The following is a 72,089-nucleotide window of genomic DNA, read 5'->3' on the forward strand; positions in this document are numbered from 1 at the left end:
CCCCTCTGTATATCACCTTGACAATAAAATTAAATTTAAAAAAAGATAAGTCAATTAAGCAAGTTTTCCCATATGAAAAGCTCATTAGCTTATATTTTAAATCTATGGTAAACTGTAAAAAGAAAAAAAAAGTGTCCTAACCAAGATTAACCCTCAGAATGGGAGGAATTAGAAATCCTGAATAAAATTATCAAGTAGTCTTAGAAAGTATAAAACTATCTAAATTTCAAGAAATAACTTCAGAAATGTTTGTCATGGCTTGTTGTAAAGTGCTACATTTGTATATCTTCATTCCCAAATGAATGTGTCCCTAAATGCAGCCTTATGGCTTCCACAATTGAACACCTGAGTAACAGACCACTTTCAGCACACAGTAGTTCACCTAATGGAAGTTTTTAAAAATGCAGCTCCTTAACAATGTATTTTCAAAGCTTCAATATAGGTAGTGAAAATGACAAATATCCCAGGTACAGGATATAGAAACATCATAATTTAACCCACCATATACACTTGGAATCAAAGAACTGATCAATTACCTATATAATTGATACACTGTTATGTTATTTCCATAAATACAATATCCAAATGTTTTTAAACACTAAAATAGAATAACTTTATTAGTTTGATTCTAAAATAATTTACTTCTAGATGAATCTTTTTGGAAAATTTTACCACATAGAATCATCTTCAGTGCTTTTCTGAACCATGGATAGAAAAATGCATAAACCATTGGGTTGAAAGTAGAGTTGAGATACCCAAGCCAAATCAGAGCATCATTCAAAGTGGGTGGAATAACATGGTCCAGAAAAGGATCTAAGACTGTGCAGACAAAGAAAGGGCACCAGCATATCAGGAAAACGCCCATCACAATCCCCAAAGTCTTCACAGCCTTCCTTTCTTTGCTTTGTGACATTCCATTTTTCTCTTCTAATCGAATTTGAAATTTCTGATTTGTGTCATGAATTGATCTTGCCTGTCCTTTAGCTATGACATATATTCTACAGTAGAAGCACAACATAATAGACCCAGGTATATAGAAAGAAGTCACAAAAGCCAGTCCCGCAGATACTTTGCTGAAGAAGACAGAGCAGGCTCCTAGGCAGTGAATGTGCTTGTAATACACCTCTTCAACTCCTATGATGTTCAACTCCAGAAAGATCATCCCAAACGCAAACACAGCAGGAACACTCCAACTAATGAATATCATCACAGAAATAACCAAGATACTGATTCTAGCTTTGTATCTCAGTGGGTCACACACAGCATAGTAGCGGTCAATGGAAATGAAGGACAAGTGGAAAATGGATGCTGAGCTCAGCATAATATCAGTGCTGGTATGGATTTTACAGAAGATTTCTCCAAAATACCAACAATGCTCAATAGATCTCACCATGCTATAAGGCATGACCAGGCAGCCAAGCAGGAAATCCACAGTGGCCATGGAATGAATGAGCCAATTTGTGGGTGTATGAAGCTGCTTGAAATGTGTTATGGAAATAATAACTATCAGATTGCCCATCAATGTGATCAGGATTATTAGCACCATTAAACTGTAAAAGGATGCATGGATAGCTCTTGGCCAATTGCTTTTCACACAGGAAATACTGGTATTATAGCAAGAAGGCATCATTCCTGAGAACTGTACACCAGTTCACCTTTCCCTTGGTGTGTTGAATAATCTGTCTTCCAAATCCATTGTGAAATTAGAGTTCTTTCTCCTTTGACTTGTTTTTATTTGCATACACCTACTCCAGAAACCTGAGAACAAAGAAAAGAAAAATGAGTGAGTGAACAGAAACTGACTCCTCACAGTTCAAACAATATTTTTTGACAGTACTAGATGTTTAACTCGGAGTGTAATGCTTACTAGACAGATATTCTACCACTTGAGCCAAGGACGTAGGGCCTTTGCTTTCTTAATTTTTCAGATAAGGTCTTATGCTTTTTACTAGGCTGGCTTTGGCTGTCATTCTCCTACCTCTGCCTCTCAAGAACTTGGGATTATAAATTGACCTATTTTTGTTGAAGAATAGTTATTTTGGGGAAAAACATTTTTATTTACAAGTTCAGTTTAATAACTCAAATCCAAAAAATGTTCATCTAGTTGGAGCTAGACACTTTTCTCAATTATAAAGGCAAAGCATTCGCTAAAATATATAACACTGATTTATGATTCAGAGAAAATCAAATGATGGTTATTATATGCTTTAATCTATGGAAACAGTGTCTATAAGAAACTAGAATCTAGTGGAGAGATTAACATTCTAAAGGGCAGATATAAATTGCCAGAGTGTTTAAAACTACAATATATTAATGAAAAGTGAAAAGGTAAAAGGTAATGAATGACCCAGGTACAATGTATATATGAAATTTTCATAATGAGTCATTTTCTAAAGCTACTTTATTGTAAAAAAAAATTCTAGCATGCAGAAGTCTAATGCAAGGGGTTGGCAAGACTTAGGCTAGCCTCAGCTACATGGAGATATCCTGTCTGAAAAAGAAAGGTATATTTTAAATATACCTACTTTTGTACTTGGTCATAGATATCTATTATCTTACAGTTGATTGTAATGAACAAATGCTCACATATCTGTATTTCCAGTTTGCAAAGCCTTTCTATATGTATTCCATTCATGATTTCATTTAGTGCTTAACTGCATGTGTATAAAAACATCATTCCTTGTAAGGAAGACAAAGTATATTTTGACAGCCTCCTTTTCCAAACAACACTTTGAGGCTGTGTTGTCAAAATGCTACAACATAGCAATATTTCTTAGGATTTCACTAATCTACCTTCCTCTTTCCCCTGGGCTGATGCCTTAAATCAACATCACAGAGAAATGCAAATTTACCCAAGCTAGAATATAACATGGATTAATATAACATTTAGGTGCTAAAATGTATATTTAACAAATTTGAAACATATCTCTGTCCTCTTATCGTCTTTCCGTACTAGGAAACATATTCATGCCAAATAACTTTACATTATTTATTTGAACAACCAGGCTCATTCTGTAACAGAGAAAGTAGCACATTAAAACTGTTAAGTTATTTGAACTAAGCAATATTTAAATTGTAATTAAATTTCACCAAAAAAGAATTGTTTTACTAGGAATATGGTTTAGCGGTAGAGTGTTTGCCTACCATGCATGAAGCCCTGGGTTTGATTCTTCAGCACCACATAAACAGAAAAGCCAGAAGTGGCGCTGTGGCTCAAGGGGTACAGTGCTAACCTTGAGCAAAAAGAAGCCAGGGACAGTGCCCAGGCTCTGAGTTCAAGCCCAGGACTGGCAAACAAATAAAGAATAATGGTCTTTACTATGAAATTTAGTATGAATTTAACTGAAGTGTCATGTAGACTTTTTCCCAACTATTTTCCCCATTTTCTTCATTCTCTTGGTTTTGATATACCCAAGAAACCAAGAAAAAAAACCCAAATTCCTTTTTAGAAATGTTTGCAAGTGCTGCTTGTCAAAAACACACTTATTCAATGTCATCTTAAGGACTGTCATTAGGAAGTTGAATAGAAAAGGAAGAGAAGGAAAGGTAGAAAGCAACCTGACAACTCTCTGTCTGAAATTAAGAATTAATCTAAATTATTTAGAAAAACCAAAATGACTCAGACAGAGGCTTCTTTACATCTCTTTTTGCATATCTGGGTTTTGGGTGGGGGGGGCCTTAAGCATGGTAGCTTAGAAATTGTTGATAATATTACTGGCACTTTGGAAGAATATGTCTGGTAGACTTAAAAATATAAAATCATGGTATGTGTGAAGTTTTTCAAAAACTTGTGGTGATTTGCTTTTAGGAAGATTTATCATTTAAATAGGTGGTATATTGTGACATTATGAATCAATGTGTATTGAAGGACTTGCCAAAACAGTCATTTTGTTTCACCCTTTAAATGTTTGACTAAGTAGAAACTATGTTAATCTGATAACACAAATTATCCAGGCTGAACATACAATGGTAATATGGAAAGTGAATACATTTCTGTTTGGTTACCTACTAAGGACACAGTTCCATGAAGATGATCTAATCATGATGGATCTGTGGTCTCCTCCTATGGAACTTGTCCTTTGCAGAGTTGCTTCCTTCTTGCTGCCTGGCATGCTAGAATTATAAGGAAAAGTGGCACCTAGAAGACTAACATGGTAACAGCTAAACCATCTTTCTTAGATTTACAGAATCCAGGACCTCTGTTGATCTTCAGAAAACATGACAAGATATAGCACCTCTCTTCATTCTTCAGTACCATGCTTAACTAACACAAACCATGTAAATTACTACAATGTTTAACTTGATAAGAAAAATCATATGTTTGTCTAATACCCAGACTGAGGGGGTCAAAGTCAATTGCAATGTTTCAACCAGGAAAAATAATAAATGACACTCCCACGATGGCTATAACCCTGCCCATCATGTCATCTACCTATCTAGTGCCAGCTCCTCCCTGTCTCCAGAGACACCCTTTCATATGCATGAACCACTTAAGATTTTCAGAGGTTAGGCAATAGGTTGCTCCCATCTTTTCAGGGTGCTATCATGATTTCCCACCATCTCTCATTTCCCAGGTATTGGCTTTTGAAAGGAAAGAAAAGGGACTTGAGTCCAGTTATGTGTCTCCTGAGGCTAGAAACATCAATGCAGCATATGTGGACTTGTTCTGAATTCCAAAGGTAAAAGAGAAAACCTTATAAGCACCCATATAGAAACACTTATTTAGAGGAAAGAAAGGGCTAGAGTATAACTGAGTGTTAGTATGTTCACCTACCATGCATGAGGCCCTGGGTTTAATTCCTAGCATTCAAAAAGAAAGGAAGGAAAAAAGACATGAAAGGAGACAAGGAAGGAAGGAAGAAGGGGAAAAGAGCAAACATGAATACAAGACTGCTTCCTTAGAAATTTGAGGAGATGAGCAAACAATACAAAAATTAAATTAATCCAAACTTTCTAAACAGCAAGCAATAAAAAACCAAAGCAATAACAGTAAATAAGATATAAAATTAAAATTGACTTTAAATTAAAAAATTATGATATAGACACAATACAAAGCTCATTAAATACAGAATTGGAATGCAAAGTACAAATTTTAAGGAAAGCTTACTATTAGCCTAGAACTCTATTTTCTACCTTGAACCATCCAACTGTTGAAAGGGCTGGGAAACAACTGGCTAATTATGCATCTTCATGGAATCTCAGGAGGCTGTAACTAAGTTTTGTCATGTTGATCTATCTACATTTGCTCAACTGTAAATGTTCACTTTATTTGATGCATAAAATCTTGATTACAGTTGTTTATATGACAGCAACAAAAGTAAAGCAAATGGTCCAAACTATCATCAGATTACACATATTCATAGATAAATGATCCATATTGGATTAGATGCTTCTTTTTATGGAGAAACAGAAAGATGTCTATTATATCTTGCAAAGTAAGTAAAAATATTAGAGTATTTTTCAATAGCATTTGTAGGAACACTTATGTAATATTTTATATAGAAGATGTGTGTGTGTGTGTATGTGCATGTGTGTGTTACTAGGGTTTGAATTTAGGGTCTCACGCTTGCTAAGCAATCACTTGACCTCTGTCTCCAACCCTTTTTTGCTTTAGTTTCTTTTTAGAAGTGCTCTCACTTGTGCCCAAGACCACAATACTTTTATCTCTACCACCTATGTAGCCAATAGGTGTGAATCACCGCATCCAAAGTATATATTAAAATCACATTTTTTGCTACATTTCTAAACTGAGCTCATTTCTTGTTTTGTTCTAGGCCAATTTGGAAACAAAATTAGCAATAAACTTAACAATTATTTTACTAAAATATTTCTGCAACTCATTCTGTATCCTTTATCAAAATACTAAAAATTATTTTGGAAAAAATATAAATGTTTTTAAAAATGGGAAAGACAGGACAGGAAAAACAGCCTTTCAAAATAGTTAAGTTGTGGTTCTTAAGACAACACATGACAAAAAGCAAGCTGATTCTGTCGTAAAGAAACAGGAAATGTAACAAAATTCAATCCATTTGATTAAACCCCAACACAGACCAACAGCTAAAAGGAAAACTATCTCTAGCAATATTGTGGTAGATGACACATGAAAGTGTTTGCTATTTTAACATACATAAGCTAACATGGATCAGACTTCACACTGATTCATCCTAAATTTATCTTATGAGGATCAAAGCTCAAAGAGTCTTATTACCTTTCACATTCTCCCAAATTGCTCCACGAGGCTTCTTGTTTGGTCTCAGATCTGCTGTGACTGATGTGTGAATGGAGACCCAGCTTCTCCAGTAATGTTGGACAGCGCCAGTGGATGAGCCAGTGTGTATGACTGCCTTTGTAACCAGGTAGCCTGCACCTGTCTCTACTCTTGAAGAGCCTGCTGCTGCTCTATGCCATGCCATGATTAACACAGAGAGAAGGATGTAAATATCAAAACATGAAGAACATTCACTGATAACACATTTTTGTGACGTAGGCTAACAGTATGTTACCAGTATAACAAGTGCTTGTATTCTAAACAATCTAATCAGGAAGCTAGCCATGAGTAAGCTAAATACACAAGGTAATTATTATCATTACCTTAAAAATAATTCCAGCCAGGCTCAAGTGGCTCACACCTATAATCCTAGATACTCAGGAAGCTGAGACTGGAGGATCAAGGTTCAAAGCCAGCCCAGGCAAGAAAGTCTGGACTGAGATGCTTGGCTCCAATTAACCACCAAAAAGCCAGAAATGGAGCTATGACTCAAATGGTAGAGTGCTAGCCTTGAGCAACAAAGCTCAGGGCATGCGTGCATGTGCATGCATGCATGCACACAAACACACTCACACACAATCATAAAATTAAAGCAAGGCACCATTAGCTCATGCCTGAAATCCTAGCTACTTAGGAGGCTGAGATCTGAGGATCGTGATTTCAAGCCAGCCAAGTGGGAAAGTCTATGGAACTCTTATCTCAAATAAACTAACCAGAAAAAAAAACAGTAGTGGTTCTGTGGCTCAAATGGTAGAGCACTAGTTTTGAGCCAAAGAATCTCAGGGATAGAGCCCAGGCACAGAATTCAAGCCCCGGGGCTGGTAAAAATAAAGAAATAAATAAAATGCAATAAAAAATTAACTTATAAAGCTTACTATAGGAATACTTATAGTTCTACATGTGTTAATTACAAAACTACAGTTGAAGTCTATCTCTTTCATTGCACACCCTGTTTTTTCTTTTAACTGAAAAATGTATTTAATTAGATGATAGTGATTCTTTCTTCCAAGCAGAGAACACAACAACTTGCAGTAACACAAGAGGACTGCGGATTGAAATAAAAAGGTTCTGGGAGAGCCTAGAAGAGGCTGAATGTGTAGCCAGGTCAAGTATTCTATATTAGGTTGCATAAAGATAAATCTGTGAAGATCTCAGACTTTGCCTTATGGTGGCAATAAACCATGTCTCAAAACATTCTATGTAATGAGCTTATTTTATAGTGGATAAAAGAAATCTTTCAGTTAATTGGATCATGCTTATATTTTTGTTTCTTCAAGTATTTTCCCATCAATGGAGTAATATAAATAAAATAAAGCTCCTTTCTCTGTGTCACTCAGATTTTTCATCCCTATGACCTGTGATCCTTGGGTTATTGGTAACACCATGGTAAGGCAGAACATACAAGTGCTAAGACTTTGTGACAGAGGCTACTTGCGGGATGGTAGACAGGAAGTAGACAGCAAGACCAAATGAGAGCACCCCCCCCAAGCCAACATACACATACACATATACATCCGCAGTGAGATATTTCCTCCAGCTACGACTCCTAATCTTTCCAGAGCTTCCCCAAATTCTTCCAAAAGTTGGATACCTAGCCTTTGCTATATGAGCCTTTTGGAAGAACCCCTCATATCAAACCCCTGACATTCTCCTTTCAATTAAACACACAGACTTGCCCCTCATAAATATCAAAAAGGAATCCTTACTCTCTGAGCTCGATGAAGCAGTTGATTCCAAGAGAATGATTTGGTGTGTCCCAGTTGTCTTGTTTGGGAAGAATAAAATTGCCTTGGTTTCTGCTGAGAGTAATGTAATATATTTATAAATGACATGCTTCTGTGTGCATGTTACTGTCATTTTCAAAGTATTTTTTAAATGTTTTTTTGTAAAAATAGGATTGAGTCCTTATTGTAAATTGAGTCATGCAAAATGACTTATGTATTTCAGAAAGTAGATTTGAACAGTCCTCTAGAAACTACATTTTGAAGTTTAATATGGTGACCCCTACTTGTAATCACCACACTTGGGAGACTAAGGAAGGAAGATTGCAAGTTCAAGGCCAGAATGACCTACATACTGAGGACATGTCTCATCAAAACAAAACAAAACCAAAAACTACACCTGCAATGTAAATTTCTTTTTTTCCTAACATTTTTATGGAATATTCTTATTATCTTTACATAGTTGTACAAAAGAATTGCCATTCAACAAAGCAGTTTATGAATACAGTGTGTCTTCATCAGTGTCATCCCTTTCAACATTCTTTCATATCCCTCCTAACCCACCCCTTCCCTCGCTTTTCTTAATTTTGTAGGATACATATGGAATTCTTTTTTCTGAACTGATTCAAGTATCCTAGTCCCACAGCCCTGCAGAGGGCAGCCTTGTACAAATCTCCATAGAATGTGGTTTGTATACTGGGTTCTTCAGACATCCCAGCATGGAGTGAATCATTATGAAGCAGCTATCCTGCTCACCTTCTGCCCTTAATCTAGGATGGAAAAGGTTAGAGAAAACTAGGGCAGCAACTGATGGTAGTGGAGTTTCCTGAACCCAGAGTGGCATTCAGGCTCTCTTGAGTCTCAAAAGTCCTCAGGGATGATCCTGAGAAGACTTCCTCTGTGGCTACAGCCAGAGCATAGGTTCTCAGTAATAGTGCAGAGGAATGAGAAGCCAAAGAAGGAGAAGAGGAGGAAGAAGACCAAAGGGTAGAGGAGAGAAAAGGGAACAGAGGTGGAGAAAGATGAGACAAATGAAACTACAGGGAGGAAAGACTAAAGAACTTTTATTGACCTTGTTCTGATTGCTGGAGTAAGGGCCTTAGGTGAAACCCAAAATTCATTCCCGTGATGACTTTAATTATAGAATAATAGATACTTTTTTGCCAGTCCTGGGGCTTGAATTCTGTGCCTGGGCACTGCCCCTGAGCTTCTTCTGCTCAAGGCTAGTGTTCTACCATTTGAGCCACCTTTGGCCTTCTCTGAGAAGTTAATTGGAGATGCATCTCACTGACTTACCTGCCTTAGCTGGCCTCCAACCTCAATCCTCAGATCTCAACCTCCTGAGTAGCTAGGATTAGAGGCATGAGCCATCTGCACTTGGCTACTTTTTTTTTAATCAATGCTTTGCAAAGGAAGGAACCAAGAAGTAGGTAAGTTACTCCTAAGAGACAGTAAAAGGAATTTGATTCCAGAGGTGAAACTCCAAGGGTGGAGTCCAAAAAGAAAGGAAGGAAGGAAAGAAGGAAGGAAGGGAAGGAGGGAGGGAGGGAGGGAGAGAGGGAGGAAAGGGTTCTTCCTAATTTCTCCACAGATACTCCAAATATCTAAATAGGGAAAATTTAGGTTCGATCTCAATGCCCATCATTCACAGGTGCACAGGGGAATCTGATTATACTACATATTAGAAAGGTAAGAGACTATGATGATTATAATTTTCAAGTATTTTTCAATAATATTTATAATTCAACCAATGCTAAAATATTATTTTTGCAGCAGTCTCTGAAGATAATTTTTGCATCATTCTTTTTGTTCAAATTAAGTCATCTGTGTTACTTAGGAAGCTATTTTCAGACTATAACTTTTTTTCTCGTGACAATGTTTTTGTAATCAATCTTCATAACAACTCGTTTCCTAGCACTAAGCACACTTGACAGAAGGCTTTTCAATTAATTTTTACTCACTTTCAATAGCAAACAAACCTTTGACTAATGGTTTTTTTGTTAGAGCAAGATAATTTTTACCAGTTGCAGGGAGAAAACAGTCAGCTGGGTTGCAACTAATTTTACTAAACCAACATCATAATCTATGAAAATAGCATTTTATATCATTATTTTTATGACTCAATTCAAAGTTTATCCAACTAACCTGTCTATAATACACATTGCCCAAATATTAACTATGTATCAGGTGATTTACCACTACACTAACAGATGGGCTGTATTTGCCTTGGCTTGATGTCAGTACTTTCAGAATGATTGACTAATAATAGCTGGTTATGCTGATAAGAGCTTTGTCTATGTTTCTATGGCTTGATCACCATAGAGAATAATTTCAAGGTGGAAAATTAGAATATCTTACTCTTCTGTTAATTGGTCCTCCTAAAGTTGTCTCTCAAGTCTGAAACATTCTCATCCTTTATGTTGACAATTTTTCCCCAAGGTCTCAAAGAATTTTTTTAATTTTTTATTATCTTTAAGTAGTTGTACAAAGGAGTTGCCATAGAACAAAGCAGTTAATGAATATAATGTGTCTTGATTAATGTCATCCCTTTCAACCTTCTCACACATTCCCCTCAACCTACCCTTTCCTTCACGTTTCTTAATTCTGTACGCTATTTGTAGAATTTGTTGCCATTTAATAAAGCAATTAATGTGTACATTGCATCTTGATCTCTGTCACCCCTTCAACATTTTCACCCCGTCCCAGCTTCTTCTTTATTTTTCTTAATTTTGTATGTACTCAATGAATTCTTAACTTCATCACCCCCTTCCTTTCCCTCCTTTATTTGTCTACCCCTCTCCGCTTGACCACACTCCTCCTCTTGCAAGTACAAATTTCCTCATACTTATTTTGTTGGGCTTTGACTTAGTCTTGCTCTCTGTAGAGTCTATTATACTGCAGATAATTCATTTGTAACCACCTGCATACCACCCAGTGTGTTTACTTACAGACTTATAGGCACATTCTATCTAACAAAAAATTAGGAAAACCATGCAACCTATGCTTTTCTGGGTTTGATTTACTATGTTAGTATAATTTTTTCCCAACTCTTTCCATTTCCTTATCAATGGTGCATTACCATTCTTTCTAATGGGTGGCTAAAATTCCATTGTGTATACATACCACATTAATAAATTGTCTAATGACTTGAAGAGAGACTTCTTAGAAGAAGTAAAAATGGTCAATAGGCACACGAAGAAATGTTCAACATATCTGGCCACAAATGAAATGCAAATCAAAACAGCACTGAGATTCCACCTCCTCTCAGTTAGAATGGCCTTTATCAAGAGAACTAACAACAATAAATCCTGGCAAGGTACCCAAAAGGAAATCCTATTATCACACTCTTGGTGGGAATGTATGCTTTTTCACCCACTCTGGAAAGCACTTTGAAGGTTCCTCAAAAAACTTAACACAGAACTATCCTATGACCCAAATCCCTGGGAATATATTCAACAGAGCACAGACAAGGCTACAGTAGAGCTACTGGCATAAGCACTGTAGCACTGCTTAACCACACCCAAGATATGCAATCAGCCCACATGCTCCTCAATGGAAGAATGGCTCATTTTTTTTTATTTCCCGTGTCTTAACAACAGATTAATCAATTAATTTTGACTTTCATTCTAGGACTTGTGGACGTTCTTTCATTGTGTGCTAAGTAACATGTACTTTCACTGAACTGTCAGCCAGCATTCTCTAAAAGTCTACAGCTATTACTGCTACAAAATTGACTTTGAGGAATGTGACGCATCTCTCTTTTTTTTTTTCTCAAATTTTTATTATCAAACTGATGTACAGAGAGGTTACAGTATCATATGTTGGGCATTGGAGACATTTCTTGTACTGTTTTTTGCCTTGTCCCTCATGCCCCCCTCCCTCCCCCCCTTTCCCTCCCCCCCCCAGGTCTTCAGTTCACTTACACCAAACAGTTTTGCCAGTATTGCTTTTGTAGTTATTTCTCTTTTTTTTACCCTGTGTCTCTCAAATTTGGTATTCCCTTTGAATTTCCTACTTCCAATACCAGCAAACACGGTTTCCAATATACTCAGATAAGATTACAGAGATAGTGTAGGTACAACCATAGGAAGGTGATACAAGAACATCATCAATAATAGAAACTACACATACACATAGGACGTTGAAAGTAGTTACAACTGTGATATATCACTTGTTTCCATAACATGGAGTTCATTTCACTTAGCATCATCTTATGTGTTCATAAGGGTATAGCTATTGGGCCTTGTGATGCTCTGCTATGGCTTGCCTAAACCTGTACTAATTATTCCCAATAAGGGAAGCCATAGAGTCCATGTTTCTTTGGGTCTGGCTCACTTCACTTAGTATAACTTTTTCCAAGTCCTTCCATTTCCTTACAAATGAAACAATGTCATTCTTTCTAATAGAGGCATAAAATTCCATTGTGTATATGTACCACATTTTCCTGATCCATTCATCTATGGAGGGGCATCTGGGTTGGTTCCAGCTTCTAGCTATGACAAATTGTGCTGCGATGAACATTGTTGTGCTGGTGGCATTACTGTGATTTTGTTTGTGGGCTTTTGGATAGATACCCAAACTCCAGAGCTTCTGCACGGCAAAGGACATAGCTCTCAAGATAAACAGAAAGCCCACAGACTGGGAGAAGATCTTTACCGGACATTCAACAGACAAAGGCCTCATCTCTAAAATATATGCAAAACTAAAAAAATTACCTTCTTCCAAAACAAAACCGCAAAGAACCAAAAGCCCCCTCATCAAGTGGGCTAAAGATTTACAAAGAAACTTCTCTGATGAGGAAATGAGAATGGCCAATAGACATATGAAAAAATGCTCTACATCACTGGCCATAAAGGAAATGCAAATCAAAACAAAATTGAGATTCCATCTCACCCCAGCAAGAATGTCATATATCAAGAAAACTAATAATAACAATTGTTGGAGGGGATGTGGCCAAAAGGGAACCCTACTTCATTGTTGGTGGGAATGTAAACTGGTTCAGCCACTCTGGCAAGCAGTATGGAGATTCCTCAGAAGGCTCAATATAGAACTCCCCTATGACCCAGCAGCCCCACTGTTGGGTATCTATCCAAAAGCCCACAAACAAAATCACAGTAATGCCACCAGCACAACAATGTTCATCGCAGCACAATTTGTCATAGCGAGAAGCTGGAACCAACCCAGATGCCCCTCCATAGATGAATGGATCAGGAAAATGTGGTACATATACACAATGGAATTTTATGCCTCTATCAGAAAGAATGACATTGTTCCATTTGTAAGGAAATGGAAGGACTTGGAAAAAGTTATACTAAGTGAAGTGAGCCAGACCCAAAGAAACATGGACTCTATGGCCTCCCTTATTGGGAATAATTAGTACAGGTTTAGGCAAGCCATAGCAGAGCATCACAAGGCCCAATAGCTATACCCTTAGAAACACATAAGATGATGCTAAGTGAAATGAACTCCATGTTATGGAAACAAGTGATATATCACAGTTTTAACTACTTTCAACGTCCTATGTGTATGTGTAGTTTCTATTATTGATGATGTTTTGTATCACCTTCCTATGTTTGTACCTACACTATCTCTGTAATCTTATCTGAGTATATTGGAAACCGTGTTTACTGGTATTGGAAGTAGGAAATTCAAAGGGAATACCAAATTCGAGAGACACAGGGTAAAAAAAGAGAAATAACTACAAAAGCAATACTTGCAAAACTGTTTGGTGTAAGTGAACTGAACACCTGGGGGGGGGGGAGGGAAAGGGAGGGAGGGAGGGGGGCATGAGGGACAAGGCAACAAACAGTACAAGAAATGTATCCAATGCCCAACGTATGATACTGTAACCTCTCTGTACGTCAGTTTGATAATAAAAATTTGAGAAAAAAAAATTGAAAATGATACCTTCAGACATTAAAAGGAAGAAGAGACCCCAGAACAACATGTTGGGAGGTTTGAGATTTTATTAAGGAAAAACTTGAGTGAAGTGAAATGAAATGAAAATAGGTCTCAACCTCAAGGGTGACTTATGGGTAGAGCACCTGCCTGACAAGTATGAGGGCCAGAGTTCAAATCCCCATGGAGGAGGAGGAGTAGAGCTCTATAACAGTAAGAATATATTAACAGTGTCATCATAATCATGGACTTTGAACACACATTGTGGTAGAGATCAAGGAAAGTTATTAGTAAAACATAAGAAATACAGCATACACAACCCAAATATGGGTTCAGGCACATCTGCTAATAGGTGCAAGCAAATGTTCCAACATCATATACATTTATAATGAAAAACTAGGTTGGTATTTGGTTCCAATTCGCCTTAGGATAAGTGCTCTCCTTTGATCACATCCATAGTACGTTATGTCATTCTTGCTGTTGCACTGTTTATCAACGGGGCTCAGAAATTTCAAGGTTGGCCTGGTTACTAAATTTGGGCAATTAATATCTGGACATACCATCAAGCAAAGGATATGTTTTACCACACCTTCCCTTTAAGACAGAGATACAGCTTGAGATGAGTGCTTCTAAACACATTTAAGGCCAAGAGGAGTCATTTCTCCAAGTTTTGTTGGTTTGTGTTGGCTTCTGTTTTGTTTTGCGGGATACATTTTTTTCAGATATCCCTGCTCAGGTCCAGAGCTCACTAATTATTCTGTGCAAGCAGGAAAGGTCAGCAGAAGAGAACTTATCTCTTCTTTCCCCCCTATTTTTAAAAAAAAAATTTATACTAAACATTGCAGTTGATGAGGGAGTTTAAGGCTTAAAGCAAAGCAAATATACCGCTGTGATTTAAATCAAGTGACGATAGCCTTGTCTCTGAACTCTGCTGCTGTTTGCCCTCATCTTTGCTTCTCCACCTCTATGGAGATGCTGGCATCCAGCATCCCTCATCTCAGTACCACCATAGCATCAGCAGGGTTAGCAAACGACCACATGTGCACATGTGTGCACCTGTGTTCTTTTGTGTGGCTGTTTAGGGAAATTTGATCTTTTACTGTAAACAAAGTGCCATATTTTGGTTTGGAGGCTTTTTTATTACTATGGAACACTCTCTGACTCTTATTTTCTCTTCTTCTGGTGCCTTCCTCCTTTTCAGGATTGTTTCATGTTAGACCTTATTTTCTTTTCTAGCTTGGATTCCTCAAGAAGTCTGGCAGAATAGCAGATACCAGTTTTCAAGCAAATAAGCTTCTATTTCTAAATCCAGTTTTATCTACACATTACTATGATAAGAAAAGTTTACACAATAGCTGCATTACATTGCAGCACTAATAATTTATAGGTTGTTTTTCTCGTATTCTAAGCTTTGATGCCTTTATGTACAAAGTGCCACTCAGATTTTAGAGGTCTATACATACTACTTTATCTACTATGCTTTAATTTAAATATACCAAGTCTGGATATGTGTGTGTGTATGCATGTATGTATGTATGTATATATATATATATATATGGATGGATGGATATATATATGTTTATATATATATATATATATATATATATATATATATATATATCCAGACTATGATGACCCCCCCTACCCCCCTCCCCAACAAAAGGCTCCGTTGGGAATAGAGAAATTCCAGAAATAAAGACTTAAAATAAATTAGAGAATTAAGCACCAGGTTACTAGAATTCAGTAAATAGGAGTGAGACTTGGAAGAGTAGGAAAACCTGCAATGTGTCTGGTCAATATTACCTTGTTTACTGGAATTGTAATCATCTGTAATCATTAACCACCAATTTGCTTCTGTGTCTCTGCTTGCTTGCTTTGCCTAACTTTGCCTGGGTGTGGTTTTTGCCTTTAAAACCCAGCCCTACTGAAGCTGGGGGCTGCACTTTGCTCCCCAATAGTGGAGTGCAGACACGGACACCCGGTGGTTAATGAACTCTTAGCCGGATTAACTGAGTGTCTTGCAGTTTCCTTTGAATTCCAAATAAAACACCGCCAGTCTGGCGGTGGGTTAGAGTCCCACCATGGGTTAGAGTTCCACCTTGGTGACTGGGACACAACGTACTTTTTGGAGGCCCCAAGGATGGCCTCCCAGGATGTTCCCAGTCGTCAAGGTGGGACTCTAACCCACAATGAAACTCTATCCAGACAGGTTGGAATAGGATGGGGTCCCACTCCTATTCGGGGACAGGGAGTTAGGCCACCTCCGACCTCCCAACAATCCCATCAAAAGTCAATCAAGCCAAGAAAATCCGAAAATCAAAAATGGCCTCCAAACCAAATCTTATCTCAGGAGGGTATAAAAACATCAAAGAGAAAAAAAAATCAAATCCTGCCAAACATTGACATGAGGGGGTCGATCAGATGCCACCAGATTCCTCTTTCCTGGGGCAGAAGAATGTCTTCATTGTGGCCTTCCCCTAAGGGAAATGTCTCTGGGACCCAACTCTAGGGGTGCCTGGGTCAAGGCCTGAGGTCTTAAATCTCACTGTGGCCCTCAAGAAATATGTTCACTAAAGAGTACAGGCAGTTAAACTCATGATGGCATTGTAGGGTAATAACATTTATATATAATTAGAACACAGATTTTATTTTTGCACTGTCTACATTAGCACGTGCTACCTAAAAGCATCACTGTTGGAGGCAAGATCCTTAGCTTATTGGTGAAGTTAATGTACCAGATGTTGTGGTTTCACACTGGTATTATCAGTACAAGGTGAGGCAGGAGGATCCCGAGTTTGAAGCCAGGCTGGGCCACAGAGCAAGACTCTATCTCAAAAAAAGTAAATAAAATAAACCAGCCTTTTTATTCTTTTCACATATAGAGAGATATTGTTAGAAAAATAAACTTTCTGTTTAAATAAAAATCAATTAAGTAAATAAATTGATATTCTTAAGACTCTTTTCCCTATCGGTCTTATTTCATGATTTAATGATCTAACTAAAAATGTGGCTATAGACCAAAGTAGGGATGATTGTGTTATCTAATTTAGTTACATAAAGCAATTATAGAAAGTTCTTTGGCACAGTATGTTTCAGATACAAGTATTAAGAGTACATTTTGAGACACTATACATGGGAAAAGATTATGGGAAGAATTTCATAGTTTAGAATTATATACCAAATATATAATTATATATAATTTCATATACTCACTGGTCTTACCAGTGAGCAGGGAGAGCCTCTAATGACCCCATCTCCTGACACTCTCTTCTTTGGGTGATTCTCTTCAACACTGTATTATTTATAATTAATGTCAATTTTATGATTAAAGTATAAAAGAATTTGGCTTCCATCCTAGACTTTCTCAATATCCGTCTGAGAGAAGTCCGCTAGCAGTTTGTAAAAGCTTTTCAATATCTTGCATGAGGCTGGGCTGTAGCTCAGTGGCAAAGCACTTGCCTAGCAAGTGCAACATCCTGGGTTCGATCCCCAGTACCAAAAAAAAAAAAGACAAAAAACAAAATATCTTGCATGAAAACCCCCGTGGGGAGGAACAGATGCCTGCAGACAACATCTAGCAAGGGATAGCCCTGTGCGTGAGCCTTGAAGCAAGGTCTCCAATCCTCAACCAGAGCCATAAACTGACTGTAACCCTGGTCACAGGTCAGTTGTGACTTCAGGGATATCCTGAACTAGGAAATCCAGATGAGCTGGTCCCAGATCCTGACTATCAGCTCTTCAAGATAAGAAATAGTTAAGGTTTTAAGATGATCAAACCAAGATAATTTCTTGGCCAGAATGGGAATTAAGATAGCTGGCCATATAGAACATTTTGAAATTTTGGAACTCTTAACATTTCAAGCCTGTGCTCCACACACCAGCATGTTTTCTGTTTTAAATTATGACCATTTTGAGGCTGCTGAAAAACATCTGTTCCCAAGTGCAGAAGGCAAGTTCTTATTTTCTATTAGGTCTTGGGAAAAAATTTTCATCAGTTAATGTCATTTAAAAGCATAAGATGACTGCTACTCAAATGTGTTTTGAATAATATAGCATATTCTAAGGAAAGCATCTGCTACAAAAATAAAAAGGTTGATTGCAAAATGATGTCCCACTGGCATGAACCACTACTTGTAAGTATCTGCACTCCTCTGCTGAAGGCTGAGTTTTATCTGACACAGGTATTAGTGATATGTGGAACTGTGGAGAAATCTTTAGACTTGAATGACTTTCTTTTTTTCCACTGAGTTTTATCCTGTGAAGAGATTCTACCATTACAGAAAAGAACATTTGGACTAGAGTAAATACATATTTTCAAAAGTGTAACTTTCTGGTTTGTTCATGCCAGAGGATAGACAATGATCTTGTAGTTTCACTGTCAGTGCCTCTGTCATCCTCCTCAGAGTGTCAGGTGGAATCTTGGGGGCTTGGGCGTAGCTGGATTTTCCTACTTGGTAAGCCACTTTGTCCCCAGTCTCAGTTTATAGTGGAAATGGTGGGAAGCACATTAAGAGGAAGAACAGGACATTGTGTGAATTTGCTGAGTAACCATAACTAAGCAGAACAAATGGGATGACTTTAACAACAGAAATGACTGATTTTCTCATAATTGTGGGGGTAAGAAGTTAACACCAACCTGTCTGATGTGGTTTCTCCTCACACATCTTTCTTTGGCTTTTAGATGGCCATTTCTTCTGTGTGATTGCATGGTCTTCTTTGTTTTGTGTCTTTCTATACTCTATTTTTGTAAGGACATCAGTCAGATGAAATGATCCATCCTAATGGCCTTCTGAATGGAATCTCCAAAATCAGACACACAACTATTGGGAGTTAGGACCTCAGTTTATGAGTTAGGCCTTACAAATCTGAGTGTATACTATTCAACCTATTCTAGCATTGAAAAGCATTGTCTAGGTAAATAACTAGCAGGAAACAAGGAAAACCATTGGAAATCTTAAGCAGAACTAGATAAGAAGTATGCTATAATACAAATGGCAATGGATTCTGAATTCTTCCAAGTATATTTTATGACTGCTTTCAATGTGCCTCTTCACTATCACTTTTATTTCTGAGTAAAACATATATGATATCCACTTGATATAACCAGCTCAGTTCCAAGAAAAACCTATGTTTATGGTTTTTGAAACTTTGTCTTAGGCAATACTATATTAGGCTTATGTTGTCTACTATGTGAGTGGGTTAAAGAGAAATGTACAGTTGTTTTTCAGTATGCCAGATACATAAGCAAAAGCTCAGACCAAGCTTTCCTCATCTGTCATTTTTAATTATCCTAAATAAAAAAAATGTAAATGTTCTACCAACATAATAAGTATACCATAGGTGTCACAACCATTAGCATTATGCTCATTGCCCGTGCTGTGAGGTCTGAGGCAGCATTTGGTGCCTCGTCCTTCTCATACACCCTCCCAAACAGAGAGACTGACAACACAGGTCCAGATGTCGCCTTCACACTGAGCAAACGTCCATCACTTGACACCTAATTAAAACAGAAAAATAGACAATGGCTACCTTTAAGTTATTCATACCCACAACATAGTTTTAATGTTTAGTGTAACCGGTTGAAGAAATAAGAAAGTTGGGTGCTGAAGGTTCAGGCCTGAGCTACTCAGGGGGCTGAGATCTAAGGATCACCGTTCAAAGGCAGCCCAGGCAGGAAAGTCTGTGAAACTCTTATCTCCAATAGAATACTTAGAAAAAGCCAGAAGTAGCACTGTGGCTCAAGTAGTAGAACACTAGTCTTGAGCACAAAGAGCCACAGAGACAGCAACCAAGCCCTGAGTTCTAAAAACAAAAAACTAAAAGAACCAGTTAAAAAAACAACAACATAATACTAGCCAAATTTTTGTTCTATTAGGTATATTTAAGGGCTGAGGATGTGGCTCAGGTGTGTAGAATTCTTGCCTAGCATACCCAAAGCAAAGTTTGATAACTGGCATCACAAAAAGAAGAAAAAAAATAAAATAAAAAGCAATTTTAGAAATATTTAAAGCATTGCAGAACATAGTAAAAACAGAAGTAGCTCTAGTTCATTCATTATCAAAATGGCTATAATAAATATAGTTCATTTATTGGAAGAAACATCCCAGGGATTCATAGACTTGAAGCAGTGGATCTGATAGTAGTATATAAGAGAGAAATCTAGTACTTTCAGACTCCTCCAAATTGTTAGGTATATTAGTTTTTTAATAAACCAGATGACTCTAATGAGGAAGGAATAATATCTTACCAACTAAAAGGGCATAGCCATTTTTCTAAGAATATTTCAATGGCTTTTCTGAAGACTTCATTTTAGAGTAGTTAGTGTTTCATAAATTAATTATTTTTTAAGATTCCCTGTATTAAGGTTATCAGAAATTGCTGGTGGAGACTCCTCCTAATGATCACAAATGACTGATCAAGATCCACACTGTGTCAATCACTCTCCTGCCCCTCTCCCCCACCCCATCACCTCATTCTCAGTTTTCCTCCCTCACTCCAGCAGCTGAATCAAGGTAAGGCAGGGCAGAACCTACAGGGAAAGCCAGCTGAAGAATGTGGCTGGGAAGAGCACACATGAGACAAGCAATTATTTCTGGGCTTCCTTATGAACATGAACCACTATTGAATTCTTCAACTTTGCTTTCAGTCCTTATTCCTATAATTATACTAGGCCTTGACCCACAAGAGGATTCCTCTCAACTGGGACAATTACTGCCTTGTTCTCTTTCAATGTTCTTCCTACTCAGCCTAGACTACTCATAACCTCTCAAATAAGATTTATTTCTTTATTCTTAAGGATACACGGACACTGACTCTTTTATTAAGAACTTCTAGGCAAGAAACTCAGTATGTTCAGTGCCTTTCCTAATCCCCAAAGATAATCTTTCCCTTTCCCAGTGGAAATATTTATGATTTGGGCAGCTCTTGAAAGAACCAACATTTCCTTTTACATGCAATTAACTGGAGCAATTAAGCAAAGACTGTTACCTTAAATTCTCCAGGTGCAAGCCAAACTTCACTCAACAACACCTCAGGAAAGACGTATTGGGTTCCAAAAGTGCCACTGAGGGAGAACATTTCAAACCAAGTAGACGCTTTGTCAACTGAAGCACCGCAAGTATGTCGGTCAGTGGTTTTACACTTTAACATAGTGCAAACCTAGTGAAGCAATAGAATCAAGAAGTTCAGAGAAAGTCACCATGTACCTGTAATTCATCTGAGGTCATTGTTTCATAATTATACATCTATCAAAACATATTGCATTGGGTGCAATTTTGTTAATTAATATAGACCTACCCTATGACCCAGCCATACCACTCCTAGGCATCTATCCTAAACAGCAAAACCCAAGATATCAAAAGGACATTTGTACTTCCATGTTTATCGCAGCACAATTCACAATAGCCAAAATTTGGAAACAACCCAGATGCCCCTCCACAGATGAATGGATCCAAAAAATATGGTACTTATACACAATGGAATACTACATAGCGATTAGGAATGATTAGGAATGAAATATTGTTATTCGCAGGGAAATGGTCAGAACTCGAACAAATAATGTTGAGTGAGACAAGCCTAGAACACAGAAAACAAAGGGGCATGATCTCCCTGATATATGACTGTTAACAAAGGGAGATGGAGAGACAGTAGAGACCAAGTCTGTGAACACTGTATATGTGCTTGATACATTGTATATTGCATATGGGTCTACCTGACCTAGACAAGGGATGGGAAAACAGGTTGTAAGATATCACAAGAAATGTACACACTGCCCTACTATGTAACTGCACCCTCTTTGCACAGCACCTTGTAAAAAAATTTTATGTTCAATTAATAATAAAAAAAATTAAAAAAAAAACATATTGCATTGGGTGCAATTTTGTTAATTAACCCTAATAAAGATGTAGATAATTTTTTCAAAAAAATGTCTAGGCCCATTTAGTCAGTAAAATATTGTTACTCTAACTCATTAGAGTTATCTGCTTTTTTGATGAATAACTAATGTTGTTGGCAATAAAGATAAAGAGCTCAGACTGTAGTTCTTCCGGAATCTGTTAGAATAAATTATCAATGTAGACAGTTGGATATTTAGCCTGTAAACATGAACAATAATTTTGTTCTCAAGTTAGTAATGTTTCTGATAACCAAGAGTGTCCCAAGATATTTAAGCTAATTTATTTACTAGAGTAATCTTTATAGCTTATCGTATAAACAAGCAAGAAATAAAACTTTATAATTACAATGAACCCTCAACCTGAACTTGAAATGTCATATTTTTTCTTTTATATCTGAGCAGAGGCTGAGAGGTCAATTAAATTTGCTTTCATTATGCTTATTTTTATTATCAATAGTAATGTTAGTACTTCAATATTTACTAAGAACATCTTAGGTGTCAACTACAATGCTTAATACTTTACATTTATTTATTGAATCAAAAATCCTATAAAGAGCCAGGCATCAGGGGCTCATGCCTGTAATCCTAGCTACTCAGGAGGCTGAGATCTGAGGATCACAATTCAAGGCCAGCTTGGGCAAAAAAGTCAGTGAGAGTCTTGTCTCCAATTAACCACCAGAAAACTGGAAGTGGCACTGTAGTGCTAGCCTTGAGCTGAAGAGCTCAGGGACAGTCCTAGGCCCAGAGTTCAAGCCCCACGAGTGACCCCCCCCCCAAAAAAAAATCCTATAAAGAAAGGATCAAAGGTAGAAGGTGAAGATGGATTCTAGAAAGTGGCAGACAAATGCAAAGCAAGCAGGCATCACTATTATCATCCTTTCTCCATGACTCTATCAGCCCTCCAGCAATATACTCTAATTTTACATGATACTCTTTCCTTCACAGCATTTATTACAGATAAAATTGAATAGCAGAGTTCTTTATTTTCTGTTCAATGTCTACCTCTCCTAGACTTATGTTCCATGAAAGTAATGCCTATCTCTTTTGTACTCCTCTTAATATCTTTAGCCTTCAACACATGTCTGACTATAGCAAGAATAGTGTAAATATTTAGTAGATAACAATAAATTCACATGAATAATAAGGATCACTTCTGAATTAAGGAAGTTCAAGTCTTGACCAAAGGCCATATAGATACTGTATGGTGACATAGAGACCCACTCAGAATTGTCTGACTTTAGTTAAATCCTTGAATTTCATTTCCAGTTTTTGAGTGTGTTGTTTCTAATTCCTTACAATTCTGTAGAGTCTCAAAGTCCCAAAGCTGAAGATATGGAAGATTCTTGCTCCAGTGGGGGAAAACAGAAAAGCCATAGCACACAGAGAATTAAAAGTTTAGAAAACACTTCTTTTGTTAATCTACTCCTTTATGTATTTATTTCCTCAATAATCTAAAAAAAATTTAGGCTGCTGCCTCTGCCACTCTTCTGCTCCCAATCCTTTCTTCCTTTAAAGATTTTCTTCAAGTTGTTTGATCTACTCTTTCACCTCTTTCCTATCTCCGACAAAAGAGCTCTCCTGACCATGCAGCTCCATCTAGTCTTGGTCTTGTTTTTCATTGCTCCATCTCAGACAAGGTTTGTGCAGAGGAATAGTGATGTGCTCACCTTCTAACTAGCCTCACTTTTCTTAATCTGTCTTTCACTCTATCATTACGATCCCACATATTCTACCATAATACATTTGTTATAATAATACTAACAATGCTGCATGTGAAGCACAAATGTGCTCCCATAATTTTCTCAAACAGTCTGTATTTCCTTGGTAACCAAAATAGTTCTCTTTAAAAACTCTCTTCTATTTCACAATTGAATCTTCATGGCCCAATTCTTCTGTCCATTTCCCACCCCAAGCCCTGGAACTCTGGAAGTCTCTAATTTGGTTTATACTTTCTTTATTGTCTACATGGTCTCTTTTGCCATGCCATTCACTCCTACAGGTTTAATTGATACCTGTGCTTTGCTAGTTCTTTATTATTTTTGTTGTTGTTGTTGTTGTTGCCAGTCCTGGGACTTGGTCTCAGGGCCTGAGCACTGTCCCTGGCTTCTTTTGCTCAAGGCTAGTAGCACTCTGCCACTTAAGCCACAGCACCACTTCTGGCCTTTTCTATATATGTGGTGTTAAGGAATTGAACCCAGGGCTTCATGTATATGAGGCAAGCACTCTTGCCTGTAGGCAATATTCCCAGCACGCTTTGCTAGTTCTTAAGACAATATTTCTTAACCCAATTTCATTAAGCACTACAGCCATACATTCAACAATCTACTGAGTAAAACACTAATTGAATGGCCTATAGGCACTTTAAAGCCAGAAGATCTTACTCTGGACTTAGCCTATCCTCATTGAGACCTAGTCTACTTCTTTCACCCTGTTCTCTCAAAGACACCTTACACACCATCCACTCTTGCTAGAAACCTGGCATATTCTAGGCCCTTGATTATGCTTCCATATCAAAATCACTGAGTTCAGTTTTCTGAATATTTTTATTCTATGCCTGATTTATTCCCACTAACAGAATCTTGAACCAAGCCTTAATAAAACTATTTTAATAATCTATCTCCTTTTTTATCCTTAGCTTCATCATACAGAATGGAGTAACATAACCTATCCACAAAACAGATCTGACCACATTTATTTTGAGGCGTGAATGTCAGGTAATATCCTACAAGGGACAATGCTGCTTCCAGAGGTGTTTCCACTAACACTTCCTCCTCAAGTTATGCCTAAGAAACATACGATGGTGTGCTCTTCCCAGGATATTCTGTTCTACACGTCCACATATTTCATTGTTTATTTTCCCTACTAGATCTAGAATCCCTCCCTACTCTTCTTCATTTACTTCAACTCTAGAAATGTTCCAGGTTTCTCTAAATTAGACTGAGGTCAGGTCCTCATTACTCTTCCAGCAAAATGATCATTCTATACAGATATATATAGAGAGATATATAGAGCTACAGATATGGATATATTCATGTATACACATGTATACCAGGGTATACTGAAATTATCTACTAAAAAGGTATCTCTCCTCAACTGGGCACTAAACTTCTCAAGTGAAGAGGCTACACTTCATGCCTTCATATCATTAGCACTCAATATGTACAAGGCATAGAGTTGGTACTCAATAAATGTGAATAGGAGCAAGCATCAATAGAGTGATTATCATAGATAAACAAGATGTTATGCAGTAGGCATAGTTGGCATAGTTCTTGCATTCAGGGGATACTCAGTATCAAACAAGTAGGTAAATAGCATCACAGGATGTGACTTTGATGAATTAAGCTTAAGATGGTCAGTGGTTCCATGAATGAGGTCCCTGGTTGAGTGGGGGAGATGGCAAAGACACTGTAGATATGATTTGATTCTTGGTAAAGATAACTGCAAATCATTATGGAAAACAGGATCATGTCATCATGGATAAAGAAATAAACCATGCAGAGAGCCAGAGGGTCTGTTGATGCTCTCCAGTTGGAGGTAAGAAAATTTCTTCATGTTGCAGAAGCCCAGAGCATCTGTGAGAAGAGGATAGAAAGTAGGAAATGACCATTCATCAAGACTGAGTCTTTTATGTTAATTCCTCATTTATCAGTGAGGAATTTTAAGCCAGAGAGTAATATGACCAGAAATGGCTTTTTTGATGTTGTTTTCAAAATTGTAATGTAAACAATAGAGTGGATTGAGCTGAGGTTGTCAACAAGACAAACCTGTGAAGAAGGAATTGCAATGAGATGAGAGACAGGATGGGAGCCAGACAAAAGAGAAGTGCTGCAGTGTGTCATCAGATTGTAATCGCTTCTTCTTCATGTTGTGGGCTGTGATATATCTAAATCTGTAGCAATGCACCATTCTATTGAACAATCTCACAGGTCAGCTCCCTCTGTCTGGTACATACTCTCTATTAAGCAACATAGGTATATATTATATGAAGATCGAGCTCTTTATAAAGTAAGATAGGCATTATATGGAACATATCAGGAAAATCTCTAATTTGGTCCACATAGGATATATATCATAAATATTTCATTATCTATTTCAGGTATTGTAATGTAAAAAAAAAAAACCTCTTTTGAGACAGGGTCTCATCTTGTAGTCTGGGATGAGCTTGAACTCACAGTTCAATTCAATTGCCTTTGCTCCCAAAGTGTTGAAATTACAGGTATGTGCCACCATGTCGGGCTTAATTTGTATCATTTTTTAATGCTGACCTAGGGCTTGAACTCACAGCGTAATCACTGTCACAGAGCTGTTTTGCACAAGGCTAGCACTCTTCCATTTGAGCCACAGCTCCACTTCCATTTGAATAACTTCAATGTGAGGACCATACAAATATTCTGACTTCCTTTCCAACCACCTTAAGATATGCAAGATCTCAAGTATTATCAAATAAAACTACAACTTTCTCTGCTAAATTTAAACTTCAAATAAACAAATAAAAGCATTCCCTGTGCATCTGCCATTCAAATTTACCTCTGTGTCTGTATTTTCTCTAGTAACAGTTCTGACATCAAACGTACCTGTAGATAATAACGCCCTTCAACTGTGTGCAATCCATCAAATGCCCCTAGAGCATAAATTTCATCGGATCTCTTCTCAGACATCTGGTAGTGTAGATGACAGCAGAGATCTTTCTGGCAAACAGTATAATTTCCTGTGATTCCTGTGAGCTCCACAAAGGTGTACTCATCATAAAAGACACTGCCCTTAAATTCTTGGTTTCCAGTTGAGAGTGCTCCTATGCTGCTGGCATAAGAATTCCAGTTCACCTCGGGGAGGTAAGGGTTGGAATCCAGCTGAGAGAGGAGAAGCATTCCCTCATCTGTCTTCCTATCATAATGAAATGCTCTTGGAGAATCAGGTGCATAGATGCCACTTCCTGGAGATGCCATTCAGTTAGAAATTCCATTCCGTTCATAGCAAGAAAGTGAAAAGAAATTTTGCAGTTTTTATCGTCATTTTGAAATTCATATGATTTTACTCCATCTGCTCTACACATTTCATTAATGTCAGGAAAGTATGTTGATAAGAGGACAGAACAATGAAAGACACTCTAACAAAGTATGCTAAGAAGTCAAGAAGAAAGATTTTCATGTGAATAGTAGTGATTTCCTCTTAAAAAGAATGTTTATTCAAGTTAAATAAAATGAACTAAATCTATAAACCAATTTAGATGAAGATTGATGTTCAGAAATTAAGAGTTGGAAAAACATTGAATTAAGGGGGTCCATGTTAGGGTTTGTTAAAATTATTTCCTTTTAACTAAGTCCTAAAGATGATACGTTACCTGTCATTCTCTTCTGAGGTCTATGTAAATTGGATGCAAGTAAATTGACCCCCATGCCCATAGCCCAAGCTGAGTGGAATCCAATGGCTGCCAAGTGTGGTAGAACATCCATCCAAGCCGTTGGGAAGAGGATGGTGTCCACGTGGAAACCTTTCACCAGGACAATGGCAGGGTCGTAGAAGAGGATATCAAAGCATGTAAAAATGCCAAACTTGCCAAAAGGGGTGTTGAAAGTCACCATCTCAGGCTCTTTGGGTGCATTGAAGTAAAGCGATTCACTCATGAAAAGATGTTGCTGTGATGAACCAAAGATAAAGAGAAATAATCACATACTCATTGATGTGCTCCTGTGGGAATGCTCACAACATCCTCTAAATAAAAAGTAGAGCTCACATTTATCTGACAGTGAGTATTCATCTCTGACCACTATCTTTCCAAAAAGAGAGCAGGGTTTTGGAGAATCAGAGCTCACTCCAGTGGAATGAAGTCTGCCAGTCCATCTTTTCCTTACACATATGCCTATGGATAGCTTTATGTATTAAGACCATCTTGAGTATCACAGGTTAAGGAATGAGACAGATTAACTATTTGCCAAAATCACTTAGACACTCCCTTTGGGCAACGAACTTTATATGTTCCTTTCTCCTCAAGGCCAAGCCCACCTGCTAACGAGGGTTTCATCCTACCTTTCACACATTGCCAGGGCAGGTCTTTGTTTTGTTTTTTGCACTTCTAAAAATCCTCTATTGCAATGAACATTTAAATGTACTGAACATTTGGCCATAGAAAAATATAAGATTTGCTTTAGAAAATTAAAAGTGTGTATGAAAACTCATTTAATAGAACAAACTCTAACCAGTGTTATAAATGTTAAAATTACATTATCTCCAGATACACACACACACACACACACACACACACACACACACACACAGAGAGAGATATAGATATACATAATTCATTTATAAAGATGTCTGGAAGAAAACAGGTTTAAAAGTTGATCATGGCAGTTACTTGAGTGACAGAAAAAAATTAAAATATTCTTCCTTAGACTTCTGTATTTTTTAATGTTCTGTGCTGCATATAATTAAGGCATTCATATTTTGTGTTTATTGTTACTGACTCTATAGCAGATTTATAGTCTGTTCATAAACTTGCATAGAACATTCCTCTTAGCCACATGGAGTTTCATTCTGCATGAAAACAGGGCAGAGTTTTACATTGAAAAGGCACTGCATTTTAAGCAGGTCGCTGTAGGTGACACCAACTATGACACACGCCTTTGTTCTTAAATGCACAGCAAACTCCTGCAATCTCATTCCAGGGGCTTGTCACACTTAATACTATTATGTTTGTCTTTAGTTCTTAAAACATGCTTATTACTGCAATAACTTTCCCTCTTGCCCAGTTTAAGTCGCTAAGTATCCAACAACTTACTTCAAAATTAATTTTACCTTGTGATATCGGGCCACCAGTTTCCCCTGAGAATCGAACACCACATTAGTATTGTATTGGTAACGACCATCAGGGGGACATCGAGGGTCACTGGCATTGCATGACTTCTTGTCTCCTATATTTGCTACCACATAGATAGAGTTGTTCTTGGCCAGACAGCTGAGTCTTTTTTGTATCTGCGTATCAGGGAACCTGGTTAGATGTTCATTGGAAAAGAAAGACAGTTTTTTTTAATTCTTATTTTCTAATAAGTCAAGCTTAGCTTGCAATGAAATATAGAGTAATGATTGCGTGAATCTATCATTTGTTAAACACAAAAATAAATTCTAAACAATAGTAGGTAGAGAGTAGGAATAAGAAGAGAGGCCACAGGAAACACATGCTGAAGGAAATACAGGAAGCTATTCCTGTATTCCTGCATATGGTGATCTTTAATCACGGACTCAAAATGTACTCATATTTGAATGCCCACAACATTCTCTAAATATTATGGGGCAGTAAGTTGCATATCCTGCTCACTGACCCCCAGACCTGTCCAGAGGGGGGAGGGGAAGAGAGAGAGAGAGAGAGAGAGAGAGAGAGAGAGAGAGAGAGAGAGAGAGAGAGAGAGAGAGAGAGAGATTGACAGATATTCTAAATGGATGTAGCAAACTTACAACTAGGAAGACCTTGAATAGATGGCAGAATAGAATAGAAAGCTCTGAGGATCTAGCTCCCCTCTCCCACTCTCCTAGACAACAATTACTCTGAAAGTATCTGTCTGATATAATTACTTTAAAATTCTGTAGTTCCCTGAAAGGCTGGAGACTTCCAGGGGAAGCCTCTTCAGTGGTTTAAACTTAGCATCAGGTGTGGGAGAATTAATTTCTCTGACCAAAAGGAAGACTTAGCCTCGGCACAGCCACTTCAATGCCACGTCAGCATACTGACAGGCTCCTGGGAACATATTCCCAGTTAGAAGTTTCTTTGTGTCTGTGGGCCAAAGGATGCCGCCTTGTGTCAGGAGAATCTCCCCTTCCCCCATACAAAGTCTCCCTGAGGAGACTGGTTTGCACAGCTTCCTTTAGTGATAGTTACTCATTTTAGATAAGATAGCTTCTTCTTAGCCAATAGCAAATTCCCTTCTCAATAATCAGGATAGAGGAGGAGAAAGATGGCGCCGAGACAATAGGGAGGCACCCCGACTCGCACCAACTGAATAGCGAGCTGGGAACTCCAACACCCAACACTCCACCAAGAACCCAGCAAAACCAGCATCCAGAAGCAGTGGAGAAACGCAGGAAAACAAAAAGGAGCAAAAAAGAAGAACCGAAAACCTACACGGAGCCGGAGATTAATCGGGGCACCCTCCCCCCACCAGCCGGCCCTGGCCCAAACAGGGTCAGGCTGGGAAAGGGAAACCCGGCGATCGGCAGACAGGTTGCCAGGAGCGCAGAATCCATATAGCGGGAGACCCCACGGACACAAAGCAGGGTGCGGACCAAGACACACCCAGCAGCGACGAGAAGTTCGGGTCCACACCGGATTCGGACAAGGGAACCCAGCGCGGCAGAAAGAGGGAACGGGGGAGCCACCACGACACTTCGCCAACCCCTGAAGGGCCAACGGCGGTGCGGGACACGCACACAAAGCAGCAAAAGTGAGTCCCCCATAATCCCTTCCCCCAACGGGAGACCCAAGCCCGACAAAGACGATATATCTCCCTCCCTCCCCCTCCCCACTCCCGTGGGAACAAAGATTCCCCAAATCAGGCGGGAAGCTCCCAGCAGGCACTGGGAAGCCAGTCTAGCAGGGGAAGGGCGGAACAGCCCCAAGCCCCCAAAGGTTCCTGAACTGGCAGAACCGGCCCCGTCCCCTTCCCAACAGGGGCCAGGGACGGCCGGCAGGGCAAGCCCCACCCGAGGCGCCTAGACCTTGCGGACTCTTACAACTAAAATCACAGGCGCTGGTGGGCAATACCAGCCCAGCAGGGTCACCTGAGCCTGATCTCGTTCCCCCTCCTCGAAGCGGAGGCGAGGTCTGAGGGTGCCAAGCCACACCCGGACAGTCGATCCCACTGGGCCCCACACATACTGCTTCCCCCCCCCAACGGACTCGCGGGAGGGCGCAAGCACAACCCAACAACCCAGGGCTCGCTCTGGGAGGCAGACCCCACTTAAGTGCCTGTTGTAGGGGACTCACAGTGCACAGGAGGGCGGGGCCCCGGCGAAAGCGCCCGCTCTGATAGGCGTGCCCTGCACTGGTGGGCGGGGCCACAGCGACAGCACCTGCTGACGCAGACACGCCTACACAGAAGGGAGGGAAGAACTACACAGACTTCCAGATGCGCAAATCACAAAGAAACATAACTCAGTTCATCAAAGGACAAGCCAACTCGCCAGCTCCAAAAAGCAGCACGACTGGAGAGGAGATGGAGAATAAAAAAGCAAATGAGGACATGTTAACAGGAATGATCGAAACCGTCAGAAATGAAATCAGAAAACAATTCCAGGAGTTTAGAGCGGAAATCTGGAAGGACACCCAGGAAGCCAAGAAAGAAATGGAAGCAAAACTGGATACAATGCAAGCCTCGTTTAAAGAAATGGAAGCAAAAATGGATATAATGCAAGCCGCCTTTAAAGAAAATCTCCACACCCTGAGAATTGAAATGCATGAAAAAATAGATTTAAAATACAACTCTTTAAAGGAAGAAATTTCCACGATCAGAGCTGATATGACAACCATGAATAGCTCTCTGACATCCATAAACTCCGCAATTGAAACCATAACACAAAGAGTGGACCATATGGAATCCAGAATCTCTCGCCTGGACGATGAAGCAGCTGACAACAACCAGAAAATGACCACACTCCAAGAAAAGGTGAAGCTTCAGGGAAGATTACTCCAGGAACTAATGGACAAAGACAAGAGATATAATCTGCGTATAATTGGAATAGAAGAAGGAGCCGAATATCAGAGCAGAGGGCTTAATCATGTTCTCAATAAAGTTATTGCAGAAAACTTCCCCAATCTCACAGGGGACCCCATCCAGGTAACCGAAGCCTATAGGACACCTGGCAGGCCAGACCCCAGGAAAACCACCCCAAGGCACATAATATTCAAGACTACAGACCTCAAGATTAAAGAGCAAATTCTGAATTCAGCCAAAGCGAAGAAGGAAACTTTTTTCAATGGGAAGAGGATTCGAATAACATCCGACTTATCCACACAAACTTACCAAGCTCGAAGTGAGTGGAAGAACACCATCCAAGTACTTCAGAATAACAATTTACAACCTCGGATCAAATATCCAGCGAAACTGGAGTTCACATTCGAAGGGAGAACCAGATCTTTCCACACCAAAGAGGAGCTAAAGGAGTATGTGAATAAAAAACCAGCCCTACAGCGAATATTAAGAGGGGAAGCCCACCCAACAGAGATCGTAAAAGACACACAGACAGATTCAGAAAGAAACTTCAATAGCCAAAGTCCAGCAGAAACACAAGCTCACTAAAGACAAGAAGAAAAAAAAAAAAACAACAGGAAAAAACAGCCCAACAAGAAAATGGAAGGAGAAAAAACACCCTTATCCTTGATCTCTTTAAATATAAATGGCTTAAACTCCCCGATCAAGAGGAGCAGACTGGCAGAATGGATCCGCAAGCAAAAAGTTGACATCTGTTGTCTACAAGAGACCCACCTTACAGCAAGGGACAAAAACAGGCTTCGAATGAAAGGATGGAGCAAGATCTACCAAGCAAATGCACCCACCAAAACGGCAGGTGTAGCCATCCTGATCTCAGACAAGCTGGATTTCTCTTTAAAGTCCACTCAAAAAGACAAAGAAGGACACTACATATTGATACAAGGAAAAATCCAGAATCAAGACATCACGGTGATAAATGTATACTCACCGAACAAAAGAGGCCCGACATATGTCAAGCAAATTCTCACAGAATTACAGAGCAAGATAGATGCAAACACAATCATAGTGGGTGACTTTAATACTCCTCTCTCTCCAAGAGACAGATCCAACACCCAGAGGATTAGTAAGGGAGCTGAGGACCTAAATAACACCATTGCCCAAATGGATCTAACAGACCTATATAGAACCTTCCACCCTACAGAGACCCAATACACCTTCTTTTCAGCAGCCCATGGATCATATTCCAAAATAGACCACGTCATAGCCCACACAAAGAACCTCAGCAAATACAAAAGAATTGACATCATCCCATGTATTATATCTGATCACAGTGGATTAAAGGTAACCCTCAACAACAAAGGATACCACAGAGCCTATACACACTCTTGGAGGCTAAACCCCACGCTGCTATCCAACACTTGGGCCACAGATCAAATTAAAGATGAAATCAACGAATTCATAAGCCACAATGACAAAGAAAACACATCACAAAGAAACCTATGGGACACAGCTAAGGCAGTACTGAGGGGCAAGATCATTGCACTCAGTACCCACATTAAAAGAATGGAAGCAGAGCAGGTGAATACCCTCACGATGAAACTAAAACAACTGGAGAAACAAGAAATGACAGAATCTAAAACGACTAGGAGGGGAGAGATTACAAAGATTAAAGAAGAGATAAATCTGATTGAAAATAGAAAGACCATTCAACAAATAAATAAGACTAAAAGCTGGTTCTTTGAGAAAATAAACAAAATTGACAGACCCCTTGCAAGACTCACAAAAAAAAGAAGAGAAGAGACTCATATACGTAAAATCAGGGACTCCACAGGAAAAATTACAACAAATACACACGATATTCAAACAATCATAAGGAGCTATTTCCAAAACCTCTACTCAACAAAAAACAATAATTTTACAGAAATGGATCAATTCTTAGAGAAGTACAAACTGCCCAAACTGAACCAAGAAGAAATAAATCAACTAAATAAACCAATAACTTACGGTGAGATACAGGAGGTAATCAAGAACCTCCCTACTAAGAAAAGCCCAGGCCCAGATGGATTCACCAATGAATTCTACAAAACCTTTAGTGAGGAGCTAATTCCAATACTCCTCAAACTCTTCCGCGAAATAGAAACGGAGGGAAAAATCCCGAACTCATTCTACGAAGCTAATATCATACTCATCCCCAAACCAGGCAAAGATCCAACAAAAAAAGAGAACTACAGACCAATATCACTAATGAACACAGATGCAAAGCTCCTCAATAAAATATTAGCTAACAGGATCCAGAAAGTGATCAAGAATATCATACATCATGACCAAGTAGGCTTCATCCCTCAGTCACAAGGATGGTTCAACATCCGTAAATCAATCAATGTAATTCACCACATAAACAGAACTAAAATCAAGAATCACATTGTTATCTCAGTCGATGCCCAAAAAGCCTTTGACAAAATACAACATCCATACCTATTAAAAGCTTTGGAGAGAACAGGAATAGATGGAACATTCCTCAAAACAATAAAAGCCATATACAACAGACCAACTGCTAATATCATATTAAATGGAGAGAAACTTAAATCATTCCCCCTAAACACAGGAACAAGACAAGGATGCCCACTCTCCCCACTTCTGTTCAACATAGTACTGGAATCCCTAGCCATAGCAATAAGGCAAGAGGAGGACATCAAAGGGATCCACATCGGCAAGGAAGAAATCAAGTTATCCCTATTCGCAGACGACATGAGCTTATATCTCAAGGACCCAAAAAACTCAGTACCCAAACTCCTACATCTAATAAACCAATTTGGCAAAGTAGCAGGATACAAAATCAATCCACAAAAGTCAGCAGCTTTTCTGTACACCAGCAATAGACAAACAGAAAAGGAAATTATGGAAACGATTCCATTTACAGTAGCCAAAAAAAGAATAAAGTACCTAGGGATCAACTTAACCAAGGACGTGACGGACCTATTCAATGAAAACTACAAAAATCTAATAAGGGAAATCAAAGAAGACACAAGGAGATGGAAAGACCTCCCATGCTCATGGGTAGGCAGAATCAATATAGTGAAAATGGCCATACTGCCCAAATTGTTATACAAATTCAATGCAATACCTATCAAAATCCCAGCCACATTCTTCACTGAAATAGAGAAACCAATCCATAAGTTCATATGGAACAGCAAAAAACCTAGAATAGCCAAAGCAATTCTAGGCAAAAAACATAGTGCAGGAGGTATCACCATACCAGACTTCAAGCTCTACTACAAGGCCATCATAACAAAAACAGCATGGTATTGGTATAAAAACAGATCGGAAGACCAGTGGATTAGAATTGAAGACCCAGAAATAAAACCGCACTCTTACAGCCAACTGATATTCGACAAAGGAGCTAAAGACATACAATGGAATAAACATAGCCTCTTCAACTACTGGTGCTGGGAGAACTGGGCAGCCATATGCAGAAAACTCAAAGTAGACCCAAGCCTATCACCATGCACCAAGATCAACTCAAAATGGATCAAGGACCTCAACATCAGACCTGAATCCTTGAAACTACTGAAGGACAGAGTAGGAAAGACACTAGAACTTATAGGCACAGGAAGGAACTTCCTGAATAGAGTCCCAGGCGCACAACAAATAGGGGAAAGACTCAACAAATGGGACTACTACAAATTAAAAAGTTTCTGCACAGCTAAGGTCATAGCCACCAAAATAGAAAGACAGCCAACGATATGGGAAAGGATATTTACCAGCACAGCAACAGACAAAGGCCTGATATCTGTCATCTACAGAGAACTCAAAAAACTAAGCCCCTCCAAGCCCAATAAACCTATTAGGAAATGGGCAAAAGAGCTAAAGAGAGACTTCACAAGAGAAGATATAAAAATGGCAAAGAAACACATGAGGAAATGCTCAACATCCCTGCTAGTAAAGGAAATGCAAATAAAAACAACCCTGAGATACCACCTCACCCCAGTTAGAATGGCCTATACTCTGAACTCAGGAAACAACAAATGCTGGAGGGGCTGTGGGGAAAGAGGAACCCTTCTCCATTGTTGGTGGGAGTGCAAATTAGTACAGCCACTTTGGAGAACAGTATGGAGGTTTCTCAAAAAGCTCAATATAGACCTACCCTATGACCCAGCCATACCACTCCTAGGCATCTATCCTAAACAGCAAAACCCAAGATATCAAAAGAACATTTGTACTTCCATGTTTATCGCAGCACAATTCACAATAGCCAAAATTTGGAAACAACCCAGATGCCCCTCCACAGATGAATGGATCCAAAAAATATGGTACTTATACACAATGGAATACTACATAGCGATTAGGAATGGTGAAATATTGTTATTTGCAGGGAAATGGTCAGAACTCGAACAAATAATGTTGAGTGAGACAAGCCTAGAACACAGAAAACAAAGGGGCATGATCTCCCTGATATATGACTGTTAACAAAGGGAGATGGAGAGACAGTAGAGACCAAGTCTGTGAACACTGTATATGTGCTTGATACATTGTATACTGCATATGGGTCTACCTGACCTAGACAAGGGATGGGAAAACAGGTTGTAAGATATCACAAGAAATGTACACAATGCCCTACTATGTAACTGCACCCTCTTTGCACAGCACCTTGTAAAAAAAAAAATTTATGTTCAATTGATAATTAAAAAAAAAATAAATAAATAAAAAATAAAAAAAAATAAAAAAAAAAAAGAAGAAAAAAAAAAAAAAAAAAAAAAAAAAAAATAATCAGGATAGTTTCTTCCCATAGTAAACAGAGAAGTCTCCTCTAGGTGCATAGAGCCCTGGTCAAGGTCCGGAGCAAATAGTAGCTAGGTAGTAAATAGTTTGGCCCTAAATAAGTAAACTCTCTTCGAAGCAGTAAAATTTTGTAGTAGATAAACTTCTATGTTAGTGTCCTTCCTCCCAGAAATGGCATTCCTCAAATTCTTGTAGTTACAATGGATAATATGCTGTGTTAACCTTTGCCCTGAAAATTGTGAATTGATTTCTAATGATATATAAACCCTGGCCCTCCTGAAATAAAGTATGCATTGGTTCACTCGCCTTGCATCCCCCATATCCTGACTACGGTTGCAGTTCCCGGGTCCAACAATCAGGTAAAGTCATTTTAATTTCAGCTCTATGCTTAACCATAGCTACCCATCCATTGCTAGTATCCTTGCAGGAGATAGTTGTATGTGTTTCTGGAGCAGCTCTCACACAAGAAAGCTCCTGGTCCTACAAAGGAAAGAAACACATACTCTGCCCTCACTGATCACTGCTTCTAAGCAATGAAATGACAACGAAGTGAATAAATAAGAGATACTGAATTTTATCAAAAACAAAGTGCGTCTGTCTGCAATTGTAGTAGTTAGCCTGTGGAGTTTTGAGAGCCAGTTGCAAAGTAGAATTCCCCATGTGATTTTGGCCATGGCGCATTTAGAAAAAAGTATATTACCTGATGGGATTCTCTGCATGATACCGATGACCTTATGTTGAAATTAATCATGCTTTTCAATCACAGTTCATGTCCCTTTAGTCTAGAATTGATCCATAACACTTACACGGTTTTTGCAGCATTACCTTCTGGGTTAATAATCAGCTAAAGCTTGAAGGGTTTTGATATGTGAATCTCATCATCTATCTAACAAGTGAGAAAGAAATATCACTACTCCTGAACTGGTATCTACTTCCAACTACTTGGTTTGGGGTTGTTTTCTTTCTTATTTATTAATTTGTTTTCACTTTTTACATTTTGTTACATAGAATTGAGGCTTAAACATAGAGCCTCACAAATGCTAAATGCTACCTTTAAGCTCTACCTCCCAGGAGGTGGTAGAACTTTGAGAAGGTAGGAAAACACGGAGGCTTATGGAAGGAAGTTAGATCATTGAGGATATGACCTTGAAAAAGATTTTGGGTCTCTCTTTGCTTCACAATTACTTTCAGGTAACAGGTTTCATATATATATGTATATATGTATATATATATATATAATTGTGAAATTATTATTACTGTTTTTGTATGATGACTTGAGCTGCAGACCTCCTGAGTCATCCATCTGTGCTCCCTGACTGTTGTTAGCTGGTGTGGTATTTCTCCACCCAGATGGATTGGGAAACTACATACTTTGCAAAGAAATGCGGTTTTTACATAATGGGTTGTAAAAGGAATTTCTGAGATAAACGTTAAAGCTGGAATGGGTTACCAAGAGGTTATATATATATATATATATATATATATATATATATATAATTTTGCCTTGCATACTGTGGCACTATAGGCCTAAAACAAGAAAACCAAGTCACCATGGATCTTGGAAGCCATGAACAAAAATAAATCTTTCCTTACTGTGCTCCTTTACTAAAGTGATAGAAATATGACTATCATGGGATCCATGCAGTTGTCACCAGCAGGTAAACAAACTGATACTCAGAAGTTTTCACACTTTGGTTCTTTACCTGCTGGGATGATCACAGGGGATCCAGTTGACTTGAGGGTCTGGAATGTCCTCCAAATAGGGGTAAATGGTTGCCCTGCTGAAATTCATGCCATAAACACCGTCTTCTGGAGTCACAATGATGTGTGCACCCTGTTAAGAGATGTAGCCACTAAACATGTTTCAAATAGCTGAAGAGTTGGGATGGAGCCACAAGAGAAACTGAAGAATGACAAACATTTGAACTGTTTTAAGTCCTTTTTATTCTTATTCCTTCATCTTCTATATTGGTGTCATTTATTTTCTTTTCCCAATGTTCTAATCCTACTATCATGTATAAAATATGTAGGTACACATAACTATATAAATTTTTCATTACTTAGGAAACATTGTTTGCTGGACATTCAGAGTTCTGCCACCCTTCCTCGTTGTTAACTATAAACCTAGCTTTTTCTCCAAATCAACCCCTCTCTGAACTTTGCCCCCACTTTTCTGTAATTTCTTCTTCTGTTCCAAGATTCTCCTGCATGGTACCCTGTAAACATGATTGCTGCTCTTCAGAAGGAAAGTCACACACAGGTTACCTGAGCTATGCTAAGCCTAGAAGTCCTTCCACAGCTCACCTGGACACTTGTAGATTGCAAAGTCATCTTGAAAGTTCCTGTGCCCTTTGAGGAAATAGACTAAGAATGAAGGAGAGTATTGAAAATCCTGATAACCTCTCAAATGCAATGATAGATACATGTAATGTGGAGGTATAAATGACTTTCATCATAATTTATGTATCTTTGGTCTAGATTTGACCTATGTGTATCTTATTTAAACCATATCTGTCCAGATCACACACTTATACTGAATGCTTTGAGTAAACTTAATCTTCCATTTAACTCAAGCCCTTACAATGCATTAACATATATTTTTTTTTATCCTGTAATTAAAAATCAAGTATGTGGGGCTGGGAGATAGCCTAGTGGCAAGAGTGCCTGCCTCGGATACACGAGGCCCTAGGTTCGATTCCCCAGCACCACATATACAGAAAAACGGCCAGAAGCGGCGCTGTGGCTCAAGTGGCGGAGTGCTAGCCTTGAGCGGGAAGAAGCCAGGGACAGTGCTCAGGCCCTGAGTCCAAGGCCCAGGACTGGCCAAAAAAAAAAAAAAAAAAAAAATCAAGTATGTATACACACCGGTAAGTAAAACATAACTTCATTTAGTTAGTTTTCAAATTGTAATCATATCTGAAAATCTTTAAACCCTTAAGGGTACAAAGGCACACTGAGGCCATTAGTATTATACGAATAGTGCCTGGACTCTTCCCCATTTATCCTGTATCCTCTATTTGTAGTGGAAAAGAGGAGCAAAGATGCTGAATTTATAGCCAGTTCCTCAAGGTTCTGCTGTGTCTCGATGCTGCTTTTCAACTTTTCCCTTACTGACAGAGCAGTATTATAGTATCCTTGCTCTAATAAATCAGAGAGGAAAGAAAAGTTCTAATTGTAAAACAAAGTAACTTGACTATTCTAATACATATGTCATCCACACAAGTGTAAGTGAGCCCAACAATGGCCTTGTCCCCTAAGCCCCCTCCCTCACATATTATCTAGCACACAGGAGAGATGATACCTGTTTTGCTGCGTATGTGATTGCTCTTTCCAAAAGATCCAGATTCTGATTCATTAACACCAATGCCTCTTTGCGAGACACTGGTGTCATGGTGAAGTTAGGCAGTATTACGGCATGCTCATAAACAGCTGCGGTGAAAGTGTCCAGGGAGTTGGCTGTTAAGACACAGAAAACTGAAAATGCCACATAAGCCAGCAGCTGAGAAGTCACCATGCTGAAGTCCAAAGACTGCTGAAAAAGCACAGCTCACCTTGCTATTTATAGAAGGAAAATAGGTCACATGGTTCCCAGAATGTAGTATCTGAAAAATAAATCACAAAGGCGACTTTGAAAAAACTGGTGTGTCTTCATACTCACGCTTCTCAGACAACAAAAGACCCTCTCTTCTTGCAAGGATTTGGGAGACGCAAACCCAGAAATGCATGTGTATTCATTCTCTAGGACTGCTTTATAAAGTACCACAAAATAGGCTGGGTAAACAGCATGATTTATTGTCTCATCATTCTGAGGTTAGAAATAGTAATAGAAGATGCAGGCAAAGTTGGCTCCCTTTCAGGAATATGAGTAACAGAAGCATTCCAGAACTCTCCCATAGCCTTATAGAGAAAAGATATCCTTGAGTCTCTTCATAAACATGCTCTTTGCATGTTTATGTTCAATACTTCCTTTTGACAGGGACCTCAGTCATTGGATTTAGAATCCACACTACACTTGTGTGATTGTATGTTTATTAGATCTTATAAACAAGCCCTTCCAAGTATGTCCTACCTTGAGGAATAGCTTTACAATTCTGAAATTATTATTACTGTTTTTGTATGATGACTGGAGCTGCAGAACTCCTGAGTCATCCATCTGTGCTACCTGACTTGTTAGCCTCTGTGGTATTTCTCCACCCAGATGGATTGGGAAACTACATACCTCGCAAAGAAATGTAGTTTTTACGTAACAGTTTGTAAAAGGAATTTCTGAGCTAGAAGTTAAAGCTGGAATGAGTTGCCAAGAGGTTAAAAAATAACTTCTTTGACCTTCTTAGGTTAAGAATGTAAAATAACAATTTCCCACTGCATCCTCTGCCCAATCTGAGAAAAGCTTGACAGTCTTCTTACCCCAATCCAAGAAAAAAGTTGAACAACTGAACATCAATGACTTATCTTAATGTATTGGAAAATGGAGGTTCAGGACAAACAAACCCACCAAAGGGGAGAAAAAGAAAAATACAGAGAACAAAAGTTTATGATAGGTTCAAGCAGAGTTCAAAGTTGGAATCTGCTAGGACCATGGATCAATGGTTGGTGAATCTTGCTGGGAGCTCAGAGTGTAGCTTTGAACCACCGTCTTCAGATCTCAGCCTCCTGAATAGCAAAGATTATAGGTGTAGACACTGGCACAATAATCTTAACTCTTAATGGCTAAATCTCCATGCTGGAGATGAGGAAATTCCTCATAGTTTACCTCCAGGCCTGCCAGTTCCCTACCTCCTAGGTTCTCAGAGTAAATGAGGTTTTGAAATAGTGTAGTATTCTCGCCACCCAAGACCTGCACCCATGACAAGAAAGTCACCAGTACTCAATCAGGCTAGATGTCTTTATTTAGCTGTGCATAGCGTCTTCTGTCCACCATGGGAATGGTAAAGAACAGCAATGAGCCACAGCAGAGCTGGGTTTTTAAAGGTACAAGCTATACATTTTACAGCAGGTGGTCACTTAACACAGACGCAGGGGGTCAGAGCCAGTCACAAATGGGTTAAGCAAGCCGTTTACAGAAGCAGAATTTTGTGGTCAGGCTGACCTAATATCAACTTTATTTTAACAATTGTTACCATGTTCCCCTAATATCAACTGAGCAAGCATGAGCTGGCTAAAACAATCCAGTTCTCAATCATAAGTGAACCAACCTGACAGTTGCCATGGCATTTCTGTATCTACTACTATGGTTGCTACCTAGATACAGAGAAGAGCAAGGGCTACATATATTTTTAAATGCCAAACTACAAGGAACTAGTCAGCCCTCTAGCATGGAGTCACCAAAATGGAGTTATAGAAGCTAAGAGTAAAGTCTAACACAGTGAAATTTTACAAGCTGTGTTGTTTTTAGGAGCTGGGGGAGAGGGGCACTACACTTTTCCTTAGTTTTCACAGTGATTCAGAGCATTCTTTTCTGATTTCTTTAACAAAAACCTATACTCAAGGTAATGTATTTTTATTAGAGCTTATCAAACTACCTGGAAAAAGAAAAACTTCAACTTTGACCAGGGGAAGGATAAAACCCTAGCTCTAGTCCCCTTTACCTGGACCTCCTTCTGACAAAACAAAAATAGGTAGACGCACCTGTGAACCCTAAAGACAGGGTACAGGTTCAATAAAAGACTAAGACTGAATCATGGGACTAGAGAGCACTTCCCTTATCCTCACCATATTACCATAGGATAGCTAGATGAGGACACAGGGAAATTGTTATTATAAACAAATATCAGTTCAGAAATTAAAACCAGGAAATAAGTGAGAGAAAAGTGGTTATGCTCTTTTCCTACAATGCATCTTTTTAGATATCAAGTTATAAGAAAAGGAGACATAGACAAATTGTATTTATCTGCCTTCCTCAAAAGTGTAAAGAGCTGGGATATCTTTCCGACTGCATAGAGACAAAAAGAATCAAAGGCTTGACTCCCTGGCAAAAGGAAGTCCTGAAAATTACCTAGATTTGGGAAGATCTCATTTACATTCCCTACCCCAAACCATCATCTAGGGATTAGGAGTTGCTGTACTGACAAGATACACTCAAAAAGTATAAAGGTTTTCAATAAAAAACTGCTGCCAGAAAGTCTGGGCAGCTAATCAACCTCTGTCCTTGAGTGCAGTCAGTGAAGGATTCAACAAGACTTCACCACAGTATAATTGATAGGAGAGTTAAATCTAAATTATAAACATATGTGAAAACATTGAGAGTCATGTGTCAATATTATCAAACAACTTGGCTAAAGTATGGTATACACAGGGAGGGTAGCAATGGTGTAACTCCTTTGAACAACTAATTTACTTACAGTTTAACAAAATGAATACAAGAAAGCTGGAACATGTGTTATCAGGAGCACAAGAGGTCATGGAGAGGGAGCAGATGAATGGAGAGGGGAATGGTGAAGGAATGCAGTCATAATATTCAATGTAAATATGTTTTTAAAAAAGTTCCTAATGAGACAGATAAACTGAGGAATGGGTAGGGTTAGGAGAGAGGGGATGAATGATGAAATGGGTGAAAAGGATCAAGATGAATTGCACTCATAGGCTGACATGTTGGATTGAAACTCCTTTATCCATCTACTTTTAGATAATACAATAATAAAAGTAAAATAAGATTATTCAAGTTACATATGTGAAAATGGAATCAAATAACTTCAGGAGATAGATGGGGTTGGGAGAGATGAAGAGCAATGGAAGGAGTGACATCTGTCAAGATGAACTGTGCTCATAAACTGACATGTTGAATTGAAACTCTTTATTAGGAAAGGAATACATTTTCAATAGACTGAAAGCAGGTCATCCCTCTGGTGAGAATGATAAGTATTACAGGAGAACAAAGTTTTATTGAAGTGTAGGGGCTTGGAACATTAAATTCTTTCCCAGGACTAGCACAGGGGCAATGTCATATCCCCAAGTTTTGGAAACTTGTGTGAAAGAAAAACTTTAGTGTGAGCACAAGGCCATCAGTTCAAGCCCCACTACCCCCACACACATAACACAACAACAATAATAATTGTTTTTATATCAGGATGAGGAGCATTCTTTTTCTACCCAAAATATTTATAACATCATTGGGATCATACAAAACTATCAACTTAAAAATTAGCCTTCTTTATCTGGTCAAACATCTGAACAAAAAGTGGATTGGTCCCACCAATGTTATCCTTAATAGAATAACTACTTAATTCCCAGTTATTTCAGGTTACTTCTTTGCATTAGGCTTAAAGCAGAGGGAGTTGCATTATCATACCAAGAAAACCAGTCTGTTTAGGGCATTATGTTTCCCGAGGGTCTGATAAATAATGTTTCTGCTTGGTGCCTTGGAGCTTGATTGCAGTGATTCTGTGTTTTGTTGTTGTTGTTTTGTTTTGTTTTGTTATTTTAGCTAGGTTTCTTTGGGCCCAGTGCATAACTTTGACTCAAAACAGTAACCTCTTACAGGTTTTTATTTAGTACCTTGAATTGGCTCTCATGAAAAAAATGCATACAATTGGTGTACTATTCTCTGAAGTGTCAGAAGTATAGTTGAAATCATGTGATGAAAGGATTGAGGAAAGGCCAGAGATCTAAGAAAAGAAAAAGTATAGGTATTAAAAGATAAAGGGCAAAACAAGTTCCAGAGGTCAGTTTGGTTGTTCTGTCATAAAGATCAAGTACTAAGAAATAATATCGAGATCTGATCTTGACATTTCCTATAATAGAAACAGGGCAGAAGTCTACCTAGATAAGATTGTAGTGGGGGCTGAGGAGGAAGCTGGGGCTGCCAGGCCTGCATCACGACCTTGCGACACCTGTCTAGAAGAGAAGGAAGAAGTCTAGAAGCCACATAAGGCCAGAAAGAGGGAAGATGCCCTATTATCAAAAAGTCCTTGCTTCCTTGCATGGTCCTTTCAAGAGGAGAATTGAAACAACACTCAAATATGAAAGTGGTAGGAAAGTACAGTAGGAAAGGAATACACTTTCAGTAACAGAAGCCTACTCATCTCTAGGTTGGTACTGATTTTTTTTTAATCTCAACATAAGTTGTATTAAATCTCTTCCTTCTTCAGGACCAGCCCACTAGCAGAGGCACTTTCTCAAGGTTTGGGGCTATTTACTGAATTACATTTGACCTCTAGAACATGATATATTGGGGCTGGGTAGGTAAGTTCAAGATCTACTGCTGTAGGACCATTTGTTGACTCACCAGAGGCTGGAATTAAGCCTATCATTAACCCTTAGGTGTGTAGAGTACTCAAAAATAAAGCTCATTTGAGGCATCCTATGACTTTAGAGGGCCATATTGATAGAAGAAAAAGGTTAATTACAATTTTCTCTCTTAGAGATGTTGTGCTCCCATTTTCCATCTTAAGTTCCCTTTATTTCTGTTTCTCATGAGTTGCTGCCTCCTATCTCCTCAAGGTCAGGAGAATTCTGGTCCTAGTCTCTTACCATCCTAAGATCTGAGATGACAGTTCCTGCAGAAAGTAGCGACACCAAAAAAATATTCTTCTGCCCAGAGTGTTTGTCACTTCCTAGTAGTGAATTAAATTATATTGGATGGGAATAAGCACCAGGAAATACAGTTAGGAATATAGTCGTCATAGATTTTGTGGGAAGAAAAGATGGCTATGCAGGCACTGGTGGCTCACACCTATAATCCTAGCTATTCAAGACCCTGAGATCTGAAGATCATGGTTCAAAGCCAGCCCAGGAAGAAAAGTTCCTGAGACTCTTACCTCCAACAAACCACTCAGAAAAACCCAGAAGTGGGGTAGAGCACTAGCCTTGAGCACAGAGAGGCTCTGGGATAATGCCCAGGCTCTGAGTCCAAAAAAGCCAGCAAAAAAAAAAAAAGATGGCTATTATGTCAGTGATTTCAGCAGCCCTCACAAGTCTCAGTTCAGTTCAGTCTTCTTTCCAGAGTTAATCAATGACCAATCAGGATAATGGGGAGGGAAAATGGGCCAAAGTTTGCTAGGGGAAAGGTAACAGGGTGGCCCTTTCTAAGGAAGTTTATATCCTAGCACAAGCAAGAACAAATTCCTGAGCATGAGGGCTTAACCATAATTGGGAATACATTAAGAGAGACTGCATCAAGAAGGAAAAAAGATATATCATGTTGGGGAAAATTTATTTATTAGTTTTATTCCATGTATCTAATTTCAAATAGACCATAACACCCAAGGAGAATGATTATGATAAAAGATAATGGCAAAGGAGTTTATTCTTAGGGGAGGAGCACAAGGGTGCAATGACGATATGCATCTGACCATATTAAATAATATTTATGGAAATGAACTCCAAGAAATGGAAACAGGAGAGTTTTATTTTCTTTGCTTCTGTTTTCATTTTGTCTTGTTTGTTCCTTCGTCTGTCTTTGTGTGGGCAAGGGGTGGCACAGAAGTGATGGGACAAAGAGTGAATAATTGCAACAGTGGTACTCACTAGACACTATGTTGAAAATGAACTCTACCACCTCCCTGTGGGGATGAGAGGGAAAAGCTGGGAAAGAGTGAGGGAAGGGGTGAGGTGCTCCAAAAGCAAATGTATTCATTATGAGGCTTATGTAGCTGTAACCCCTTTGCAAAACACCTTTTTTTTTTTTTTACAAGAAGTATCCCTTCAATTTGTGAATCAGATATTCAGTTCATCATATACCAGATCAAGTGTTAGCAAAGTCAAGAGAGACAGGTTCTAGGCCATTAGTTAGCTCAAAGCCAAATTGATTGTAAGCCTGTCATGATGAGAGCGTTGAAGAGTCTTTAAAGTGCTCCTCATGCTGCCCACATCTTCAACTTCATATTCTTGTGGAGTCCATTGTCCCTGGTTTTATGCAGCCCTGGTAGCTTGGTGGTTTTATTTTTTAAACCTTCACGCCTAGCTGCTCAGGAAGCTGACATCTGAAGATGGCAGTTCATAGCCATCCAGAGCAGGAAAGTCCGTGAGACTTATCTCCCTCTAGTTAATTACCAAAAAGCCAGAAGTGGAGCTGGGGATCAAGTAAGTGGAGTTCAAGAGCACCAGCCTTGTGTGGAAAAAGCCAAAGCACAGTGTCCAGGTCTTGAGTTCAAGCATCAGTACCAGTGAGCATGCACACCACACACACATACACACACACACACACACACACACACACACACACACACACACAAAGAATTCATAAGATAGTACTGTGTTCACTTAATTGATTCCTCGAGATAAAATTTTCTAGAAAACTATGCATATTTTGAAGGGCTCTCCAATGATGATATTAGGAAGCTGGCTATATTGGGACACTCAATGAAAAAAATATTTAAACATCTAGATGTTTTATAGTTTCAAAGTGAGGATAAAGAAACAGAATATGTACCTTCCTATGGATGAGTTGTGTTGTCACATATCAATAATTATTTTGTTGAATTTTATGATTCAGTAACACAAAGATGCTGAGTTTTAATTTAGTTTAGATATTTATAGTTGGACCAAAGTTTGTCAAGTCCTACCAGTATAAATATTTCAAATTAATTTCCCATCATGGGTAACTCTCTTGGGCAAACTTTCATGGAGACCCAATGGACAAATTTATGTGAGGAACTCCACTTCTGCCATTCACACTGCAGGAACCATGTTCTGCCCTTAGCACTAAATCAAGACTATTTATATTTAGCAGAATACTTCACAATATTACAGGAAGGTTATATATTTAGGCTAAGCACAATAGTATTTCAGAGTGGTAATTTGACCATTTATATTGAAAGTGATGAGACATGTCCCCTAATGAGTATGCCTATATAAGAATAATTTTTAAAAAGAAGAAAAAAAAAGATAATGACATTATCTTAGTTGCCACAAAGTTGTTCATAATTATTTGGAAGGCTTCCTTGTTTAATTCTTGTGTGATCTGGATCAAATAACTTCTATCTATTCAAAGAATAGAATATTTGAATAGAAGAATATTTGTCAGAATTCACCAGAGCAACAGAACTAATGAAATACAGGTAGGTAGATATAGGTAGGAGATATGTAGGTAGATAAGCAGGCAGGTAGGTAGGTATATACTATAATATGCTGATTAATATCATTATGGAGGCTCAGAATTCCTATGACTGATATCTCCAAGCCAGAGAGAAGAAGAAACAATTGGTGTGATTTGAAAGCCTGACTTCTAGGGAGTGAACTAATAGAGCTAAGGGTCTCCAAATCTCAGGGTCTAAATATCAGAAGGCAGATAATATATGTCTTAGGTCAAACACGTATAAAATGAATTCAGCCTCAATCTGCTTTTTTGTTCTATTCAGGCCTTTATGGGACTAGATGATACACACCCACCGTGAGTGGGAGGATTCTCTGCATTACTTAGTCCAATTCTGATACTGCTCTCTTCCATAAATGACCTCACAGACATACCCAGTGTTTAGCCAGCTATTTGGGCATGTATGTGTTTCTGTGTGTGTGTGTGTGTGTGTGTGTGTGTGTGTGTGTGTGTATTGAAGCATATATAGAGAGATAGATATAAATATATCTATATCTATACATCTATCTATCTATCTATCTATCTATCTATCTATCTATCTATCTATATCTTCATACATACATGGAAGGTAAGTACAACACACATGAATGGGTTTTTGTAGCTGGGCACCAGTGGCTCATACCTGTCTATAGTCCTGGTTATCTGGAAGGATGAAAGTGAATGAATCCAGATTTGAGAAAAGTTAGAGATCCTGTCTCAAGAATAACTAGCAAAAAACAGGCCTAGAGACATGGTTTTGAGTAGTATAGCTGTAGCTTAACAGGTGTGAGGCCCTGAGTTCAAACCCCAGTGTCCTTCCAAAAAAAAGGGTTCATACTATAACAGATATGTACACATACTTAAGCCTGTCTTCTGTTGCTAATGACAGAACAGCATAGCCTGAGTAAATTGAAAAGAAAAGGGATTTATGGCTCATGGGTCTAGACCAGGCCAATGGCCTTCGGTGATGATCTTGTTGTTTGCAGAGTGTAGGATAACTCATGATGTGTGCGTGTGTGTACGCGCAATGTGTGTGTAAGCGTGTGTGTGTGTGTGTGAAAGAGAGAGAAAGAGGAGGAGGAGGAGAATGGGGGAATGACTAATGGGGGGAGGGGAAAAGAGGAAAGGGAAGGGAGAAATAGAAAGAAAGAACATATGTGTTCTGGTCTCTCTCCCTCTTCTTTTTTTTTTTTTTTTTTTTTTTTGGCCAATCCTGGGCCGTGGACTCAGGGCCTGAGCACTGTCCCTGGCTTCTTCCCGCTCAAGGCTAGCACTCTGCCACTTGAGCCACAGCGCCGCTTCTGGCCGTTTTCTGTATATGTGGTGCTGGGGAATCGAACCTAGGGCCTCGTGTATCCGAGGCAGGCACTCTTGCCACTAGGCTATATCCCCAGCCCCCTCTCTCCCTCTTCTTAAAAATATTCACCAATATTAGACTCTGGGTGTTCCATCTTGATGACCTTACCTAATCCTCATCACCTCCCAAAGGCTTCCTTTCCAAATTACATTTTTATCCCATTGATATATCACAATCATATTAAATTATCAATGTTACTTTTAGAGATGACAAACCACTTTTGAACCATAAAACATGGCATATGTATTGGCTTTTTAACCTTCTTAAGTTTATTTGTTGTTCAGAAAATTAGACCAGTATCTTCTAGGTAGATGCTAAAGAATCTCTATCTATTTATCTGTCTGTCAATCTTACATTATTTGTCTATTTATCTATTTATCTTACACTATTTGTCAAATACTGACAAATCCTGATAAAGGTGGCACCAGAAATGAAAGGCAGGCTCTCAGTCTCACCAAAGAAAGTATTTGGGGGTGAGCACACAGGAGTTTTAAACAGAATAAGTTTTATTAAAGTCAAAGGGAAAGTATATCCCCAACCTGAGAGCTTGACCAAATACATCAAGTACCAGTGCAAAACCCAAAACACACTTTTCACATAGGATAAGAATGGGCAACCCAGCCAGCCTCAAGCTGCTTGCGTTAGATTCTTTCATGAGTAGGGTTTAATGATTATGCTCAGGACATGAACACAGTTGTGAAAAGTATAGAAGAACATGTCCAAGAATTATGGGAAAGGAAGTGGATATTAAATGAGATGACTTCAGAGCCAAGGCAAGGCTTTGGAAGGGACATGGATGAATGAAACTGCATCTGTAATGAGATGTAGATGAGGCCTCTGAATAACCTTATGAAATCCTTGAGGAGAGAGCTATTGGCTGCTGTACCAAGATGTAGTGCAACTGGGTCCACCATTATTTTAGGATAATGGCTGACAAGGATGACTAGGAAAACATGTCTGGATATAGTGCTGCACCGATCTCTGGTTACATTTGGTATATTTTCCCCTTTCTGCCTGCCTGCCCTCATTCATTTTGGTTTCCCAGGTCCCTGCCCTAAACGTGGAGGGTCCTTCTCAAACACCCTTCCATACAGGGCCATAACTAAGACAGGCAAAGATGCTCCACTTCGGCTCCTCAGACGTCCATCTCTTGAAACCTAAGGAAAGAAAGCAAAGGGTAAACTCCAAGGCAGAGCTTGGTTTTCAGCCCAGAAATCTTGTCTAGAGCATCACTTCTAAAACCATGTAGAATCAATGTGAGAAGCACACAGGATTTTGTGTCAAAAGGACCCACATCTATATTAGAGGCCTATTAGTAGAGGAATGTCTAGCTATAGAAAGTATGGCTATAACCATAATGATTCCTCAAAATAACACACACATGAAATAAGTTGTAGATGCATTACTTCACTTGAACCTTCTACACCATGCAAAGGAACAGGATATTCTTTGCCATTATGAACATCACTGTTGAAATTTTACTTTCTCTGATTTCACTGTTGTCTTGGAACCCAACATCACTCTTTCATAGAAAAATAAACCCCAACTTTTCTGTCACAGCCTACCAAAATCTAAAACCAGAAGTTGTATTATGTCTTATAGTTTCCACATTCCATATGTCTCTCATAAGATGCCAAAAGTAGTATTTGGAAGCTATCCCATTATTTTAAAGATTTTTATTTTGTTAGTCTATCCCCTCTACTCAAAGATATTTATCATCTTGAAAACCTCCTACCTCATAATGTCTTTCAGAGGCAAGCTGACTCCCACTTAGGACAATCTGTGGGAAAACATAACTTGTTCCAAATGTGCCACTGAGGGAGAATTCTCCAAACTTAGTAAAAGCTGACCCCACAGGCTCCCCACAAGTTCTCAGATCAGTGGTTTGACATTTCAGAAATGTGCATATCTAGGTAGAAACAGAATGGTGAAATAATCTGAACACTTGATGTATTTCTTACCTAAATAACACAATTTCAAAGAGTAGAGGACTATTGAACCTGCTTCCAAGTGTTGTTTCTTTAAAAAAGAAAAAACAACAACTCAAGTCACAACTTATTAAGGAATCTTATCTCCAAGTTAGTGGGTCAGGATTATCATTTTTTAAAAAATGAAGACAAATAGTATAGATTAAAATTTTATGATGGATTATTTCTTTCAATTAAATGTCTCTTTTTAAATTATTCACACATCCTCATGACTACACTGAACCAAATGTTAAAACCCCTCACTCCACCCCTCCCCCATAATAAAAGAACCTGGGGGAACAAGAAAATGTTCAGGAATTGCAGTTATTTAAACTTGAACTTGGATGGCTGGGAGCTAGTCAATCTGCCTTATATTTTTACCTTGCAGTGAAGAAAAAATATTCCGTCCTTTCTAAAACTGAATGAATAAAGTGATTTAGGGTTAAAAAGAAACTTGGGGGAAAAATGCAACCTTCTACCAATTGACTGAATTCAGCACAATTATTTAAGGACACAATCTCAAAAAAGACAATGCTGACCTAAATGAAACTAACAATGAGGCCATTCTAACAGACCCAACCACTTGTACCTGTAAGTAATATTGGCCTTCTACAACATGAAGCCCATCAAATGCACCAAGTACATAGATCTCATCTGCTCGCTTTTCAGTCATCTTGTAAGTTAAGTGACAACACAGATCCTTCTGGCACACTGTGTAATTTCCTGTGTCTCCTTTAAGCTCCGTGAAGGTGAATTCATCAAAATAAATCATCCCTTGAAAATCCGCCTGCTCAGATAAGAAAGGTTGGACTTGTCTAGCATATGCGCTCCAATCCACTGCCACAGGGTAGCTGGGCTCACTGCGAGGCCGAGACTTTAATTCTGACAGGAGCAGCTGACCACTCTCTGTCTCCATGTCATAGTGATACACTTTGACAGCTTCTGGACTGTAGATTCCACTCCCTGTGGCCCAGATAAATCAATGCAAATATTAGTTTTTATTTTTTATGGGGACTATCTAATGGAATATTTCCACATGAGATTAAATATAAAGATATGCCAGGTGTCAGTAGCTCATGCCTGTACAGTAATCCTAGCTACGCAGGAGGCTGAGAACTAAGGATCATAGTTCAAAGTCATCCCAGGTATAAAAGTCCATGAGATTCTTATCTCCAATTAATATCACACACACACACACACACACACACACACACACACACACACACACACACACACACACACGCACCCTGGAAGTGAGCTGTGGTTCTAATTGTACAGTACGAGCCTTGAGCACAAACGCTCAAGGACAGTGTCAGGCTCTGAGTTCAAGCTACAGGACAGGTACAAAAAAAAGACATTAAAAATACAAAGTTTCAGGATAGTAAGCAAATCATTGTTATATTGGATTAAGTTCCATTTTCTTTTCAATTCTAGGGTTTTGAACAGTGGATTACCACTTTAGCTGCCCCTAAGTTCCAATTTAACTGTGTGCTCTCTGTAAATACTACTGATGCTACTGACACTAAAATTATGATTCAACAGATCTTTTTCTTGATTTAAGATTCCATTTAAGCCAATCCAATTTATTTGAATCTAATTTATTCCATTCTAATTTAACAAGAAATTAGAGAATTTTACAAATATGAAGAATACGTTTATGTTAATTGAATGATGAATTTCTTTGTGTTTGGGATTCTTCATTTGATTCAATGAAAAATGAAAAGTAATTTTATCTCAACAACTAGACATTACAGCACAACTAATAGATGTTAGCTGTGACATTCCTTATATCTTGGCTTCAATTTTTTTGCTTTGTTTCGCCTGAGAGAAAGTTTCTTTCACAGCCAAGATTGGCCATGAACTCTCTGTGTAGCCCATACCTTTTTATTCTTTTTCATTCTTACATAATTTGATTTTTCCCTAACTTCAATTTTCCCCCATGTAAAGTTGACACAATGCTCGCTTCTTTTACTCTCAAGAGTAAAGCTCCTTAGGTAGAAATTCATGCTATTATGACTTTCATGATACTGGAGTTAATAACTTCATCTTTAAAGAAAGTCAAACCTTGGAAACCACTAGTCTTCCCAAGCCCATCACTGCTAGACAAGCCTGAGTTACCTGTCATGTGCATCCTGGTGTGGTGAGTATTTGCAGCAAGCACGTTAACTCTCATGGCTCTGGCCCACGCTGAATGGAAGGGGACGGCTGAGAGGAGGGGCAGTGTGTTGTACCAAGCAGTGGGGTAAAGAATGCTGTCAACGTGATAGTCATTCACCACCACCACAGCTGGGTCATAAGAAAAAATGTCAAAGCAAGTGAAGATGCCAAACTTCCCAAAAGGAGTGTCAAAAGTCACAAATTCTGAATCCTTAGGGAAATCAAATTGAATTTCTGGTGCAAAAAGATTGTACTGTTAACAAAAAGCAAAGAAGAAAATTAGTAAAAGATCAAGTTGCCAGTAGATATGATCAAAACCCATAAGATATTTCCTCCTCTCACAAAGGCTCAGTAGCTATGTACATATGATCACATAAAACAAGGCTTATTGAAATGAACTCCAGAAATGGAAGGGCTTTGAATTGTACTGTTTGCAATTATTCTTTATTTTCCTACTTTTATTCCCCTTTGTGACTGTTTTTGATTTCTGTTCCCTTTGTCATGTATATAAGTTTATCTGATTTGGGAAAGGGAAGGGGAAGCACAGAAACAGTGGGACAAAGGGTGAACCAATTCAGCAGTGATACTCCCTAGACACTGTTGGAAATGAACTATACAACATGGAGGAGAGGGAAGTCAGAAGAGGAAAAACTCGGAGAAAATGAGGAAAGGGATGACCCTATTCAAAAAGAAATGTACTCATTACCTGACTTATGTAACTGTAACACCTCTGTACATCATCTTTATAATAATTTTGTTAAAAAGAGGTATTTCTTCCTATGTATGTTGATGTGCATAAAAGTTTTATGCATAGATTTGCACAAATCATGGACAACTATGAATTTTCTTATAATATTAATCAAAACTTTTCCTTTTCCTCAATGAGTGAGATTCTATCTACAAATAGTATCTACAATGGAGTATTTCTACCTTAAAATCACAGGATAAAAGCATGAGTCTTACAAGTTACAGGTTATTTCCACTATGTTCTTTGAGTGTGAACAGCACTCCCAGACTTAAGTCTGGCATGTGATCATTAAATGCAGTATTGTATAGTCACAGCCATCGGGGAGGTGCTGAAGATCATTGGCATGACTTCTCTCCCTCCATATTTGCCACAGCTTAGACTTATCCTTGACCAGGCAGCTATGGTTCTTCTACACTGGTGTAGACAAACCTCTCAATAGATACTATGTTAAGCTGACCATAAACATGAGCTGGTCTCTTGACCTTCAGTGTCTTCCTGATGGCTGTTAAGTACAACACTCCCACAGTTAGCGCTGAAAAAATGAGTCACTTATTACCTAACAGGATTAGAGTACAACACACCTTTGATATTGGTTTTTGTTTGGTCCAATGTGTGCACAGGTGGCGTCAGGCATCAGCTCTTTGGCACCCCTACTGTTTTGTGGCTTTTTTCTTCACCATGATCTTTCTTTCTTTTTTTCTTATTTATTGTAAAAGTGATGTACAGAGAGGTTACAGTTTCATACGTTAGGCCTTGGGTACATTTCTTGTACTGTTTGTTACCTCCTCCCTCATTCCCTCCTCCCCCTCCCCCTTCCCCTCTCCCCCTATGAGTTGTTCAGTCGGTTTACACCAAATGGTTTTGCACCCCTACTGTTTAATACATTGCTTGCTCCCCATGCACCTCATCTACCCTGAATTCTGAGTTGGATGGCTAACTAGAAAAAAAGAGGGAAAATGCCTCTGCAGGATAGAAGAGAAAAACACACACTTCCTGTGGATTTTTATTCACAGACTGTGAACTCTGTGTTGCTATAGCCATGGTGGCTTCTAGGAGGGGAATTGTCATGAGAAAAGTCAGTTAGCAAATGATAAGAGGGCTGGAAGGGTGGCCAATATCTTTTAACCCTCCAAGCAACAAACTATACCTGCCCTATCTTTTCTATTTTATTACCTATGAGACCTATCCTTTCTATAATATTTATATGCAATATAAATATTCCTTTAGCTACATAAGCAAAGATATCTCTTTCTCTTTTAAAAAGCCAGTTTCCACGGAGATCATGTTCCCTTGAAATAAAAAAAAAGTCCTGTTAAAATACATGATAGCTCGGTGCAAAGTAGTAACAAATGGAGTCCAACTGCTAACTAACTCTGACATTAAATTGTAGATGAAACAGACCATTTCCTTTTCTTTCTCAAAGAATACCATGATTTAATTTTCTACCATATTCTACCTTATGACTCATTCAAGCACAAAATCCTTATTCAAGACTAAATCAAATCCTATTCAACTAGAATACATGACAATTATGTTATGTAATTATAAGTCAACTCCCCAGCACTGAACAAACATATATACATATCACAAGCAAACAAAAAAAGGAAATAAAGTTTAGTAATGCCCAAGTAATTCTCACCTTGTAGTAGCGGGCCACCAGCTTACCCTCAGAATCAAACACGACATTGGTGTTGTATTGGTAATGACCATCCGGGGGACATTCAGGGTCACTGGTGTTGCATGATTTCTTGTCCCCCATATTTGCCACGACATAGATAGAGTTGTCCTTGGCCAGGCAGCTGAGTCTCTCCTGTACTGGTGTGTAGCCAAACCTAATTCAATAGACACTGCCTCAGGTGACTCTGACTTATCAGTTTGTGGTACTTTGTTGCCTCTAGCGTATCAGTTCTAGGCGGATAATTACCAGAAAAAGTTTCAAAACTCATATTATCATAGTGTTTTTCATGAAAGCAATGTTTTTAATGCACCAGGCTCCAGATTTGCAGTGCCACACTGGAGTACAGAAAAAAAAAAAAAAAAGCAGGAAGAAACAGAGAAGCAACACTGCCTCTGTTATAAAGTACTTTGAAGAAGGCCAAGGAAGGGGGCTTAGTGGTTTGCAGACTTTTGTATGAGAAAGATCTCTTCTGCAATCCAAGTCATAATCTTACAAATTCACTGATTGAAGGTGTGATCGGAAATGTAAGTACCAGGTGGCAGAAAACAGTGAGTCCTGTGTGAATCATCTTCTATACAAACAAATGCAGATTTGTGTAGGGAAATGGAAATAAGTAAATTGTTCACAGAGCAGGAATAGATTTCATCCATCAAAAGTAATACATGGGCCAGGTACTGGTGGCTCACACCTGTAATCCTAGCTATTCAGAAAGCTGAGATGGTTCAAAGCCAGCCTGGATGAAATACCCATGAGATTATTATGTCCAATAAACTACTCAAAAAGACAGAAGTGGCACTTTGGCTCAAGTGGTAGAGCACTCACCTTGAGCAAAAGAGACTTAGGAACAGCACCCAGGCCCAGAGTTCAAGACCCAGGACTGGCAAAAAAGAAAAGAAACAACAACAACAAAAGTAGCAATACAGCACCTCTCTGTCCTATAGGGCCCTTGTGAGAAATCCTAAGAAAACACAGAAGAAATCATGAAGTTGCTTTTCAGAGTACGGCCAAATCCATCCACATTTTATCACATCCTAGAAATGAGAAGGGGATGTGTTTAGGTGACGGTTGACTTTAAATATTTGCTGGGCTCTCATTTGAGGAATATTGATTGTGTGTAAGAATGCACTGTTCAATGCAGAATAAAGACAAAAAGAAAATGGACACTGGTGGCTCCACCAGTAATTCTAGCTATGCAGAAGACTGAAATCTGGAAGTTCATGATTCTAAAGCCTACCCAACAAGAAAAATTTTCTAAATTCTCTCTCCAAATAGCCATCAAAATGTTGTACTGGAGATGTGGCTCAAGTGGTAGACTGCAAGCACCAGCTGTGAGCAAACAAGCCAAGTAAAAGCATGGGGTCTTTACTTCAGGCTCCAATAGCAGCAGTAGAAAAGAAGGAAAATAGAAAACAATAACACCAACAACAGAAGACCAAAGAAATTATGAGGAAGAAAATTTCAGCAGAAAATCAGATTACAAATGTTTAGTAACTAGGCTATTGTTTAAGAATAAATAGATTCACCGGGCATTGAACGTTTCACTGTAATATTGTATATTCAAACACTCAAGAGTCCATATGGTTAGAATGACTTAGTGTAAATGGCTGTGTTTTAATTTCATTTAATCTACCTACCAATGATGAGGCCTTAAGACTCCTTTGTCTCATAAATAATATGCAAATAGTGATACCTACTATCACTAATGATATAATGAATGTGCACAATACACCAGGTAAATTCCTGGGATCAAATAATTGCTCAAGAAATAAATAGTGATTATTATGGATTTTTGTAATTATGAAGAGGCAATTAATGTAGCGATGGCTTTGTTGCTTTGTTTTATTTTTTTTTTTTTGAGGTAGCCTAAGGGTACTTCAAGCCACCTTGCTCCACTAGCTTCATTAACTCTCAGTCTTTTTGCAATTGCTGATGAACTGATAATTGAATAAAAGGAATAGATAACTTAGCTACTGTACAGATCTTTCATTTTCATTCTGGGAAAACTGGGAAATACCATTGCTATTCATGTTTACTAAGGCCTTCTAATAAACTTGCCATGCAGTTTGTTTAATGTTTTCCTTGGCAAAATATTAGTTCTCCATGAAAAGAGCCAAAGGCAATGTCTGATATATCAATATGCATAAACAGTAGACTTAGATGCACAGATATGAAGCCATGGCTACATATGCCCATTCTAAAGATTAGCATTACCAGAGGAGAAACGGAGGCTTTCTTTGTGAATATTGCCATTATATTGATATTAATGCTGAATTTCTCCTTTTATAATCATTTATGTAACCATTCTGCTTCTACTGAGCTTATAGGCACTGTCTTGCCCAGCTAGATTTTTTTTCTGTTTATAACATAGAAGTTTTTCATTCAAATAAGTGTCTGCCAAATTCAACAATGTTAAAGATTCATCTGTTGTTTACCTTCTCAATAGAATTTATTTAAGACTTTAACACTTATCAGGTTCCCTCTAGAAAAGCCAGTGTTCCCAGCCCATCCCCTTCTACTGCATTTTATTCAAAGCTTCTGGCAAATAATGATTCCTCCCAGTTCTAGGAAAAGTCTGCTAAACATGAGACTGACTCACTTGCATTACTAGTTGTACGACACTTAGTCATTAGCTGTGGTATCTATAAACACAGACCATGCAATCTTAAGAGAACATTTGTCCAAAAGGGAAAATCCCAGGGTGAAGCATGACATACCCAGCTGATCTTAAATTTCATAGCATTGGACTTTACTTCCTAGTTAATTCTGTGTAGTCAAAATTGTTAAAGAATTTCCTCTTTGGGTGTGAGGTTGATTGAAAAATATTATAAACATTTGTGGAATTATAACAATGAGCCTCCTCCTCCAGGAGAACCAACATAAGCTAATAAAATATTTTCCTTTTTTAGGTGATAAATGTAATTCTGAACAAATGCATGTTAATATAAAATGAGCAAGTTAGATTACTTTTTATGCTTGACCCTTTTAAGGAATAACATACAATCTGTTTTTTATTTTTATTTTTTTTTAATGATTGAATCTTTTTGTTTATTTGTTTTGTTTTTGTTGCCAGTCCTGGGGCGTGGACTCAGGGCCTGACCACTGTCCCTGGCTTCTCTTTACTCAAGGCTAGCACTCTACCTCTTGAGCCACAGTGCCAATTCCGGCTTTTTTCTACATATGTGGTGCTGAGGAATCGAACCCAGGGCTTCATGTATACTAGGCAAGCACTTTACCACTAGGCCATATTCCCAGCCCACAATCTGTTTTTTAAAAGTGAGTGAACTCAACTAAAATAATTTCATTGGGCTTTCTTATTATTTGTATACACCTATATTCTAGATATTTGGGAAGCAGAAGTAGGAAAATCATGGAAGGAAGTCAGCCTCAGGGAAAAGCACATATACTCTCTGAAAAGCATAATGAAAGCAAAAAGGACTAGGGCACTAGTGTCTCATGCTTGTACTGATCACTACTCAGGAGCCTGAGATCTGAGGATTGTGGTTGAAAGCCAGCCTGTGCAGGAAAGTCCATGAGTCTCTTATCTCCCAGAAACCAGAAGTGGCGCTGTCTCAAAGTAGTAAGAGTGCTAGCCTTGAGCACAAGAGCTCAGGGACAGTGCCCGGGCCCTGAGTTCAAGCTCACAACTGACAAAAAAAAAAAAAAAAAAAAAAAAGAACTAGATAATGGCTCAAGGGATAGAGCATTTGCCTGGAAAATGCAAAAGCATCAGTTCAATCCCAAATACCAAACCCCCCCAAAATGTTATAATAACAGCTGACATTGGAGAAGTCATCCCAATGTAAAATCCCATGGTATTACTTCATATGACACTCTCATCTTGCTGAAAGAAGCAGAGGAGAAATCTTAGCATTCCTGCTCTTTATAGATAAAGCAACAGAAATGTCAAAACTTAGGTTATAAAGCTATACATTACTCAATTAGGAGTTAGTAAAAAGTAGATCCAGAAAAATACTTCCTGTTTCAAGTCTTATACAATTTTATCCACCCTGCTCATTATGTTGTAAGTCATGGTGATAGTGAAGCTCTTTAGAACACTGACTCATTCATCTTTTACCACTTGTACATGAATGAAACTGCTCACCTATTTTTGAGAACACAGATCTTACATATGACTTCTTTCTCACTTTGTTAAAATCCAATGAAACACTTATAAAAATTGTATATACATATGGGGCTGGTAGCTTATGCCTATAATCCTATCTACTCAGGAAACTAAAATTTAAGGATCATGAGTCAAAGCCAACAGGGCAGTAAATTTCATGAGACTCTTTTCTCCAATTAACCAGAAAAGGCAGAATTGGAGCTGTGGCCTAAGTAATAGAGTGCTAGCCTTGAGCACAGAAGTGCCCAGGCCCTGAGTTCAAACTTCAGGACCAGCACACATACACACGCACACACACGGGCGCACACACGCACACACACACACAAAAATTGTATATACACATACTATTTATACTATTTTATTAAAGAGAACTGCAACTCACCACCAATTAAGTATCAATATCTTAAGTTATTTACCAAACAAGACATTCCAGATGGGCACACATTATGAGACATTTAAAAAGCCAAATTACTAGCAAAATTACCAGCCAAGTTTAATGATGTTGCTATTGACAATTTGCAGTACCATATCCTCTTTGTTGAAAAGTCAAAAGTTAATGATATATTACCTCCGAGGATCTCTACAAGGAATCCAGTTCACTTCAGGGGCTGGTATATATTCCAAATAGGGGAAAATATTCTCCCTGCTGAAGAAGACCCAACCATAGATTCCATCCTCTGGTGTCACAATGATATGTGCACCCTATTTCAAGTAAAAAAAAAAAAAAAAGTTCCTCATGAGTTCCAAAATACCCACAGTGTTGCCTACTTGTAAATGTGCCATATCCCAGCCAGAATGTAAAGGAGAGTACCTGTTTAGATGCCATCTTGACTGCTTTCTCCAAAACACCTAGGTTCTTATTCATCAGGATCAAAGCTTCTTCCTTTGAAACAGGATTTGCTGTTTTGTTTGGCAAAATAACAGCATGTTCATACACTGCAGCAGTGAAAGTGTCCAGCGCACCAACAGTCTGGACAAAGAGAGCAACAACTGCTAAATATTTTGGAAAATGTAATAGAATCATAACTAAATTGAAGTGATCTTTGAAAAACAAGCTCAAGATTCTTCTATTGTGTAGAACTGGGATAGCACATTTGTGGCAAGTCACTGCCAAGGACCAGCTCCTTTTATTACCTCATGAATATTTTATGCAACCCAGTATTGAGAAAGAATGTTTCACAACACAAATGAGTGACAGTTAGAGACACATAACAGCACTAACTTGGGTGTGAATGCTATTGTTGGCTCTGCTTGATGTCAACCCAGCTCTAAATGCAGAATGAAAAAGGCAATCCTGTGAGTCTACCACAACCCAAAACACACACACACATATATATATATATATATATATATATATATATATATATATATATATATATATATAATATATATCTATATATTTGCCTGCTGAGGAATCAAACCCAGGGCTTCATGTATGCTAGGCAAGCACTCTACTGCCAAGCCACATTCCCAGCCCTCATATATTTTTTAACAGCATAATTTTCCTTGTAAACCGGTCCTTCCATAAGAAGGCCAATATTGGACTTTTCTAGAAGGAAACTATCACTCTAACAATTTGATGGGAATTTTTGTATGTGGCTGTGATCGGCACGAAGCATGGAGATAAGCAAAGACTGAGCTCACTTATTCATGAAAGACACATGCATGCTACTGAATGGGCACTCTTTTTGCATTGGTACAGGATATCAACCCACTGGCTTCTCTTGGGGTCCATGTTTGATGGCATAATTATTGATGGCTAATGCTCCTGGAGTTGAGTTCCTTGGTTTCTCTGGCACCTGACTAGTGCTGGAAACTGAAGCCCAGGGCTTGAGAGTCATACAGAACATTCACCTTATAGGATCTGCTTGTATTTATTTTACTGAAGCCCTATTCTTCAAAGATGTGTACTATTATATTAGCCAAATATCTATTTTCAAGAGTTATTTTTCTGTGTCATTAAATAAGCTATGTAATAGTAAGACAGACTTATTATGTCTTAATTTGGACTGCCAATATTTGGGCTATTCTGCCAACTTCCTTTCTCTTAATTCTCATTTCTAATTCATCATCAGATTTCTTTTCAACATCTCTTGGTAATTTCTTATGCTAAACCAGCTGTTAATTTTTAAATTTATGTCCCTGTCTCCCACAAGGGAGAAAATGGCTCATTACCCACACAGCCCGAGAAACTTTCCCTTCAAAGCACAGCTTCTTTTAGACTTCACACCAGCCAGTGTCATTCCATTATTTAAAACACTAGTTCTCTAGAATTTTAGAAGTTGAGACATCTGCAAATCACAGCAATTCATTTATCACAATTCAGTGGTAGGCGGGGGAATTCAATGTGCCCATTACTTAGGAACCACTTCCTCATTCATAGATAGGCTGTCTTTGTGTTGTGGACTCATTTGACAGAAGGAGAAAGAGAAGTCTTTTATAAAGGGCCCTAATCTCATTCTTGTGGGCTGCAACCTCATGACTCATCATCCTCATGATCCTACCTTCTAATGCCATCACTTGGGGGATAAGGATTGAGCATAATAAATCGTGTTGCTATTGTTGGTTGGAAATAGAGTCTCAGTTACATAGCCATAGTTGGCCTCAAACTCATGTTTCTCTTGCTGACTGCTAGGTACATGACAATGTCTGGTGCAATGTAAGAATTTAAGGAACCATAAACATTGGATTCGTTGCTAGTTCTATACTCCATAAGGAATAAACAAGCTGATTGATATTGTAACATATGCAGATAAACAGTTCATATTTTAATCACTAGAAATTAGCTGTTAATTTTATTAGAAACATTTATCACTCATTAACTCTATAGAGAGAAAATGTTCTATTTTGTTAAACTCAAATTCCTGGCCTAGTTTTACCTTGAGTTTGTTTATGAGATAATGTAATATAAAGTGTTTCTTTTAAAGTGTAAACCTCTGATTACAGTATTATTAATACTTGCTGTTTCCCTGGGGATCCTTTGAAATCTTTGTCTGATCTAGAGAAACAAATTTGGAGATTTGTGCTTTCTGATTGGTTGTTTATTGATTGGTTCTGCAACTCTAAGTCCCTAGGTGTCTCAGGCCCCAGTATCCTAATACATTGAAATGACACCATAACGTATAAATTTATTATAATGCAAAAAAAATCAGAGAACAAGAAGGAAACTAGGTAAAAACAAGTGAATTGCTCCATGAGGATGAGAAAAAGAGTTCTTATCTTTCAGATTGAAATTCTAATTCATCATAGTTCACCAGACTTTCTGCATAGAATCAACAGTAAACAGCTGGAACTGGACACCAGTGGCTCACACCTGTAATACTAGCTACTCAGGAGGCTGAGATCTGAGCATCACAGTTCGAAGCCAGCCTGGGCAGGAAACTCTGTAAGACTCTTATATCCAATTAACTACTCCAAAAGAGTGCCTGCCTTGAGCAAAAGAAGCTCAGAGACAGTGTCCAGACCCAGAGTTCAAGTCCCAGGATCAGAGAAACAAAGTAAGCAGTTGGGGATTCCCCTGTATATTCCCAGTCCCTAATTCCAGGAAGTATAGCAACTCTTTATTAACATAAATAAACATGTTGTTACCCAAGTTGGTTAATAATCTCTTTGCAATAAAGAAACAGGATTGTAGATTCAAGCTATTTGGAAACAGGACATTTTGAATTTACCCAAAATGATAGTCTGGAATTGTTGTGAGATTAGCAATATAAAGCCTAAATTTTGTGTTCAAATTCACTAAAGTGTATATTAAGCCATATTAATATTGTATTATTAGGTTGGATTAAATTCTTAATGTTTATGTTCAGTACCCCACACTCTCCTCTCCCCTCCCTTCTTTCCCTCTGCCTTTTGCTCCTCACCTCTCCCATGGTTTCCTTCTACTCCTTCTCTTCCTCTTCTTCCTCTCTCTTTTCTTTCTCTTTCTCTTCCACTTCCTCTCTTCCTCTCCTCTGTCTCTCAACAGATCATTTTCTACTTCATCAAACACCTTCACAAATGGGCAACTACTGTCTCTATTTCCTTATTTCATTATAAGTATTTAAGAAAGACCCAAACATATAGCCAACTGCCTCTGGAACAAAGCGCTATGACCAGGTATAGCAAATGTTGATTGGAAGACTGTGAGAAGTAAGCAAACAGGCAAACAGGAGCAAGTCTCTTTCCTCTTCCAGTCTTTGGGGTTTTAGCTCCTTCTATTGGCATAATTTAGGGATACGGCCAGCAGGGGAGAAATGGGTTTACCTAGTTCCAGTCAGAAGATTGTGAAGGACATAAAAAGAAGGATATAAAGCTGAGAGGTAATAGCTGGATAATCAGCATATCCAGTGTAATTGTACACCATACAGTAAAGAGAAGGGGTAAGTTCACTTACATTGAAGAAACATAAGTGATCATTCTGATGTATCCAAAGGAGAAACCTAATGTAAAAAAGTAATAATAAAGTTTAAAACTTCTTTGAAAGCCTAAAAAAATCCTCATCTTATTTACCCATGCTTTTTTGTAATATGGTTTTATGTAGGTCTTCCCATTAAGAAGTTTAGATCAGGGGCTGGGAATATGGCCTAGTGGCAAGAGTGCTTGCTTCATATACATGAAGCCCTGGGTTTGATTCCTCAGCACCACATATATAGAAAGAGGCCAAGAGTGGCGCTGTGGCTCAAGTGGCAGAGTGCTAGCCTTGAGCAAAAAGAAGCCAGGGACAGTGCTCAGGCCCTGAGTTCATGGCCCAGGACTGGCTTAAAAAAAAAAAAAAAAAGAAGTCTGGATCATTTATTTCTCTATAATTTGCATATATGTTGTCATGTGACTTGCTGTGGTTGATAAGACCTTCATAAATATGTAAGCAGGGACTTACAAAGAACTCATCTATTGTGACTTTTCCTTTTTGATGCTCTGGGGACTCATTCAATGAAAATATGGACAAATCACATGTGATGAGAGATAAGAGACTATAGTTATCCCAGCTGTGTAATATAAGTCATCTTTATCTGCTGAGCCCCAGCTAACCCCTAGCTAGTAGAAGTTGCAAGGAGTCCAGCCAACATCAGCTGAACCCATCTCAAACCAGAAAAGAACGACAGCAAAAAACAGCTTTGCTACCAAAGTTGATTGCCAAACCACAACATCAATGATAAATAAGAGGTCATTGTTCAAAGCCATTACATTTTGAGGAAGTTTATGACAAGCAAAAGTTAACTGACAGTTGGTATAGTAACTACTCTCAGCTGTTTTACTTGATATTAGAGAACAGAAATTTTAAAAAATTCCCTCTAAATCCTCTTTCCTCAAATTTTCCAGGTGACAAGTGAATTTTAGAAATAAAGACAAACAAAATTAGTGCTTCAGGAGAAACATAGTCTGCTCTGAATGTACCACTAAGGGACAACATTTCAAACATTGGAGAAGCAGTTTCTATTGGCTAGCCACAGGTTGTTGAATTAGGGCTTTGGCCTGTCAGCATCAGGCTTCCCTGTGTGGAACAGATTCACACAAAATGTAATGGCTTCTGTCTCAGTTACTGATACTAGAACAGCTGGGTTTTGACGATAGCCTGGCAAAGATTTCTTTCTCCATAGGGAATTTTGTTGGTTGTCATTTCTTTCCTCCCTCCCTCCCTCCCTCCCTCCCTCCCTCCCTCCCTCCCTCCCTTCCTTCTGTGAGGCACACCTGCCCAGATGCCTTGCCCTGCGTAGCTGTGAAGCTTTCCAGAAGGCATTTCCATTCACTGTAGATCTTACTGAAATACCCATTTTATTTACTAGCAAACACAAGATGTCAGGTCAAGCAACTCTTGAAAATAAACACAAAGAGGGAGATCCAGAGGAAGACGGCGGAGGAGCGGCTGAGCCCTTGCAGAGCTCCCTCCGATATCGTAGTTTTCTCACCTCATAGAAACTGTTTCTCTGAGAAAGACAGCCAAAGTAAGTTCTAACAGTACAGGGATTCTGAACAGGAAGGAAAAATCGACTTTGCTGGTCTGAAAACACAGATTTGAGCTCTGGGCGGCGTCCCGCCGCCGCGCCAGCGCCGGCTCCGGCACAGTGCCGGGCACAGCCCCCCCCCCTCCCCCCCGCACTCCGCACAGCTAAAGCGTTAAATACTCCAGACGGCAGCCGAGTACAGAGGACCTGACATCGCAGAGACAGCGTGAGTACCCCAAAAGTTATCCTCACTTGTGCCCACAGTCCAGCTTCTGGAAGGCATCCCTGTCCCCACCGCCAGAGCAAAGCGCCATCTTTGCCACTGGCATAGGGTCAGACCAGACTGGAACTGAAGCGGGCCTGGGGAAAGCGAGGTCAAAAAAGCCATCTTTGAAAAGGGCAGGAGGGGCGGAATCAGTGAGAACCAGCTCCGCCCAGAAGAACGCCCCTTGCCCTGGTGGGAGGCGAGTCCGGGACTTAGCCAGAGATGCCCCGCCCTGCCCGCCGGAACTTCTAAACTTAAAGCAAAAGCTGCGAGCAGCTACCAGGGGCACGGAAACAACAGACGGAGGAACAAACAGTTCCGGGGACAGCTAAACGGTCCCGACACAGAGGAAGCTAATTCCCAGCCCAAAACGGAGCTGCATTCCATAGCTACCTATGCCAAGGAGGCCGCCTCCCTCAGGCAAGCAACTCTCAGTGGAGCAAAACAGGCCAGAGGTGCCCCGCGCTGCTGAGTTCACAGCCTAGTCAAGACCAGGCATCAAAGGCAGCGGCCCCACAGCAGACAGAGGAGCCACAGTTCCTGAGACTGCTCACGTCCCCATCGACAGAGGACGCCCAAGGCCTGCCTGCAAGCTGTGCGAACCTCAGAGACCCACGATTGCACCAACAGGGGAGAAGGTCAGAACAGATCCACCCCTTGCCAACTGAAATCAAGTCAAACCAGCCAATCAGGAAAATAGACTGCAGTCCATTGCAGGGAAACCAGAGACTGGTTTCTTTTTCTTTTCAAACATTTTTTTTAAACTTTTCTTTTAAATTTTCTTTTTAATTTTTTCACACCTGAAACATCATTGGCTGTTTTTTTTTTTTTTTTTGGTTTGTTTGTTTTTTGTTTGTTTTCCATTTTTACTGGTTTGTTTTATCAAGTTTTTTTTGTGTTTGTTTATTTGTTTGGGTTGTTCCTTTTCTGTTATTTTCCTTTTTATTTACTTATGCTAGCTTTTTAAATAATTTTTCTCTGTTTTGTGTATCTGTCTTCCAGTATTTTTACTTCATTTCTCTCGTTGCGTCCTCTTCCTTTAAAAATTACTTTCCCCCAGGGCTGGGGATATAGCCTAGTGGCAAGAGTGCCTGCCTCGGATACACGAGGCCCTAGGTTCGATTCCCCAGCACCACATATACAGAAAACGGCCAGAAGCGGCGCTGTGGCTCAAGTGGCAGAGTGCTAGCCTTGAGTGGGAAGAAGCCAGGGACAGTGCTCAGGCCCTGAGTCCAAGGCCCACGACTGGCCAAAAAAAAAAAAAAAAAAATTACTTTCCTATAAATAACACCTACACCCTTTTCTGCTAACTCTCCAGTGTCTGTCATTTTATCAATGTTCTTTCTACTGATTCTACTCTTCTCCACATTTCCACGTCACTGAAACTAAACCAAAATCACCCCCCCCCCAATACACTTTACTCTATTCTCTTTACTACCTCCAACTTACCCTCCTGACTTACTGCCTGGACCTCCAGGTTCCATTGACTCCTGGTTATTGGATAGAGGGTATCCCAGCTCAATACGAGTGAATCAAAGGGGTTCATAGAGAAAGCCAGTCCTAAAAGAACTTAATATAAAAACAAGAATTGCATATAGGGTTGTAACAGTAAATAAGTAACTACTGAATACAGGGCCCAGGATCGGATGTTATATTGAAATTGTATTCTTTAGGAACACCAAATCTAACTTTATAGACAGGTATACAAGTTATCTGTATATAATTGTGAAATTGTAAGATTTACACAACAGTGCTTGGTAAGGGCTGCTTTGGGTCTTAAACAGTGCTCACAGGTGCTGGTAGACTGGCATTCCCAATTCAAATGGGCAGAAGAAACACAAGAAAGATGGCAAATAATGAAGTCTTATCCCCCACTCAAAACAAGCAGAAAGCAGAGCAGTCAATCAAAAACATAGAAGAAAACCCCCAAAATGCTCTACAAAGTTTACTGATAAACATGATAAATGAAAAGTTTGAATCTCTTCAGTCAATTATGTTAGAGCGTGAGGAGGCAAAGCAAAAATTAATGGAGAATTTCATGGCATCCACAAATAGAAAGATAAGTGAGCTTCAAGAGTCAAATGAAAAGATAGCTACCCAACTTAAAGATTTGAGAGACAACACTCAAAACCAAAGTAATGAAGTTAATCAAGTAAAGAAGTCCATACAGGACCTAAGAAATGACATGGAAATCATCAGGAAAGACCAGTCAGAAGGAAAAGAGATTCAAAATCAAGTAGCTAGCCTACAGTCCCGACTAACTGAAGCAGAGGATCGAATCTCAGGAGCTGAAGATTCCTTAGATTCTATGGAGAAAGATCAAAAATCAATACAAATCCAGTCCAAGCAACAAAACAGATCGCTACAGGAGATTCAAGACACAATCAGGAAGCCCAATTTAAGGATAATAGGTATTGAGGAAAACTTGGAGAAAGAGGTTAATGGGATAGGCAACCTATTTAACAGAATATTCGCTGAGAACTTCCCAAACATCCAGAAGGAAAGGCCTATACAGATACAAGAAGCATTTAGAACCCCAAATCGACCAGACCAGAATAGGACTTCCCACCGACACATTGTGATCAAAACAGCTTCAGCAGAGTGCAAGGAAAAAATACTCAAAGCTGTTAGGGCAAAGAAAACAATCACATATAAAGGAAAAGCAATCAGAATTACCCCAGACTTCTCAGCAGAGACCATGAAAGCAAGGAGAGCCTGGAATGAAGTATACCAAACTCTAAATAAAAATAACTACCAACCAAGAATTCTGTACCCCGCCAAACTCTCCTTCATAGCCGAAGGTCAAATAAAAGTCTTCCACAATAAGGAAAAACTGAAACAATATATCTCCACCAAACCATCTTTACACAAAATCCTTAAAGATGTACTATATAGGGAAAATAATCAAGATCCCAACACAGACAGAGAAATGAACCCTAGTTAGTAAACACTAGATCAAGAAATGGGAAGACACAGCTTTAAACAAGATAGTGATAATGAAAGGAACAAACGATCACCTCTCAATCCTAACTGTCAACATTAATGGACTTAATTCTCCAATCAAACGACATAGGCTCATAACTTGGATGAAAAATCAAGATCCATCTTTCTGCTGCCTCCAAGAGACACATCTATCCAGCAAAAGTAAACATCTTCTAAAAGTGAAAGGCTGGAAACAAATCTATCAAGCAAATGGCCCCCATAAGCAGGCTGGAGTTGCAATCCTAGTATCAGACAAAATTGACTTCAAATTAAAAAAGGTAAGAAGAGACAAAGAAGGTTACTACATACTAGTAAAAGGATCTCTCCAGCAGGAAGAAATAACCATCCTAAATATCTACACGCCAAATGCAGGAGCACCCAACTTCATCAAACAAACACTACTGGCTCTAAAAACATTCATAGACCCAAACACAATGATAGTGCGGGACTTTAACACTCCACTATCATCTCTGGACAGATCAACACGCCAAAAACTGAACAAAGAAACCACAGAACTAAACAATTGCATAGACCAACTAGACTTAATCGACATCTACAGAATATTCCACCCAGCAAGGACAGAATACACATTCTTTTCGGCAGCACACGGAACATTCTCCAAAATAGATCACATCTTAGGGCACAAAGAAAATCTGTACAAATTCAGAAGTATCAAAATCATTCCCTGCATTCTTTCAGACCACAATGGAATAAAATTAGAGCTCAACTCATTCAGCCACCACAGAAAATCCCACAATTCATGGAGACTAAAGAACACACTGCTGAACCATCAGTGGATCATTGAAGAAATTAAAACAGAAATTCAAATGTTTATGGACTTCAACCAAGTTGAGGACACAAAGTACCAGCTCCTTTGGGACACAGCAAAGGCAGTACTCAGAGGAAAATTTATATCTCTGAGTACATACATCAACAAACTGGAGAAACAGCAACTCAGTAATTTAAGGAAGCACCTTAATTTTCTGGAGAGAGAACAGCAAGCCAAACCCCAAGTCAATAGACGGAAGCAAATAATTAAAATCAAATCAGAATTAAATCAATTAGAGAGGAAAAAAACCATAGAAAGAATCAACAAAACAAAGAGTTGGTTCTTTGAAAAAATCAACAAGATAGACAGACCCCTGGCAAACCTGACCAAAGAACGAAGGCAGCACACTCAAATAAACAAGATAAGAGATGAAACAGGTAGCATCACCACAGAAATAACCGAAATTCAGAAAATAATAAGGGACTATTTTGCAAACCTTTATGCCAACAAATTCGAGAACTTGGAAGAAATGGATGATTTCCTAGAAAAAATTGATACCCCCAAACTCAACTATGAAGACTTAAACCTTCTAAACAGACCCATATCCAGTATTGAAATAGAAACAGCAATAAATGATCTCCCATCCAAGAAAAGCCCAGATCCAGACGGATACACCGCAGAATTCTACAAGGCCTTCAAAACAGAACTCACTCCAATATTTCTCAAACTCTTCAATGAAATTGGAAGAGAACGTTCACTACCAGACTCATTTTATGAAGCCAGTATAACCCTCATCCCAAAACCAGGCAGAGACTCATCACGGAAAGAGGACTACAGACCAATCTCCCTGATGAACATAGATGCAAAAATTCTCAACAAAATTCTGGCCAATCGACTTCAACAGGTCATCAAAAAAATCATACACCACGATCAAACTGGATTCATCCCAGGGATGCAAAGCTGGTTTAATATACGCAAGTCAATTAATGTAATCCACCACATCAACCGGAGCAAGGTAAAGAACCACATGGTTTTATCACTGGATGCGGAAAAAGCGTTCGATAAAATCCAGCACCCATTTATGCTAAAAGCCCTGGAAAAACTGGGATTCCAGGGAACATTCCTGAATATAATCAAGGCAGTTTATGACAAACCAACAGCAAGCATAACTCTAAATGGTGAAAAACTAAAGCCATTCCCTTTAAAATCAGGAACAAGGCAGGGATGTCCACTCTCTCCCCTGCTCTTCAACATAGTACTAGAATTCCTAGCCAGAGCAATTAGGCAAGAAGAGAATATAAAGGGAATCCAAATAGGAAAAGATGAAGTTAAACTTTCTCTCTTCGCAGATGACATGATCCTATACCTAAAGAATCCCATAGACTCTACCCCCAAGCTACTAGAGCTGATCCAAAACTTTGGCAAAGTTGCAGGATATAAAATAAACCTTCAAAAATCAACGGCCTTTCTCTATGCTAACAACCCGAAGACCGAGGCTGAAATCAGGAAAGCAACTCCTTTTGCAATAGCCCCCAAAAACATAAAATACCTAGGAATAACCTTAACCAAAGAAGTGAAAGACCTCTTTGAAGAGAACTTTAAAAGCTTGAAAAATGAAATTAAGTCAGAACTAAGAAAATGGAAAAACCTCCCATGCTCCTGGATTGGGAGGATTAATATAATCAAAATGGCAATATTGCCAAAGGCTATCTACAAATTCAATGCAATACCCATTAATATCCCAACACCATTCTTTAATGAAATAGAGGAAGCAATCCAGAAATTCATATGGAACAATAAAAGACCTAGAATAGCAAAAACACTCCTAAGCAGAAAGAACAGTGCTGGAGGAATTACAATACCCAACTTCAAGCTGTATTATAAAGCTATAGTAATAAAAACAGCTTGGTATTGGCACCGGAACAGGCCTGAAGACCAATGGAACAGAATTGAAGACCCAGAATTAAACCCACAGAACTATGCCTACTTAATCTTTGATAAAGGAGCTAAAACAATAGTATGGAAGAAAGATAGCCTCTTTAACAAGTGGTGCTGGCAAAACTGGCTCAACACATGCAACAAACTAAAACTAGATCCTTATATATCACCCTGCACCAAAATCAATTCCAAATGGATTAAAGACCTTGAAATCAAAACAGGCACCCTGAAAACACTAAAGGAAGGAGTAGGAGAAACACTTGGGCTCCTTGGCATAGGACAGAACTTCCTTAACAAAGACCCTGAAAGGCTACAAATCAAAGAAAGGTTGGACAAATGGGACTGCATCAAACTCCAGAGCTTCTGCACGGCAAAGGACATAGCTCTCAAGATAAACAGAAAGCCCACAGACTGGGAGAAGATCTTTACCGGACATTCAACAGACAAAGGCCTCATCTCTAAAATATATGCAGAACTAAAAAAATTACCTTCTTCCAAAACAAAACCGCAAAGAACCAATAGCCCCCTCATCAAGTGGGCTAAAGACTTACAAAGAAACTTCTCTGATGAGGAAATGAGAATGGCCAATAGACATATGAAAAAATGCTCTACATCACTGGCCATAAAGGAAATGCAAATCAAAACAACATTGAGATTCCATCTCACCCCAGTAAGAATGTCATATATCAAGAAAACTAATAATAACAATTGTTGGAGGGGATGTGGCCAAAAGGGAACCCTACTTCATTGTTGGTGGGAATGTAAACTGGTTCAGCCACTCTGGCAAGCAGTATGGAGATTCCTCAGAAGGCTAAATATAGAACTCCCCTATGACCCAGCAGCCCCACTGTTGGGTATCTATCCAAAAGCCCACAAACAAAATCACAGTAATGCCACCAGCACAACAAT

At 38.8% G+C, this 72,089-nt stretch overlaps 3 protein-coding genes across 5 annotated transcripts; all 3 read right to left on the minus strand.

Annotated features, from left to right (window-relative positions):
• Nucleotides 1-628: 628 nt before the first annotated feature.
• Nucleotides 629-1,667, minus strand: Taar1 (trace amine associated receptor 1). The gene has a single exon (XM_048354664.1). The coding sequence runs from the start codon at nt 1,628-1,630 to the stop codon at nt 629-631; it is 1,002 nt and encodes a 333-aa protein (XP_048210621.1). The 5' UTR covers nt 1,631-1,667.
• Nucleotides 1,668-18,460: 16,793 nt separating this feature from the next.
• Nucleotides 18,461-39,789, minus strand: Vnn1 (vanin 1). Its single transcript, XM_048354101.1, has 7 exons — nt 39,563-39,789; nt 37,965-38,095; nt 28,577-28,769; nt 27,123-27,417; nt 26,356-26,714; nt 20,875-21,045; nt 18,461-19,384 (listed from the first exon to the last, which is right to left on the minus strand). The coding sequence occupies exons 1-7, from the start codon at nt 39,773-39,775 to the stop codon at nt 19,202-19,204; spliced, it is 1,545 nt and encodes a 514-aa protein (XP_048210058.1). The 5' UTR covers nt 39,776-39,789; the 3' UTR covers nt 18,461-19,201.
• Nucleotides 39,790-49,120: 9,331 nt separating this feature from the next.
• Nucleotides 49,121-63,717, minus strand: LOC125357732 (vascular non-inflammatory molecule 3-like). Of its 3 annotated transcripts, XM_048354667.1 has the most exons (8): nt 63,678-63,717; nt 60,114-60,272; nt 59,871-60,004; nt 55,141-55,333; nt 52,715-53,006; nt 51,186-51,559; nt 50,365-50,538; nt 49,121-49,786 (listed from the first exon to the last, which is right to left on the minus strand). In XM_048354667.1, exons 2-8 carry the CDS (start codon nt 60,165-60,167, stop codon nt 49,658-49,660), a joined length of 1,350 nt encoding a protein of 449 aa, XP_048210624.1. In that variant the 5' UTR covers nt 60,168-60,272; nt 63,678-63,717; the 3' UTR covers nt 49,121-49,657. The 3 variants fall into 3 exon arrangements, with proteins under 3 accessions (XP_048210624.1, XP_048210622.1, XP_048210623.1); XM_048354665.1 differs by lacking the exon at nt 63,678-63,717 and having other exon boundaries at nt 60,114-60,381; XM_048354666.1 differs by lacking the exons at nt 59,871-60,004; nt 63,678-63,717 and having other exon boundaries at nt 60,114-60,198.
• Between the last annotated feature and the right edge of the window lie 8,372 nt (nt 63,718-72,089).

Source organism: Perognathus longimembris, chromosome 9 (assembly GCF_023159225.1).
Source record: "Perognathus longimembris pacificus isolate PPM17 chromosome 9, ASM2315922v1, whole genome shotgun sequence".
Taxonomy (NCBI): Eukaryota; Metazoa; Chordata; class Mammalia; order Rodentia; family Heteromyidae; genus Perognathus; species Perognathus longimembris.

Bases quoted from the DNA above. Each gene is read 5' to 3' on its own strand.
- Taar1 (XM_048354664.1), bottom strand. From the start codon at position 1,630: ATGATGCCTTCTTGCTATAATACCAGTATTTCCTGTGTGAAAAGCAAT.
- Vnn1 (XM_048354101.1), bottom strand. From the start codon at position 39,775: ATGGTGACTTCTCAGCTGCTGGCTTATGTGGCATTTTCAGTTTTCTGT. The intron at 27,418-28,576 runs GTAAAATTAATT...GGTTCATCACAG, and splicing joins TGGTGGCCCGATATCACAAG to CAACATCTTTTCATGAGTGA. The intron at 19,385-20,874 runs GTAACAGTCTTT...TGTTTTAATTAG, and splicing joins TTGCACCTGGAGAATTTAAG to GTGTCAAGTGATGGACGTTT.
- LOC125357732 (XM_048354665.1), bottom strand. From the start codon at position 60,326: ATGATTCTATTACATTTTCCAAAATATTTAGCAGTTGTTGCTCTCTTT. The intron at 53,007-55,140 runs GTGAGAATTACT...TTTTGTTAACAG, and splicing joins TGGTGGCCCGCTACTACAAG to TACAATCTTTTTGCACCAGA. The intron at 51,560-52,714 runs GTAACTCAGGCT...TCTGGGCCACAG, and splicing joins CACCAGGATGCACATGACAG to GGAGTGGAATCTACAGTCCA.